A 72,089-nucleotide genomic window follows, 5' to 3' on the forward strand; every position below is an offset into this window, starting at 1 on the left:
GAATTATTACTTTTAGTGTCAACTATTAATATAATTAGTGTGTGATAAATAACAAACGCTATGATTTGTTTTTATATAGTTGACAGGTTTGAGGTTTTTACTAGTGACGACCGCGCTACGGTGAGCGCTGTATTTTACGAGTAAGTAGGAGGTCCCGAGTTCGGTCCCATGCAGGGGCAATTAGGAATTTCCTCTGGTCTGGTCTAGTGGGAGGCTTTGGCCGTGGCTAGTTACCACGCTACCGACAATAACGTGCCGCTAAGCGATTTAGTGTTCCGTTGCGATGTCGCGTAACCGATTAGGGGTATGCAGCCATTAACCAACCATCCCTAACAGGTTAGCCCGCTACCATCTTAGACTGCATCATAACTAACCATCAGGTGAGATTTGCAACTAAGGGCTAACATGTAGTGGAATAAATAAAAAGATAAAAATTAAAACGTCGTTAATAAACTAATATTCGTCCTAAATTAAAAACACCCGCACACTACGCCTTAGGTTGATGGCGAAATACCGGCACGTTGTAGGAAGTGACCCTTGCATGCCCTGTGAAGTGTTACCCTATTTATATATACTATATACTACGACAATACACACATCGCCATCTAGCCCCAAAGTAAGCGTGACTTGTGTTATGGGTACCAAGATGACTGATGAATATTTTTATAATTAATATACATAAATACTTTTAATAAGTATTCAGATAAACACCCAGAACTGAAAAACATTCATGTTCATCACGCAAACATTTTCCAGTTGTGGCAATCGAACCCACGGCCTTGGAAGCAGAAAGCAGGGTCGTTGCCCACTGCGCCAATCGCCCGTCAATATATGTACGGCTTTGTCCGTCAATTACTACGGCAAAAAAACATATATATGCCTATATTTTTCAAACATCATCCTTAAAAACCTACTGGCTTTTCCAAGCTACTTGACACTGGCAAAGTACATTGTGCTGTTTTGGCACTACGAAAAGCCATAAATCAAAAGAAGAAGAAGAAGAAAAACCTACTGGTCTCCTCTCAGAATAAAAAGGTTTTACCCCCTATAAATAACCAATGCAAAAATGCAAAGGTGCAAACTACATATCCCTATCCCTACTAATATTATAAATGTGAATGTAAGTTTGTTTGTTACGCTTTCACGCGAAAACTACTGAACCGATCTACATGAAACTTGTTATACATATTCTTGGAGGTATTAAAAATAATATAGTGTACATTAATATAGAAAAAAAAATTACGTAGGATAAAAAAATGTTTGTGAAAAAAACAAAACTAAAAATCTCATAAATGATTATAGGTGTAGACTATGTAGCAGGACGCTGCCTCTGAAAGTTACGTGGGCGAAGCCGCAGGGCACCATTGCACGGGTTTCCTCTTAAATTGAAAAGGATTTGTATGTCGTACCATGTGAGGTTTTCCATCATCATATCATTACCTCCTTCCAAAATGAGGAAGGGTTAAGGACGTGGTCCACCACGCTGGCCCAGTGCGGATTGGTGGACTCCGCACACCCTTGAGAACATTATAGAGCTCTCAAGCATGCAGGTTTCCTCACGATGTCTTTCTTCACCGTTGAAGCGAGTGATGTTTTAATTGCTTAAAACGCACATAACTTAGAAAGTTTAGAGGTGCGCGCTGGAATTCGAACTCGGCTCTCCGAAAGAGAAGTCCAAGTACCCAACGGGGTTTCCCTATCTCTTTAGCCCGTTACCATCTTAAGCTGCATCATTCACTACACTTTATTCAGGAAAACCCTGCAGGGCTGGGGGGGATATTTAACGTGTATAATTAACGTGTTCCACCAAGATATTATTTCCAGTTGTGCGCCAGTGCTCTGAGAGTTGATAAAGCTGTGGGAGAAGATACATTTTTATCCTTTCAGCGGGGATATAATTGTCTCCTGTCCGTGCTAGCCGTGTGGAAAAGGGTGAAATCGTTATTGAAAGAGTGCTATGTTGGCCAAAGTTTCAATTTTTAGGTAAACAACTTTCCCTTCTAAATTTATACCTCTTAACCTTCTATTCTCGTTAAAGAGAATAATCTGGATCCTTCTAGAATTCTCGTAATATTTGATTGGTTGTTACTTATGCTCGCCTGGATTACAGTACCGATCTTAATGAAATTTGGCAGTTATAAAGCTTGCGCACTGGAAATAGACAAATTATACTTTTTATCTCAGAAACGCAGCAAGGTAACATTTCCTGGGGATTTAAAATAAAGCTTTCGTTTTACATGTAGCTAAAGCTTGAATCGTAAGCCGATCTTAACAAAATTCTGCATTTTTCATTCTGCAGCTTTCATAGTTTTTTTCATTTTAGCAACATATGTATTTTTTGTTTATTTATATTTTATAAGTTATTTTTCACATGAGAGTAATGTAGTTTTTTTTATCACATAGATCCACAACTAAGTAACTAACAAGTTTCCACAACTAAGTCCCAATAATAAATACATAATACACCACACACATATACAACATAATACTTAGGGATCATTTACCAAGCAAAAAAAAAATTAAAAAAAAATTGAAATAGCTTATCACGCTTGTGCGATAATCATGGTCCTGAAAGTGCTAATTTTGACGTAAAATAATTATATATATTTGTTGTTGAAAGTATCGCGAGCACGATATAAACGAGCAGTTCTCTCGGTATTTAAAAAAAAAAGAAAAAAAAACGCGTACGAGGTCGCGAAAAATGGCTACTAAATCCAGAATTACCACAGTATACATTATACATGTAAAGTGGACGTTATTGGCATTAAAAAAATAATAAACATGCTAGTAAAAAGGATGTAGCCTAATAAAACTATGTCTAATTTAGCGATTCGTAACTTCTTTTATTACATGTCAAATCCAAAAAAGTTGCTTATTAGGAATATAAAAACCGTAAATTAAGCCTTTAAAATAAATTAGTGATCATAAAAATCATATTTTATATGCATTTTACATTAATCAGTTCCAAAATTAAGTAATTAGCAATCATCTGCTATTAATAAATGGTCTATTATATTTAATAACGTACTTAAAAAATAAATAAAAGGTATAATAACACATTTTATTACCGACATTATTGAAAACTATACGCAATTTTATAACAAATCGACTATAAACTATTTAATTACGATATTTACAAAAGTAAATTATTTAAAATGTTTACATTATGGCTATTTATCGTTTATCTATGTGAAATTGCACTTATTTCATATAAAAAATAATTACCTAATTATTTTTTATATGAAATAATTTCCTCTTCTATTATTTACCAATATTACATAAATAAAATTAAGTACTGGCACAAAACACCACAGATTTTAAATCACTTCTTTTCTAGTCCGTGTATCCGATTATCAAATTTATTAAAATCACTTTTACTATCGATATTTATTAATATTATTTTCATTTACAATACGTTTTAACATGCACTCGCAAAAATTGCTTTACAAAATTGCAGAACCGCACTTAGCAGCTTAATCATTTTATCTCGCTGGCATTCACGGCCTATTTATAATTTACTCTCGAATTTTATTTATCGAATGTATATTACCTAAATTACAAAAGCGGTTCTGCGATTTTGAGGTAAAAAAAAAGAAATCACATTTACTAGTCCGTGTATCCGATTATTTTATTCCTTAAAGTCACTTTTACTATTTTTTATTGTCAAAATTGCAAAGCTATTTAGAAATACATCTCTCCGTGGCTGGAGTATATTTTCAAAATCTGTGTTTTCTTATCGAATGCTTAGCGAAATTAAGCATCGGTTCTGCAATTTTGATGCAAAAATATAGAAATCACTTATATTGTCCGAGTATCCGATTATTTAAATTATTAAAATCACTTTAATAGTCCGTGTATCCGATTGTTTGAAATGTCAATGTCAGTTCGCCCTCCATGTTAGGAAGATGGCGGATGGCCGTCACGCGTCATCGCGTGGCCCTGATGTCAATGCGGCTGCAAAGAGTTCAGGATATTCATATTTATCGCATGTTGGTGGGAGGGAGGGCCACCTAGGAAGCTGAGTTGAGGCCTGCTAGCAGCGGCCATCGCTGCGAACAGCGGCGGGGCCCCTCCGCCCCCGAACAGTGCGAAGGATGGGGGTAAAAGAGGCCTTGCTGATAACCGAAGTTTCTCTATTTCCGCTTCTTGAAGCCGCTTTGCTTTTGCCCGGCGATTTTGAAACCATATTTTGACCTGTAATGAAAAATAGTTTATGAGTGGTCTTTTATTTTAGGTTCTAAGTGCTGTTAGAGTTAGTTGACAGAACCTAAAGTATTAATAATCTATTTACTTTTTTTACTATCATTAAACCAATCAATGAACATATTTTGACAAAAATAAAAATAATAACGAAAAAAATAAGCCGTCTAACCAGTGGCGTGCATAGAGGGTATACACAGGGTATGAGGTGATATAAAATGGAGAAAATCTCTAGTAAGAGTTATAAAAAGCCCACCCTTAACTATTTATAGCTCATACTGGGGATTTTCTTCATTTTATATCATCTGCACGCCACTGCGTCTAACGGTACACTTAGGGGACACACACATGGTACCCAAAATGCTGGCGCTATTGCCCCTTTGTATACACTTAGCCGTTGGGTAAAATAAGCGAGCTCTTGGGTCATCAAATGTCAAGACCATTTTTTGGGAAAAGATGTTAATAAAATTTTTCGTTTCCGAACATGCCTGGATGGCGATGTGTGTATTGTCGTAGTGAATTTTTATTTTTTACTATTATTATCAAAATAAATTTGTAGGTGCGGTTTGCGTATATTTAAACAAACTAATCTGTAATTATAAATGCTAATGTAGTTTAGGAGCGTTTATTTGTGCGTACCTACATTAGAAATTAAAATTAAATTACCTACTTAGTTGATTTCAATCAATTATGCCTTTTAAATAATTCGTGTTGACATAACTAAAATTATTCACTTGTCAGGACGTGTTCAGTAACTTACGTTAATGTAGTGGACTACGTAATTTATGCAAGTGAGGTAAGTATGAAAATAACAGTTCCGCACGTAGGTATATCAAACGATGTTTTTTGATTCATTTGCCGCATGTGGTATTATCAAATGAAGTTTTTTTATATCAAAGCAAAAACAAATCTTATATCTACTAACGCTTACAATCGATACAGTTATTTATTTCTCTGTATCGACAAAGTGAAATTGTTCTTATTTGAGTCGTTAATCCTATAGGTACTATAATTTTTGTTTTGCAAACGCCTGAGCTAAAGAATTGTAGGAGAATTTGAGCTTTAACCAAGTAGTCATCAGAGTAAAATGTACTCTGATATTCATGTATTTCGATACTCAAAAACGACTAATCGATTGCGACCGAGCATAATTTGTACTAAGGCTACAGGAGTAACGTGAAAGTACTTTTATGTTGAAGAGTATTGACGACCTACATGGGGCAGCGGTGAGCGCTGTTGTTTAAGTTACCGGGTTCGATATTCGAATTTATAATTTTCTCTGCTCCGGTCTGGTGGTGGGAGGAGGCTTGGGCCGTGGGTAGTTACCACCCTACCGAAAAAAACTGACCTGTGTCTCCGTGAGTCGTAAGGACGACGAGAACTCCGCTCTCTCCGCGATGCTCAAGTACTGCTTGTCCCGGAACTTCTTCTCTAGCGCAAGGAGTTGCTGCGTGGTGAACGGCGTCCGTGGCTTCCGGTTGGGCTTGTGCTTCCGGAGCTGGCAGCGGACCACTGGTGGGCCGGCGGGGGGGCCACCTGTGGGCAAAATGGGGAATCAAACTCGAACTTCAAAAAACAAGGTTACTAGTACAGCTTTTTGTGACAGAGCTGATCGTAGTTATTATTTCGCATGTGCCTGTAACCTCCATTATAACAACTTGTCTTATAATATAAACAATCTTTCATCTTTTCATTTAATATTTTGTGTAAAACATGTTTAAAAAATCTATATATATAAAAGAGAAAGTGTGTGGGTATGTTCCGTATAGGCTCCGAAACGGCTGGACCGATTTCAATGAAACTTTCAGCCAATCTCCGGATTGACCTGGCAAGTAATCCTGTAAAGTTTGGTGACGATCGGAGCAATCCTATTTTTTAACTGTCAAACTGTCAAATACAGCTTTTATTTACTATGATGATATTCTATTGTTGGGTGTACATGGGTGTAGATAATGATCTTCACCCGCTCCAGAAGAGAATAGAAGAGAATAAATACGGAAAGAAATAAATGATTTAATATATTATGAGACTTAAATTAAAAATTTAATGATGTAAGTTTATTGTTTAAATAAAATAAAGCAAAATCTAGCCTGGCGAAGCGGGCTGGGTACGCTAGTATAACATAAACAATATCTTTCAATAGTTGAAATTCTTTTTAATCAATAATTTATTCTATTATTTCCTCTGAGTATAAGTGAGAACACTTTAATAAAAGAACTTATTTAAAAATTTAGGTTATGACAAACCCGACGAGTGCTAGAATGCATCATAAATTAAAAAAAAAAAGGAAAAAAAGGGTGAAAGGCACATGAAAAGTCTTAGTTTTCACATTTTTTATTGCCTTGCGACGTCACGTTGAAATCACGTGATACGAAGGGAGCGCATACGACATTTTAATTGATGTAAATATAACTGAAATACAAAAAAAGAATTAGAATTTGTCCAAAGAATTAGTCTGGCCATTCAAAGGTGCAATGCTGCCAGCATCTTAGGAACTGTGCCTCGCTGCGGTGGTTTCGAAGACGTTTTAGAGTTTATATAGTTTCATTTTGGTACATAGGTTATTTTTGGTTATTTTTGCTTATGAACAAAATGACAAATACTAAAATTCTGAATATTGAGTAGAAATAAATAACATACAACATTTAGTTGTTAGTTTTAAATTAGCATTCGGGTTGATTATAGATTATAAAAAAAAAAGGTTTACTTACAAACACTTACACTAATACAACCGTTTTTAAAATGTTAACTATTCTATTTAAGTGTAATGTTTTCTTAAAAGTAAACACGGCATGTGAATAAGTTACAGTTATAATATATATATTTAATTATATATATATATATAAAATAACACAATAAAATGTAAAGAAAAGGTATTGTGAATGAGAATATAATAATAAAATATCTCACACACTATTAAAAAAAATCAAGGAAACAGCAAGTTATATGGCGAAGTCATAAATAATTCCCTAAATCAGACCCGAATTTATTTTCCAAAAATAATAATTTATGGCAGTTCCTATGTCAATACACGATACAGTAGTCGAATAAGCCATTAGCATAAACTAACTTTTAATTTTACCTTTAATTATAATTTACCGCTTATAAATAGATACATTTATCATTCAATAAATGTGTAATTAAGAAATAATTCACATTTCGTATTTATTTACAAGGCCAAGTAGTAAAACCTCTATTATATTAATAACTAGTAGACCCTCGCGACTTCGTCCGCGTATGGGTCAATCAAGAAGCTAGAATATATCTGATGCTAACATAATAATCATCGTAGCTAGCTATGTACCTACTATTATTTCACGTGGTATACTAAGTTAGTAAGTTGTCATTATTTTAGTTGATTCATACAAACATATATCCATCCATACATCCATCCTCACAAGCTTTCGCATTTATAATATTAGTAGGATGATACGCTTGCATTTGATCGTTGTCCCATATTTGTGAAGAGTTATGTCCTTTATCTCCGACAATATTTATCAGATCCTTATTATAATAAGATAATACATGCATAGTATACACTTTCATATAAAGAATTACTAAAATCGGTTCAAATTTAACGAAGCTATGAAGTAAAATTGATAAAAGTTTTCATCCCATTTCCCGGAGGAAACTTACTGTTTATCGAGATAGAAATTATCCTATATGTTCACCCGAAATATCATCTACCACTTTAAAATAAATTTTATTTAAATCCGTTTAATAGTTTTCACGTGATGACCGCACAGACAGACGGACAAAAATAAAATAAAATGTCGACTCAGACTAAAAATTTTTAAAATATATTGAATGTACAGATATCATCCAGTTACAGTTTTATTATAAGTATATAGATATAGATTAGTAACCTATTTAGAATTATGAAAAAATGTTTAAACATCTAAACTTTAATGAAGCAGTGATATGTATGACGTATATAATTTAGTAGTACGAGAGGCTTTTGTGGCAGATCTTGTCCGGGGATATACTAATTTCTGCCAAGCTTATATAAACTTCCTTACAAGACGCTGAGATTACTGTACTTGGCACTAGCAGACTTAATAATTGGATACGGTCAGAGTAGTTATGGTAGAACATATAAAACATATATTACCCGAATATACAACTTACAACTAAAAATGTTAAAACCATAGTACCTAAAAAAATGAAACTAAAATATTCAAAGGAATGCCATGAATTATTCACATATTGTAAATTATTGCCAGTGCAGAGCAAAGTTACGTTAGCTGTACTTAAGGAAGAATTTGGTAATATACAACATCTTAGACGTAAAGGGCGAGATGGTAATTTTCGGAAACTGCCTAGTTATAAAAAGTTTATTCTGCCGAAAACACATAATGTGTACGGAAGAAGGAATTATAAATACATATTACCCAAAATATTTGAAGATCTCCCACCTGCTTTGCAATGTGTAAATGGAAAAAAAACATATATTTTTAAGAAATTGTAAAAGACATTTTTTAGCTAATAGTTCAAAAATGCCACTGTTTGATTAAGATTGTCTAAATATTTTTACATTAAGATTAAGTAGTTGAATATTTTTTTTTTTTAAGATATATACTTGCGAACCCGCCATCCCCACCATAAACGCATAGTTTCTAAGGGGATGGATAATTATGTTGGAAAAATATTTATTACTTTTATTTTGAACAATAAATTTAAAAAAAAAATTCTGCCGCAAAACAGCATAGTTGCAATGCTACTCTGCTACTAAATCCGGTATCTAGGACGTGGTTGCCGTTGTAATTAAATATGCATCCTCATCATCATATCTATTTATTTATTTATGTCATATCAACCGATAGACGTCCACTGCTGGACATAGGTCTTTTGTAGGCAGTTCCAAATTCCACGGTTCTGAGCCGCTTGGATCCAGCGGCTACCTGCGACGCTCTTAATGTCGTCTGTCCACCTAATTTTGATATTGCACTATCCCGTTTGTGCATATGTATATTATCGTTTTTTTTTTGTTAACCTGGCTTTATATTTGTATGTGCAATAAAGACTTTTTCTTCTTCCTCTTCTCGTTGGGGGTCGACCAACGCTGCGCTTACCAGTTACTTAAACGGAAAGTACTATACTAAATTTTGTTTAAATCAGTTACTATACCGAAGATATCCCGGACGTCAGCCTATACGAGATTAGTGTGGCTCTCAAGCAGCTTAAGAATGGCACGGCGCCAGGTGATGAAGGAATAACGGCAGAACTCCTGAAGGCAGGTGGAAAACCGATACTGAAAGTGCTTCAGCGATTGTTTGATTCCGTTATTCACCAAGGCACAACGCCAGAGGCATGGCACAGGAGTGGTGGTTCTGTTCTTCAAAAAAGGTGATAATACCATGTTGAAGAATTACAGACCCATCTCGCTGCTGAGTCATGTCTACAAGCTGTTTTCGAGAGTCATTACGAATCGTCTCGCTCGTAGGTTTGATGACTTCCAGCCTCCCGAACAAGCCGGTTTCCGTAAGGGCTTTAGTACCATAGACCACATTCATACGCTGCGGCAGGTTATACAGAAGACTGAAGAGTATAACCGGCCACTTTGCTTAGCGTTTGTGGACTATGAAATATACCTACTGCAAATAAATATACTACGACAATTCACACATCGCCATCTAGTCCCAAAGTAAGCGTAGCTTGTGTTATAGGTACTAAGATAATTGATGAAAATTTTTATGAATCATCATCATCATCAAAAAAAAAATTCAAAATTCAAAATTAATTTATTTCCCGTAGGCCTAATTAATAAGCACTTTTGAAACGTCAAGTCTCAAAGTAAGTCTGTTTGTAGTCACTCTACCATCGATTTGGAAGGCAGATTACACTGAGAAGAGCCGGCAAGAAACTCAGCAGATTGCTCTTTTCCAACATCGTTTTAAAGTTTAAAAATCTTAAGAATTTTCTGTTTTGTGAGAGATGAGAGCGGAGGGGCCTGTTTCCAAGCAGCCTTGTCGTTAAGGAGTTCATCAATCTTGTAGTTACCACGATTTGTTAAATGTGTTTTAATACATTGTTTAAACTTAGGTAAAGGTAGATCTAATATTACCTTCGGTATCATGTTATAAAATCATATACCCATCCCCACAAAGGATTTCCGTACTTTTCTCAGACGATATGCAGATATCACTAATTTATGTCCGTTTCTGGTTAGTCGACTGTTTATATCGACTTTTTGTTTATAATTACTTATGTTTTGTTTAATAAAGATAATCCCTATCCCTATCCCTACTAATATTATAAATGTCAATGTAAGTTTGTTTGTTTCGCTTTCACGCAAACACTACTTAACCGATCCTCATGAAACTTTTATTATTATTGGAAGTGTTAGAAGTAATATAGGATACTTTTTATCCCGACATTAAGCTCGGTTTCTTTGGTAGAGGGGATAAAAGTGTTTGACGATTTTACACCATAACTCCGAAAAATTATAACCGACTTAAATAATTATTTTTGTACTATAGATGTTATAATACGTGTTTAATTTTGCCCAAACTTCGTGTAGATCTGATGAATTCATTGGAGATAGAGGACAGAACTCCTCAGCGGACAGCAGCAAACCCCTCATTTAAGGCTTAGCTATACTGAATACTTGAATACCAATTGAATGCCACATCAAAAAACCAAAATCAAACGCAGACGAAGTCGCGGGCAATAGCTATTATAATAAATAGCTAGCGAGGCTACTGTAAGTATACCTATTTCTTTAAATTTGGTACGAAGGGATTCGAGAGATCCAAGTTTATATATCATATCATCGTCATCAACAGCCTATCAGCAGCCCAGTGCTGGACTAAGGGCATCTCATAACGGGAGGGTTTGCCCATAATCCCCACGCTGGGCAGACGGGTTGGTGATCGCAGTAGATTGTAATAGAAGCACAGAACACGCTGCTGCTCCTTCTCCGTAATCCCTTAGTCGCCTCGTACGACAACCGCGGGTAGAGTTGGGTTGGTGGCAACTGTATTCTGATCTGCTGTCACCACACGGCATGGAATTTATATTAATGCAATCTCTTATAACTTGTCTTTGTATGGTGGCTGTGGCGCGCACAGGAATTTTGATTTGACCAGAGTAAGCATTAGAGAGTAAAATGGCATAAAATGGCAAAGTCCTGCTTCGTTGCCAGTTATATGAAAATATAGGTAGGCAGCGCTTTTGTGTATGAATGAAGTGCAGGACCAGCAAAACAAAAAATATGCCTCTTCGGGTTAAACCTGGAACTTTCCACTTATACTCGTAACACCAAAACACTCACCACTGCACTTAAAGCCAACCAAAACCAGACAAAATCGCGGACAACAGCTAGTAACCTCACAAATATCAAGTGTTTGTTGTAGGTCAAGAAACTATTATGTCGTAAGACTGTTAACTAATTCAAAAGTCACAATAAAGTCAAAATATTTATAACTTGGAAGTTAATTTATGAATATTTATGAAGTCGAGTCTGGTCGATGCGATGTCGTGAATCTTTTATTCACGATAATTTATGGATGCAGGGCACCCGTGCGACAAGACTGTCGCATAATATAATCGTGTATTTTTTTATCTCTGCCTTCTTGTGTTCAGTCTTTATATGACCAGGACGATTCTAGCTACTGTGGAGAGTTGCCACCAAATAACATATTAAATCCATAATTATGCATTCTGAAACCCAAGTTTCCAATCCAGTTCATTTCAACTCCGTTGGCAGACACAATTATGTAATGTATAATGCTTTGGGCGTTATGAAAATTAAGCTTTATTTGCTATACTCCGCGAAAAGCAGAAGAAGTATGTAATTTATAATTTTGACATAACTTTTTATATTGACGGCCGATTGGCGCAGTGGGCAGCGACCCTGCTTTCAGAGTCCAAGGTCCAGAGTCCAAGGCCGTGGGTTCGATTCCCACAACTGGAAAATGTTTGTGTTACGAACATGAATGTTTCTCAGTGTCTGGGTGTTTATATGTGTATCATAAGTATATATGTATTTTATTCAGAAAAATATTCATCAGTCATCTTAGTACCCATAACACAAGCTACGCTTACTTTGGGGATAGATGGCGATGTGTATTGTCGTAGTATATTTATTATTATTTATTTATTTATTATTTATAATTTTGATATTTGACTTAACAATTATTCATTGTAAAGTCAACATCTCCTGAGGATGCTCCGGTTTCGGAGCGAAACGTGCGTAGAGGGTACATTGCCAAAGATCTGTTTGGTGTGGAGTATAAGGAATATCAGCTATCACTATACCAAATTTTATTTACATATGTTCAGTAGTTCTCACGTGATGCAGATGCGTGATTCAGACGGACAGTCAGACAAAAATAAAAAAAAAACGGTTTTGGACTCAGTATCGATTATAAAGCATCACTTTATCAAAATTTTCAAAATATATTGAATGTACAGAAATTTTCCAGTTGTGGGAATCAAACTCACGACCTTAAACTCTACTAATAAAGTACATTACACTCTGATTTATTTTATAAGTTGTTTATGTAATGTTTTGGTGTGTATGATAATATTTTATTATTATTATTATTAAAGTACAACTAAAGGATATTCATAAAAGGACCACAAAATACGATAGAAATTACGTTTGCAAATAGAGGTCACGACGATTATAAAGCAAAGGTCAACGACCGAGATTCATGAATTCCAACAATGCCTACAGGAAATTGAAAAATTTCCATAAACGATTGATTTAGTTAAACAGGCATAAAACAATAAGACATAAAATTAATGCTAACAGTACGGACTGCATAAGCTACTATAATTATTATAATTAATATGAATATATAAATTACAATTTAACACCAAAGTATTATAAACAGACAGAATCCTCATTCAGCCAGTTATTTCTATTATTTCTAATATCAACACAAACATTTTTGTTTGTATACCTACCCTCGTTTTTATGTTTATTTCTTGTTATGGAAGAGCGGTGTCTTCTGACTCAGGGGTAGTAATACCCTTAGAGGAAGGCTCCAGCCATTAGTGTTTACAGTAATTTTATTTACCCAAATAAACTTTTTTTTTATATTATGTAAAAACAGTAAAAACATTGTGCCCAAAAAAAGTGATAACGCCCCACGCACTTCACACTTTACACCCGCGGAATGTTGCCAGCTTACAAACTTTTCTCATTTTCCCATTTTATGGTAAACGTTTTGAACATTAGAGTTAAAATAATGACTTTCAACTGTTAAATGGTGTGAAATGACTAAGCGTTTACAATGAAAAATTGGATTTTTTTTTTTATATATACTACGACAACACACACATCGCCATCTAGCCCCAAAGTAAGCGTAGCTTGTATTACGGGTACTAAGATGCATTATGAATATTTTTATGAATAATATACATAAATACTTATGATATGCCCAGAAACTGAAAAACATTCATGTACACCATATAAAAATTCTCCAGTTGTGGGAAACGAACCCACGGCCTTAGATCGAGAAAGCAGAGTTGCTGCCCACAGCGCCAATCGGCCGTCAAATTATTAAATCATTGTAAAGTCAACATCTCCTGAGGATGCTCCGGTTTTGAAGCGAAAAGTGCGTAGAGGGTACATTGCCGAAGATCTGTTTGGTGTGGAGTATAAGGATTAAAGAAATTATATATTACACCATACAGTGGCGTGTACAGGGTTTTTGACCAGGGTATGGATAAAGAAGGCGGATGGCATAAAATGGGAAAAATCCTTCGCTTTTATGAGTTATACAAAAAATTTAGAGTAGGCAGTGCTTTTGTGCATGTATAAAGTGCACGCCACTGACACTATACAGATTCTCCTGCTTTTCGCATAGTATAGCAAATTAAGCTTAATTTTCATAACATATCATGGAATTCCGCAAAGTAACGCCTGCTTCTATCCAATGCTTCAATTAGTCGTGTACACGGTTTCTGTACGGTATTAATTCTATGTTTCACACATAGTTTACTTTCGTAATATGAATATGTGTAACTATAACTAACTGTATTGACTGTATTGTTGATGTTGGACATACCGCAGAATTAAATACTTGAGTACTGAGTGGTTCCTATACGCTTGAAGCAGTATTTTTAGTAGTAGTAGTGTGACAGAGCTCATCCTGGCAAGTAAGGAGTTAATATTAAGGATTACTTAAACGATAAAAAAGCTTGGGTGTGAATTGCTCTAGCTTCATAGCTGAATATAAATTTACTGTGAGATGGTGATAACAAAAAAAAAATTTACGCGTCTAAGTTTGTTGTGGGCTCTTCTTAGACCAGGGCGCGTTTGGAACCCTCGTAGCTTTAGGTTTAAGTTGGCGAACGAAGTTATCACCACCCCCTTACAATTAAGTAAACATTTATGTATGAACGCTTCATAAGTGCCTGTGATAGGCCAACATGAATAAAGAAATTTTGAATTTGAATTTTTAAGTACTATCGCCGTGCTTATTTTTGCCGCTAAGCAGCAGCTGATTACAGGCACGTAAGATTAACATCTACGCCGCAGGTTGATGATTAAATTACCCTCATTTAGTAGTAGTAGAAGCTTTATGTGACAGAGCTCGTCCGGGGAAGTTCTGCCGCTAAGCAGCATTGCTGCAATGCTGTGTTCCAGTCTGAAGGGCGTGGTCACATGAGCCACCTACGCCTCAAAACGAGCGGCACAGGGCGGCATGTTGCGTGACGTGCTCCTTGCATGCCCTGTGAAGTGCTGCTATGTTTATAGACGATGGTATTCCACTTATCATCAGGTGAAAGTCGGCTATCGGCTGTCCAACAACCAACTATCTCCGGTACATCAAGTATAGCGCCTCCAGCTCATTCCTTGATAAAGAGAAAAGCGTCAGCGGCATCTTTATAGTCAGTTAGAAATTTTGTTATTGGATAGAAGCAAACGTTACTATGCGGAAATCCATGATATATTATGAAATTTAAGCTTAATAGCAAACACCGCGAAAAGTAGGGAAATCTATACGGTGTAATATATAATTTTTAGGTTTAAAGACGTTTATTCTCAAAAGCAACAGTTTCACTTAATGAGAAATTAAAAAAATAACATAAAGAAGTGGTAATATATTATCTAGTTTAGTGTGGTACAGAAACAAAACAAACACAAAAATACAAAAGGTGGCGCGTTTATAAAAAATTTAAACAATGCTTTTTTATTTTGTTTTTAAATAATTTAAAAGATTTCTCGAAAAAAATCTCTTTGGGTAGACTATTGTATAGTATTGCTCCCTCGACCTGTATAGTTTTACTGCCATACTTAGTTCTAGTCTTCTTCTCTTATTATCTTCTATCTTAATTTATGCCTATTTCGTGTATTTAGATGTGATTTAGTTTTAAACGTAATTTGTGTATTTATGACTTCGGTAAGTATTTTTCTAACTAGTATGCATGTTTTGTATTTATACAGCTGGCTAGAAAATATGTTAGTTTTTTTTTGAAGTAAAACTTCTTTTAAACTCAGATCTGTTTTTTGGCGGAAGTAACACTTGCGTCTGTGTAGTTCCATCTGCTTCGTCCAATCAATTATTTGTATAAAAAAGTATAATTTTCCTCATCAACATCAATTGAAGAAACGATTTATCTTTTACGGAGCGGACGGCCAGAACATGCTTCGATCTTGCACCGACGGCAAACTCCAGGTTCCATTTAGTCGCACGAAATACTATAGCAACTCTTCTACTACTTCTAAAAGAGCAACTACCGAGTTTCTTGCCGGCTCTTCTCGGTAGAATCTGCTTTCCGAACCGGTGGTAGAGTCACACAAACATGCATACTTGACGTTTCAAAAGTGCTTATAAAGTAGGCCTACTTGAAATAAATGAATTTGAATTTTTTTGTTTTTTTTTTTTCTACGGTTAATTGTGTCAGACTCTGGGATTCCCTGCCTGCTGACGTACGTCAGTCAGCGTTTGGAAAACCATTTCTTATCTATGTAATTTTTTTTTTTTAATTAATGGAACACCAACAGCTTTTTCACAATACATAGTAAAGAAAAATTACAAATATTTTGCTTCTAATCTGTGTGACTAGCCACTTTAAGATGTGCACAGCATTTACAATACAATGACCGATATAGTATGTAGTAATCTGCATAAATGTGTATATAGTTATATATATAATGTATAACATGTGTAGTATTAGAATTTATGAGTAAGTAGTTTTTTATAATTATTTTGTATATACCTACTCGTATATACATATATATTATATATATTTTTCAACACACATCATCATATCAACCAGCACACTACAGGCCACGGGGCTCGACAATGCGAAGAGTTTAAGCCGTAGTCCACCACGTTGGTGCAATGCGGATTGGTGGACTCCAAACGCCTTTGAGAACATTATGGAAAACTCTCAGGCATGCAGGTTTCCTCACGATGTTTTCCTTCACAGTTGAAGTAGGCGTTATTTTATTGCTTAGAACGCACAAAACTTAGATAAGTTAGAGGTGCGTGCTGGGATCTTAACTCTGCCTCACGAAAGTGAAGTTGAAGTTCTACCGGACCATCACCGATTCTTGTTGAAACTTAGACAAAGATATATCTAATATTTCCTTCGGTATCATGTTGACTGAGCTGACTACCTCCCTGCCACAACAGTGAGCTCTTTGAATTTAAATAGGAGGTCTCGGGTTTGATTCCCGGCAGAGGATGACGGGAATTTATTATTTCTGAATTTTCCCTGGTCTGGTGTGGTGGCTAGTTACCATCCTACTGACAAAGGCGTGCTGCTAAGCGATTTAGTGTTCCGGTGCGATGTCGCGTAGAAACCGATTAGGGGGTATGACTACTCCCTAACAGGTTAGGCCGCTACCATCTCAGACTACGTCATCACTTACTACCAGGTGAGATTGCAGTAAAACACTAACCCGGAGTGGAATAAAAATTAAATGGTAATAAAAAAAGCATTTACCCCATCCTCACGAAGGAATTCTGTACTTTTCTCAGATTATAAGCAGTCAAGATTAGAATAGTAGAAATATTAATTTATAAAACATAATATAAATCAACAAAACTATCACAATAGCTCGATTATACAGTTAATATGCCGTAGATGCCCATATATGCCTTATAACCTTGTGCGATACACAATGGTACAAAAAGATACGAACGAAGCGAAGAACTTCCTCCGCAAAAGTGATAAAATACAAACTATTCAATACCAGCCACATCTAGATCCTAGGAGACATATCAATGCGCTACCGCACGCTAATGAAGATATAATATCCGTTTCTAAACGTATTTATTTCCCCGCGGCCATTTTGTTCCGATGACAGACCTTTGAGCGGGTAATGGCGGCCAATTATTGGGATTTAGTTGTCAATGTCGCAGTTTAATTGGATTATTGTTATCTGTTTATGCGAAGTGAATTATGCAAATGGCGTTGTTTCATTTCGGTTTAATAGTTTTTTTTTAAAGTAGCCACATTTCACGATTACAAAATCTGACTAAAAGATCTAATCTTAGAATGTTATTTGACTGTACAGGTTAGCTTTTGTAACTACAAATATGATTTTAACACAAAAAATTAAAGAATGTCTTAAAAAAAATTATCGTGATTAAAATGAAGGTAAAATAACATACAAAATCCGTTTTCAAACGTAGGTATTAATTTTCCCGCGGCCATCTTGTTCCGATGACAGACGGAACTTTTAGCGTGTAATGGCGGCCTATTTTTGGCATTCGCAGTTTAATTCGATTATTGTTATCTGTTTATGTAAAGTGTATTATGCAAATGGCGATGTTTAATTTAAATTCAATAAAAAATTTGGTTTTACTAATGGCGCCAAATATAAATAAGTATAAAATAATTTGACTTTAAACTTAGCTAGGAATTGTATTACAAAATGAGTTAAGTATCGAGATTTGATGAATTAGCGGCTCTCTGCACAGGCATTTTGGTCCGCGGGGAAAGGATGTTTATGTTTATCTACTCACGGGACGGTGGAAATTAAATCCAAATAATAAACAAATAATATTAAACGGGGGTAAACTTATACTTTTCCTTGTTACGATGCTTGACAGGTGAACAGGTAAATTTTATGTTTTATCTGTGGATATAATCGCTCTTTGCTGATGCTGAGGATAAGTGGAACAGATAATATGTTATGGAGTGTAGCGAGAGGTTATTTCTCCGGGTTTTTGCTGCCATACCCATACTTGCTGTGTTCTTTGAAACGATTTGTTGTTATTATGTGCATGCTATGAAGCTATGTTAATTATTATTAATGAGCGCCGATTAGTAACTCCGGAGATAGGGGTGGCAAATGACTTTTGGTAGACGGGCGGAAATCGTCGTCATCTTTATATGTAAATTCTTCTAAATATTTAAATTTAAGCGGTGTTAGCCCAGTGGTAGGAGCTTGACTTCACTTTCGCGGGGTCGAATTCGAAGCCCAGCACGCACTTCAACATTTCTAAGTTATGTGCGTTTTAAGTAATTAAAATATCACTTGCTTCAACGGTGAAGGAAAACCGTGAGGAAACCTGCATGCCTGAGAGTCCTCCATAATTTTCTCAAAGGTGTGTAGAGTCCACCAATCCGCACTGGGCCAGCGTGGTGGACTACGGCCTTAACCCCTTATCATTGTGGTAGGAGACCCGTGCCCGAGAAATCCTCGGAAAGTGAAGTTGAAGTCCCACCCACTGGGCTCTCGACGCTTTATATCTTATATCATATTTTTTGTATGGAACTGTAATATCGGTCGATAGCCTCGACAGTTCGTTCGATAGATCTATAGTTCGTTTTTGCTTAACGCCTTATTAAGCAATCAAATTTACTATATGGACATGAGCTACGTTATCCCTGGAAAACCCATCACCCCCACCCACCGTCCCTCCAGTGACGTGCACTTCATACAGGCACAAAAGGACTGCTTACCCTGAAATTGCTATATAAATGTTATAAATTTAAAATGCATATAAAAAATTTCGGAAAGGCATATACTAATGTCGGCATCGACGGTAATAGAGCCAGAGCTTAATTGGAGAAAGCGCTCAGGCCGCGATTGCCAAAGAGTCGCAGGTTCAAATCCGGTCAGTTCCGAAAATTTTTATATTCATTTTAAATTTATAAAATTGATAAATCATCCAAATGTAGGTATCCTAATAAAAATTGCTATATAACTCGTATAGAATTTTTGCCCTTTTTATGCAATTTACCTGCTAAATGCATACTCTGGTAGAGCACACCACTGGTTACTATGGGATTTCTGAGCAACCTTAATAAACGCGAACGAAGAAAGTGGGCAACAGCTAGTATAGTTTTAAAATAATAAGATAAATATTCATTACAATACCTACCTTATTCTATGAGTCGTACCTATAAATATAGGTTCACACGTAGACAGTCTAGACATAAAACGCAAACATCCAAAAACAGACTCTTTCTTTATAGAGTTAGAGTACAAAACAGATATTTATTAAATTAGTTTAACAATAATGGCAGGCTTCAATAAAAACTTGAAGTCCGTTGATTGTATAATTTCGTGCTCGCGTTCGACTTCACTTATCGCTTTATCAACACAATGTTTGTCCTTTTCACGTACGTATCTAATCGCTGAGGTGCGAGAAGGAGCGAGGAGTAAGAAAACGATTTTTATAGTTTTACACGGCGTTTAATTCCCTTTTATGCAATAGGTCATTTCATATCGTATGTTTTATTACTAATATCGATATTTATGGAGTTTGTTGTATTTTATATCGATTATCCATACCATTATGAATGCTTAAGGGTTTCTATTTGTTTTTTTTTTCCACTACACGTTAGCCCTTGACTTCAATCTCACCCGCTTGTAAGTTGATGAGGCAGTTTAAGATGGTAACGGGCTAACCTTTTCTTTCCGCTTTTCGCGGAGTAGGTATAGCAATTTAAGCTTAATTTTCATAATATATCATGGCATTCGGCAAAGTAACTGCTTCTATCCAATATCGAATATAGAAAAGATTGAAGTAATTATAAATTACACCACACAGATTCTACTGCTTTTCGCGGAGTATAGCAATTTAAGCTTAATTTTCATAATATATCATGGCATTCAGCAAAGTAACTGCTTCTATCCAACATTGAATATAGAAAACCTATTGACCTACCAATGCATACATTTAAAAAATGTGTAAAAACGCATCTAGTATAGCGAGGTTACTATACATTTGATGAATTCCTCAATGACAAGGTAGAATGGAAGCAGCCAGCCTCGCTCTCATCTCCCGCAAGATAGCAAAATGATTGTAAATGTTGATGTTGGAAAAGAGCAACTACTGAGTTTCTTGCCGGCTCTTCTCGGTAGAATCTGCTTTCCGAAACGGTGGTAGAGTCACACAAACATACATACTTGACGTTTCAAAAGTGCTTATATAGTAGGCCTACTTGAATCAAATGAATTTTAATTTGAATTTTGAAAACGGGCGTAAGAGAATCAAGCATGGCAGACTCGACAGTAGGGGCGAGTGAACAATTTCACAATTTGTCCGCGCGGTTTTTGCGAACCGATAATTGGCGTTCACCTGCTACCCGCCAGCATAGCGGCCCAAATATGGCGAGCCGCTCGGACCTGCTTTTTGCAGGCATCTGACAAATGTGTAATTATTTATTTAATATCATCCGTCGACCGATTTGGTCGCAATTGCCATGCCACTGGAAGTGTGCACCGTTTTTGATCTCAACTCGAGGGAAAATCGAGAAAATTGTAATGTATGTTAAAAATCTTGGGTATCAATTGCTCTGACTTCATAGCTAAACATTAACTAGACTGTGAGATGGTGATAACAAAAAAAACTTGGCTTTGTTGTTTGTTTGTTGTGGGCTCTTGTTAAATGTAATAAATAAGGTCTACATGAATAAACATTTTTGAAATTGAATTTGAATTCGAATTGAAATTGAAATTGGACGTCTTTTGTAAGGCATTGGCGTTACGAGTACCATCGTAGTTACTATGCCGCCAACGGTCAGATAAGTGGTTAAGCGTACCGATATAAAAGCAAAAAAAAAATACCCGGCTAAGTTTGCTGTGGACCAGGGCGCGTTTGGAACCCTCGTAGCTTTAGGTTTAAGTTGGCGAACGATGTTATCACCATCGCCTTACAATTATTTAAACATATATGTATGAACACTTCATAAGTGCCTGTGATAGGCCTACATGCAGTGGCGTGCATAGTTGGTATGCACAGGATATGCAGATTACATAAAATGATAAAATCTCCAGTACGAGTTATAAAAACATAGGGGTAAGCATTACAAGAGTTATAAAAAGCCAACTCTTAAGATATTATAACTCGGCCTGGATTAATATGCACATATATATATATATATATATATATATATATATATATATGTGCTGGATGTGGTACTCGTCCTGGATTAATATATATATATATATATATATATATATATATATATATATGTGCATATTAATCCAGGACGAGTTATAATATCTTAACAAAACTTGCTTTGATTTTCGTTACAGGTATCTTTGTAATTTTTTCTATAGAGTAAATTTAACCATTTAGTCAGAAATATGGTATGGAATATAGATTGAAAGAACTTAAACTTTTGATATAGTTAAATTTATTTAAACCTCTTTTAGCAGAACTCAGCACATTAGCGGTTTTGTCACACATTAGATGCCAAAGTGAATTGGATGGTTTTGGATAATCGGATTGTGGAAGATACAAGATTTTTTGCGTCAAACTCCACCTGCTACGGTTGTCAAGTCAGCAGCTGTTAGCTGATTCAGTGGTATGAAACAATTAAGGATACCTACTTGTACCTATCGTATGGTATTAGCCTCACAAAACATAAAGACAGGTGTTTCGAAACTTAGCTTCAATAAAGTAATTCGATAGTAAAAACTAAGGCATAACCAAGGAAAGTCGTTCGGGAAACTTCGTGGATTATGTTTTCGTCTAAATTATTTATTATTATTATTACTAAATTCCTTATCCACAAAAACAAAATACAAAAAGAAACACAATACATAAAATTTAAAAAAATACACTAGTTTATGTGTTCAAAGGCAGTCTTATCGCTAAAGCGATCACTCCCAGACAAACTTTGGCGAAAGCAGTTGTAATATTCCTTGCGCCATTAAAAATGTATACCTAAATAAAAATATTGCTTCATGTTATAAATTCTAATACTACACATATAATTATTATTATATATAACACATACTATTCATGCATATGATATTAATAAACTGTATACTATAACGCCTCATACATAAAAAAAAATCAACCGACTTTTAAAAAGAGGCGAGGATTTTGCCTGACGTTTACCAGCAGGGAGGGAATTCCGGGCTCTGACACAATAAACTGTAAAAGAATTACTATAATATTACGTGCGACTGTACGAAACCTGTAGTTTGAAGTGACATGAAGGCTGAAGTGGCATAGCTCAGAGAACGGATGGGCGTTGGTGCTCGAAAGTGCTGGATTGGAAACCCCGCACAGGTAAACGCAGCGTCGTCGTCGTCGTCGGCCACCCACATGGTGGAAAGACAACGAGTCATTGGGAGCCGCTGAAAACAAGCGGCCCATTAAAGATCTCTCTCTTCTCCTTCACCGTTAAAGATCATCACATCAACGTATTACCAGCCCAATACAGACCACGGGTCTCCTCCCACAATGTGATGGGTTTTAGGCCACTCTAGCCAAGTGCGGATTGGTAGACTTCACACGGCTTGGAGAACATTTTAGGAGACTCTTGGGCGTGCAGATTTCTTCATGATGTATCGCCCCGTTACAGCAAGTGATATTTAACTGCTAAAAGCGCAAACACACAAAGGAGGCGTTTCCAGACCTCAACACACGACTGAAAACCAAACTACTAAAACTAAGTCGGATCAAACTAATGACTGTAGTACTACTGACATGACAGGGCATGGCCAATTAAGTCAGTCCTCTGTGCAGAGCATGCATGAAGGTAGATGAAACACCGACACAAACAACATCACTCCCTGAAGCACTTGGCGACCTGGGCGGCCTGCTAAGCTTCTGGAGTGAGCTCGGCTGGCTGGAGTGACCCAGCGGGGGCCGTACCAGTGCCACCACATACAACGGAAGGTTCCGGCCGACCAAGTACGGAGACAAGCCCAGGGGAAATAAGAAGAAGAAAATCGAACGAAGAACGCGGGCAAAATCAATAAAAAACATGAAGACCTGCTGGACATATACTTACCGTGTAATAAAAACAATTATAACTAATAAGAGGAAAATTGCACATTGGCAATACCTTTTTGAGTTCGCCATTTACTTTTACCTGCGGCATATAGGTTTGCTCACCTACTCAGACATATACAACTGTATAACACGTTCATCAAGTTACAAGTGTTTTCTAATTAATTGAGGGGAAATTTTAATAGCGTTCTGAAACCTGTAACGTATTGCCTATTACGGTTTATAAAGATATCATATAACTGCCATAGCTTTAAGTGATTAGCTAGCTACTACCTTGGACTGTATAATAAATGACTAAAGGTAACGTACTCTTACAGGTACGTACGTAAGTACAGTTAAAGTACTCTTACCTGTCAGAGATGTACTGTCTTGCGGAATAAAAAAGCCATACTTTTTATTATTTATTGCAAAAGCATTTACTTTTGTCCGCGATTTTTGGTTTTCCAAAAAAAAATTTTTGTACAGGGTTTTTGTGTATTTTTTTTTGTTGTTTTGGGCTACTGCCCTACTGTTGCTTTTAAAGTGCAACTTTTTTACATGTTATTTTTATATCACACGCTAGCTGATGCAATACTGATTTATTTGTCATTCACGCCGGTATACACATACATTATTATTTGAGTACCCACATTAACTTTATACAATATACCACATTATCTACTATTTTTTATATATTAATTATATCATGCTAATTAGTTGTACAATATATTCAATACCTTTTTTTTTTTTTGCGATATTTTTTTTTTGCATTTTGCACGGATGTTTTTTTTTTTTTTGGCTTCAGGGTACAGGGTAAATTGGCAAAAGGCAAAATTGACACGGGTATCGGGGCGACGCGTTTCAGGACGAGTTTTTTGCATGCCCAGCTTAGTGCTGCCTTATTTACAGATGATGGTTTTCCAAGTGAGTTAACTACATGGAAAACATTTGGAAACTTGAAAAATTATGCCTTTAAAAAAATATATAATAAGCTTAAAAAGTGCCGCCAGCTTTCTTGACGACGCCTAAGTCTCCGGTAGAAAGGCAACCGAACACGATACCACGATGTTTCTCACGGCTTCAAAGAGCCTTTTCTAGTAATGTAGCTCGAGGCAAGATTCTCGAAAGTTGTCCATTGACTAAGTGTCCGTAATTGCCAAGCTTTTAAGGCTCAAATAGTCTAGTGCGAAACTGGTCCATCGTCAGATCGGTTACTAATAAATAATAGCTCTGGCGTGCTTTAAACATAATTTGTATTAACTTTAATTGGCGAATACTTGGCTAACGAGTAAGTTATTATAAATTTATTACGGGCCTTCTATGTCGTAACTGTATGACTATATATATAATGTACGTAATTATATGTTGAAGCGGCGATAGCCTAGTGGGTGAGACTTCCGTTTTCCTTCGTGGAGACCGAGTTCGAGCCCCGGCACGCACCACTGACTTTTCGGAGTTATGTGTGTTTTACTTCAAGCGATTTGAATATCATTTGAGGAAACCTGCCTGCCTGAGAGTTCTCGATAATGCTTTCAACGGCGTGTGAAGTCTCATCATCATCATCATCATCTCAACCAATTGACGTCCACTGCTGGACATAGGTCTTTTGTAGGGAGTTCCACAATGCACGGTCCTGGGCCGCTTGCCTCCAACGGCTCCCAGCTACTCGCCTGATGTCATCTGTCCACCTCGTTTGGGGCCGACCTACGCTGCGTTTACCGGTGCGGGGTCGCCATTCCAGCACCTTAAGACCCCAACGTCCATCGGTTCTCCGAGCTATGTGCCCCGCCCATTGCCACTTCAGCTTCGCAACTCGCTGAGCTATGTCGGTAACTCTAGTTCTTCTACGGATCTCCTCATTTCTGATTTGATCACGTAGAGATACTCCTAACATAGCTCTCTCCATCGCCCGCTGAGTGACTCTGAGCCTTCTTATGAGGCCCATAGTTAGCGACCATGTCTCTGATCCGTAAGTCATCACTGGCAACACGCACTGTTCGAAGACTTTAGTCTTCAGGCACTGGGGGATTTTGGACGAGAAGATGTCACGAAGTTTCCCGAACGCTGCCCATCCGAGTTGGATTCGGCGGTTTACCTCTTTCTCGAAATTGGACCTACCTAACTGGATCGTGTGTCCTAGGTATATATACTCGTCTACAATTTCGAGTGCAGAGTTCCCAACAATTATTGGGTGGAGCGCAACATGAGCGTTAGACATAATTTTCGTCTTGCTCATGTTCATACGAAGGCCCACCTGTTGAGAAACTCTGCTGAGGTCATTGAGCATCGCATTAAGGTCTTCCAGAGTCTCTGCCATTATGACTACATCGTCGGCAAACCGAAGTTGAGTGATGTACTCGCCGTTAATGTTGATGCCAAGCCCGTTCCAATCCAGAAGCTTAAAAACGTCCTCCAACGCAGCGGTAAACAGCTTCGGGGAGATAACATCTCCCTGTCGCACTCCTCGCTGCAGTTGGATCGGTTTCGTAGTCTGGTCCTGTATACGGACTGACATAGTGGCGTTTTTGTACAAACACTTCAAAACTTCGATGTACCGGTAGTCAATTCGGCATCTCTGCAGTGACCTTAACACAGCCCAGGTTTCCACCGAATCAAAGGCTTTCTCATAGTCCACAAACGCTAAGCAAAGTGGCCGGTTATACTCTTGAGTCTTCTGTATAACCTGCCGCAGCGTATGTATGTGGTCTATGGTACTGAAGCCCTTCTGAAACCGGCTTGTTCAGGAGGCTGGAAGTCGTCGAACCTATTCGCGAGACGATTCGTAATGACTCTTGAGAACAACTTGTAGACATGGCTCAACAGCGAGATAGGTCTGTAGTTCTTCAGCAAGGTATTATCACCTTTTTTGAAGAACAGAACAACCACGCTCCTGTGCCATGCCTCTGGCGTTGTGCCTTGATGAATGACGGAATTGAACAACCGCTGAAGGACTTTAAGTATCGGTTTTCCACCCGCTTTCAGGAGTTCTGCTGTGATTCCGTCATCACCCGGTGCCTTGTTGTTCTTAAGTTGTTTGAGAGCCATACTAATCTCGTAAAGGCTGACGTCCGGGATATCTTCAGTGAAGTGTCGGGTCAATTTGGCTCTAGGGTCTTTAGCCAAACTTTCAACAGGTGTGAAGTCTATCACTCCGAAATCGGCCAGCGTGGTAGAAATTTGAAATTTTTCAATCCACGTAGTAAACAATATCTAAAAAGAACTGTCCAATCAGTATCAACTCCTTATATCACTGACAAAGAATACTTACCTAATCGTTAAAGGAAGAATCGAAATCGCATTGTTAGTTGATTGATATGCTAAAGGTTAACGAAGAACATTTCTAACATTTTTTATTTAACCTAGCATTGAAGTCTACATAAATTTGGTAGCAATTGTGTATCGCTAATCTTTAAATGAGGGGTTTGCTGCTGTCCGCTGATGAGTTCTTTCCTCCATCTCCAACCACATTCAGATCTACACAAACTTTGGGCAAAATTAAACACATATCTTAACCTCTATAGTACAAAAATAATTATTAAATAAGTTATCATTTGTCGGAAGTTGAATTTTTTGTCAAATTAAGTTTACCTGACGCTTTGTCAATGCTATGTGCACTCGTAATTGACGTGCATATCAGTCAGTGGCGTGCACTTCATACATGAACAAAAGCACTGCATACCCTAAAAAAATTGTATTACTCATAAAGGGGAAGGATTTTTCCATTTTATGCCATTTTCCTTCTTTATGCATACCCTGGTCAAAAACCGTGTGCACGCCACTGATATCAGTCCATGTTTTTGTGTGTATGTGCTGTATTTTAACACGAGTAATATGCATGTTGTTAGTGCTTTTAATAATAATAAATAAATACTTACCTGGTCATTGAATACAAAAAGGTTTGCATGTTATCTTTATGCAAATTAAGTGCTTTTTTCTCTACGTCCGCTTTCCTTAATCGCATGAGAGCTACGTTTCTTACCCGCTAATTCTCGTGTAGTAGGTATTTTTTAATTACGACTTAATCTGAGCAGAGCAATTTCTTCAGTCTTCAGCGTATATTAAGGTTGCCTCACATTGGAAGATCGCTGATGCGTAGCGATGCGATGAATCTAACACCGAGTGTCGTGATAGGGAGAGTCGAAACGCAACGTCTGAATGTCTTAATCTGGGATCGGCACAAAACGTTACAAGCGACATTGAAAAAAAAAGCTGAATCCCTTGCTATCATAAGCATGAGACGGTCAAAGGATAGAATTAAGGTATCCACCTTCCAGTTCCAGTACCAAGCTGTGTACACATTGTACACAGCTTGGAATTAAATTAAACAAAAAGTTAAAATAATGTTAAAGTTTCAACAAAAAATAAACACTTAAAAAAGAATTTAAATAATAATAATATATAATTTATAATCCCTAAAGAGAAGAAGCCCAAATTAAAAACAAACTCAATGCACAGAGATTTGATAAGGCTGTGGGAGAAGATCCCAGCGGAGAAAAATGTCTCCTGCTGTACTGGAGCTGTTTCCGAACTTGGTTGGCCGGAGCCGTTTGGTGTGCGTAGGATCGCTGCCAATGTGAGCATACCTTAATGCCAGTACCATATTGATCACATCATTACACTTTTGTCTCATTTGCATATGATCAATAGCAAACGAGCCCAGGTGTTTTTTTCCTTACAGCAATTACGTAATGGTGGAACCTGCATGACTGTCTTTACGTCTTTACTTAGGTACGAATACGTGGTATTTGGTGGGAACTCACAGTTTTTGTTAGTAAAGTGTGCACGATTAAATTGACTCGAGTTTAAATATGTATTACCTAAATAGGCTGTAGAGAAGCAAAGACGTAGGTAAGAGGTTCTTAGTAAGTGATTTGTATAATAAGAAAAACTCAAGTGTGTATCCGTAAGTTATACTTCTTTGGCTTTAATCACAAATGATTCGCTCCCGGTATGCATTCAAATGAAGAACTGAGTAAGATAAAGAATAAGATATAACACGACATGAAATACTACGAGTTAAATTAAAACTCTTCAAAACTCCCCAACACCCATTTCAGATTTCAGATCAGATCTGAGACACAAGCTACGTTTACTTTAGGGCTAGATGGCGATGTGTCTATTGTCGTTGTCGTAGATTATTTATTATTATTTTTTGTTGTTATTCAATTTGCTTGTACGTTTCTCCAGATTTGCGGTAATAATTTGAGAGCAACTTTTGTAGGGTGTGTTACTCACGCTATCATCCGTATAGAAATGAACGCTGTTAATAAGCAGCGTGCCATTGATATACAGTATGAATAACGTAGGTGACAGCAATGTGCCCTGTGGAACGCCAGCATTAACTAACTTAGGTTCAGAGCAAACAACGTTGACTCGTTCGCGCATATCATGATACTTATGTTCAAAGTATAAAATGATTTTTTTTGATTCAAATACATCGATGTGTGGTCGCTTACTATAAGAAGGCTCAGAGTCACTCAGCGGGCGATGAAGAGAGCAATGATCACATCAGGAATGAGGAGATCCGTAGACGAACCAGAGTTACCGACATAGCTCATAGTCACAAAGCTGAAATGGAAATAGGCGGACACATAACTTGAAGAAACGATGGACGTTGGGGTTCCAAAGAGCTGGATTGGCGAAAGGTAAGCACAGCGTTGGTCGGCCCTAACGAGGTGGACAGACGACATCAAATGAGTAGCTGAGAGTCGCTGGAAACAAGCGGCCCAGGACGGTGTATATTGAAACTTCCTACAAATGACCTTTGTCAAGCAGTGGACTTAAATCGGTTAAAGTAATGTTGATGATGACATTGATTCATACATCACATAAAAACATGTTCATAGTAGTGAGATGATGGCGATAACTACATTCGTAAAATTAATAATAAAGCTGCGAGGGTTTCCAACGCGTCCTGAAGAAGAAGCCCACAACAAACTTAGCTGGGTGTTTTATTGTTAGCACCTTATCATACTGTCATTTAAAACTATTTAAAGCAACCTGCTTCGAGTACGTTTACGTAATCCTTTACAAAGCTCTATCATAGAATTGTATAAGCTAAAATTTAATGCAAACTTTTTCTTTAAAGTATCATCAAATCAACCAATTACCGGCCCACTACAGGGCACGAGTCTCGTACCGCGATGAGAAGGGTTGAAGCCATGCTCCATCACGCTGGCCAAGTGTGGATTGGTGGACTTCACAAGCCTATGAGAACATTATAGAGAACTCTCAGATATGCAGGTTTCCTCACGATGTTTTCCTTCACCGTTGAAGCAAGTGATATTTGAATTACTTTAAACGCACATCATTTCGAAAAATTAGAGTTGCGTGCTGGGATTCGAACTTGACCCCTTAAACTCAAGCTGAAGTCCTCACCAATGGGCTATCACCGTACCCACTTTAATGTATTACTAAATACTTCATATAAAAATCAATTTCCGATCGTGAAGAAACACTTTATAACCCTAATAACATTTTGCAAGTTTTATTAAGTACGAACATAAGTAATCATTTTGTCGCAGTTTTCTGCGTGATTACTGAACTTTTTAATAATATTTTATCGCGCTGGGTAATAAATTCAAATCAATTTTCTTCGTCACGAGGGCCGTTGAGTTTAATTAATCTATTTTACTGAATAATCGATAAAATAACTAATCGATTTATGCGAAACGATTATTAAGACAACGCTTCAGTTAGGCGTAGATACGTGTTTGGTTTTTAGGTAGGTTGAGCCACTATAAAGCACGCGTGTCTCACATTGAGGAAGGGTAGGATTTGTAGAATTTACACTATTAGGTACGCAGGTTTCTTCACGATGTATTCCTTCATCGTTCAAGCAAGATATTTGATTCTTTAAAACGTAAATAACACTGAAAGTTGCGTGACGGAGTTTAAACTGAGTTCTTTTGAAGGGATGCGTCTTACCTACTAGGCTATCGCCACGAGGCACAAATATAAATCGAAAGCCTATTGAAGTCCAACGCTGGACTAAAGGTGTCTTCCAACGAGAGGGTTAGCCAATGATCATCGTACTGTTCAGACGGGTTCGTGATCGCAGTACAAAGAAATAGAAAGTCATTATTGCACATAAAAATAGAAAGCTAGGTTAACAAAACAAACGATAATACTAAATATATGCGCAAAGGCGGCCTTATTGCTTGAAGCGATCTCCTCCAGACAACCTGCGGTTGAAGAAACATGTTACATGAAACGGTGAAATTTGGTAGATAGAATAGTAAACAGATAAATCAACTATAAGCTTTTGCCCAGCATTGGGACTCGACAGTAATAATTTATATTAAGTTAAAAAATACCAAAAATATACGCTTGGTATTAAAAAACCAAACTAATTTCTAATATTTTCTTGTTAGTTTAGTTTATTTACAAAATAATCCAAAAATTAACATCATTCAAGAAATCGCTATAAAGCGATAAGGCCGCCAATATTGTATACTTTGTCTTGTTATACTTTTCTTTTTTTTCTTTGTACTTTTTGTGGTGTGCAATAAAAGTATATTCATTCATTCATTCATCATTCCTGCCTTATCGACTATAGATGAAGATAATATAAATTTACAAAAATCTTATTTTTCAAATTAAAAATTGAAATAATCTTATCAAATTAGTATGCTTTCATCGGTCCTAGATATATCTACAAAGTTTGAACGAAATAAGACCGTTTGAAGAGCGTCAAAATCAAGTCCAAAGGAGTCGGTTACAAACATACAAACAAACATAAAGCTAATATCATCGTCAACATAATGTCGACCCATCAACGGCCCACTTCAGGCCAGGGGTCTCCACCCAAAATATGAAGGGGTTAATGCCTTAGTTCACCACGTTGACCCAGTGCGGATTGGTGGACTCCACATACCTTTGAGAACATTATGTAGAACTCTCAGGCATGCAGGTTTCCTCACGATGTTATCCTTCACCGTCGAAGCAAGTGATATTTTTAACTACTCAAAACGCAAATAACTTAGAGATGTGTGCTGGGATTCGAACTCGGCTCCCCGAACTGAAGTCGAGCTCCTACCCACTGTAAAAACGATGTTTGTCTTACAGTAGGACATTAATAGGTTAGTGAAGATAATGACGATTAATTCAGTTGGCTTCTGTGTAGATGCACCTTAACGTTATCAATTGTTGGTAATTTAACAGGAATTTTATTGGTTTGAATTAATCTCAGTCACGCCATTTTTATTAATGACTGCTGCTTGCGACTTCGTTCGTGGTAATTTTAATGTTTATACCTTAGTCATTCTCTGACCCCTGAAAACACTATGCAAATAAACATGGCGATCTGTTATTGTTCCGTGAAAAACAAAAAAAACGTGTGTGTGCGTGAGTTCGAAGTTTCTTCATAGAAAATCTTTTCAAAAATTTTATCATTCGCCTTATTCTACGTTTTCAGAAAAAACGGCACTAATAATAGAAAAAGGGTATTGAAATTTTTAATATAACGCATTATCTAGTTACAACCAAGTTTCACTGATCATTGAAATTTGAGAATTTCGTACAATTGAATCAATTGTACGAAAGAAGAAGAAGTTGCGAAGCTGAAGTGGTAATGGGTGGGGCACATAGCTCGGAGAACCGATGGACGTTGGGGTCTTAAGGTGCTGGAATGGCGACCCCGCACCGGTAAACGCAGCGTAGGTCGGCCCCAAACGAGGTGGACAGATGACATCAGGCGAGTAGCTGGGAGCCGTTGGAGGCAAGCGGCCCAGGACCGTGCATTGTGGAACTCCCTACAAAAGACCTATATCCAGCAGTGGACGTCAATTGGTTGAGATGATGATGATGATGATGAATCAATTAAATCGATAGAATGAGCCCGCAGACTTTGACAATTCAAAGTGTATGTACACTGTCAAAACTTTTTTGAAAAACTCAACTTTTGACTATAGCTAACTTCAGGGTGTCGGTTTTTTGTGACGGTGTGCGCGCGTATCGTAAAATGTGAATTTTACGATACGATCATAATTTTTCCGTGACGCGCCAAAAGAAGCAAAAAAGAACACCCCGCTAAGTTGGTTGTGGGCTTTTTCTTAGACCAGGGCGCGTTTGGAAACGTCGCCATCGTCTCACTACCGTGTACACATTTCTCATGTAATGTGCCATCACAGTGCCATCTATTGTACCTTAATTATTAAATTTGGCCTACTTTAATAAAGTTATTTTTGACTTTGAAGTTTTCTCTTCGGGGAAAGGGTAATAATTGATCTTCTCTCAAAGCTTTATCAACTCTCAGAGCACTGGCCCACAAGTGGAACTAATATGTGTGTTACGGGGGTAAACTTCTGCTATTCGTGTCCCCAGTAAAGGGGGGTCTATTAAGGTCCCACTACTGCCTAGTAGTGGGACATTAATAGACCCCTCTTTACTGATGACCAATGACGATGTCAGCCTAGTTAAAATACCATTTGAGCAATGCAGCTCCATAACGCTAATTGCCAGCAACTAGTGATGGAACTCCGTACTTATGGCTCAAAGAAAAACATTTTAAGCCGCTCGCAATCAATACAATCGTTACATACTTGAGAATGTTTGACGTTCTGCTCATACATCTAATGGGGTGACCATATTCGTTATGAAAAGCAGTACAGTTCTGTGGGTGGGTCGGTCCCCGATATTTTTTTATTTTGCTATTAATTATTTATTTATTTGCTTAAGGACCCATATAAGAACTATTACTAATACTATAGAAAAATCTTAATATATATAAATCTCCTGTCACGATGTTTGTCCTCAATGGACTCCTAAACTACTTAACCGATTTTAAATTAAATTGGCATACCGTGAGCAGTCTGGTCCAACTTAAGAGATAGGATAGCTTAGATCTTTAATTATAGTCGCAATTTTATTTTATTGCAAATTATTTGTCTTTAATTAATTGACAGTCACATGTTATATGTATATATATATATATATATATATATCTATATACTACTATACTCATTTAAGGCTTAGCGATACTGAATACTTTGAAAAAAAACGCAGACGAAGTCGCGGGCAACAGCTAGTTATAAATATAAAACAATTCTACCGTATAAAAATAACAATTATAAGATACTTTATTTAAATATAAACGTTTGAGGTTTTGACTCGTTAGTTTATCTCATTAGGATTTTCTAGTAACTTTTATAAATTTGCCAGTTAGTGTTTGTCTATCACCTCCATACATTATTTGCGGTAAGTTAACAACTGTGGCTATCAAATCATGCGTTTTGTATGAAGTCGACCTGTTGTCAACTTGTTGGATAAATTACTGAATCGTTCAGCAGGTCTGATTATCTTTTTCATTTTGTACCTCTTTACAAAATCTGCTAACTTTAAAATCACATTTTCACCGCCCCACTACAGGGCACGGGTCTCCTCCCGCAATGGGAAGGGGTTAAAGCCGTAGTCCACCACGCTTGACCAGTGCGGATTGGTGGACTTCACACACCTTTATTAACAATATCGAGAATTCTCAGGTATGTAATTTTTTTCACGATGTTTTCTTTTATCGATACAAGCAAGTGATATTTTAACTAATCAAAACGCACATAACTTGGAACAGTTCGATGTGCGTGCTGAGATTCGAACTCGCTCCCCCTAAAGTGAAGTAGAAGTCCTACCCACTGGGCTCTCACCGCTTCATTATGCTTTAAGGACCAGTATCGACGTGAAAACTAGGAAACGTCCGATATAAATAAAAACCGTTGTCGCTGTACATATAATAGAATCCCTTATTAAAGTTCTTTTTCGATCGCCATTCAGTTTTTATTTATCATTCGCTCATTGAGGGTATCGTTCATTCACAGGAATCCCGTCGGAAATGACAACTCGATGATTGACAGTTCAATGTGCGGCTTGGTGTTCTCGGGAAATTGCAATTAGCAGTAATTAGCTGGGACACCGTGTTGCCTTTGTTAAGTGGTATGTTGGGTCAAGCAACTGCACTGGGCTACGGAAGTGGTTTTTGTTAACTCTAGACTCCAAAAGGAGGCTTTGATTTATCAGTTTTCTAATGCATGTGTATGAACTGTTTCTGCAACAGATTTTTCACATTCACAGTATATACATTCTACGACAATACACACAGCGCCATCTAGCCCTAAAGTAGACGTAGCTTGTGTTATTGGGTATTGCAAGAGCTTATTGTGATAACGTCTTTTGAGTTTGTTCGGTGAAACGCGCTAATCTCAGGAACTGCTGTTACGAACAGGACAAGGCTTCTTGGAAGCAGGCCGCTACACTCTCATCTCTTACAAGTTGGAAAAATTCTGAAGATTGTAAACTGTAAAATGATGTTGAAAAAGAGAAATCTGTAGAGGTTTTTTTAACTATAATCTGAATTCTGACCCGATTGTAGAGTCTTTACAAACAGACTGAATTGGCGTTTCAAAAGTGCTTATGAACAAATCCTACTTGAAATTTATATCACATGCACACATCGCCATCTAGCCCCAAAGTAAGCGTAGCTTGTGTTATGGGTACTAAGATAACTGATGAATATTTTTATGAATAAAATACACATAAATTCCTATAATATACAAATAAACACCCAGACACTGAAATACATTTATGAATTTTTCCAGTTGTGGGAATCGAACCCACGGCTTTGGCCGCTGAAAGCAAAGTCGCCTACTGCACAAACCGGCTATCTACAAGAACAATGAATATGATGACATATTCATATAAATGTTATATAATTCAATGTATTTCATGAAGCATTGATGTAGCATAAATCGCGAAAATTTGCTTCTTAATCAATAAATTAATAGATACATTAAACCTGATTTGTTTAAAAAACACATGTCATCGACATCTCGAAGCGATTCACACATTGGAAGCGGTCGTTAAGTTAATTTATAGAGGTCAATAAAACGCGGTATTCCTATCTACTAATTTATTTTGATTTAGTGGGCGGCTGACGATTTATTGCCCTATTTCCTCATTTGTACCACGACTGTTTTGTTTGTTTAACAAACAAAGTTTTAAGGGCCCTGGGGGCTTACTTGCATCGCTTAAAGCAGTATTACTTTAAAAATCCATCACCATAATTTCAACCAATCGATGTCCAATACTGGACATAGGTCTTTTGTAGGGAGTTCCACAATCTGCGGTCCTGGGCCGCTTGCCTCCAGCGGCTCCCACCGACTCGCCTGATGTCATCTTTCCACCTCGTTGGGGGCCGACATACGCTGCGTTTACCGGTGTGGGGTCGCCATTCTAGCACCTTAAGACCCCAATGTCCATGGTTTCTCGGAGCTATGTGCCCTGCCCATTGCCACTTCAGCTTCGTGACTCGCTGAGCTATGTCGGTAACTCTAGTTCTTCTACGGCTCTCCTCATTTCTGATTTGATCACGTAGAGATACTCCAAGCATAGCTCTTTCCATCGCCCTTAGGTATATGTACGTACATAGGTATATGTACTTGTCTACAATTTCGAGTGCAGAGCTACCAACAATTACTGAGTGAGCGGAACATAAGCATTACACATAATTTTCGTCTTGCTCATGTTCATACGAAGGCCCATCTGTTGATAAACTCTGGTGAGGTCATTGAGCATCGCATTACGGTCTTCCAGAGTCTCTACCATTATGACGAAGAAGTCATATCGAGAACCTTAAAAAAACGCTTCGGGGAGATAACATCTCCCTGTCGCACTCCTCGCTGCAATTGGATCGGTCTTGTAGTCTGGTCCTGTATACGGACTGACATAGCGGCGTTTATGTACAAACTCTTCAAAACTTTGTTGAACCGGGAGTCAATTCGTCATCTCTGCTGTGACCTTAACACAGTCTAGGTTTCCACCAAAGAAAAAAAGGCTTTCTTATAGTCCACAAACGCTAAGCAAAGTTGCCGGTGATACTCTTCGGTCGGAAGGGTTTGAAGTAAGTGATATTTTAACTACTTAAAACGCAAATAACTTTTCAACACACTTTGAAATGAGAGAGGTGCGTGTCGTAGTCAAGCTACTCCTACTCACTGGGCTATCACCAGATCGCTTTTTTTCATCTATGATATATATAGAATATAATATATATCATAACGTATACATATACGCTACATCATAGTTAGTGACTGAGTTAAGTAATTGGACTATATCTTAGTTGTAACTATTCATAAGAAGAATTATAAGTTCAAAATAAGTTACTCATTAATCAAGTAAATAGGCTATATTGTAATAGATACTAAAATCTCATTCTTTATGGTAGCTAAAAAATTTACAACTGTTTGTAAAATGAACATTATAAGGATAATTAGTATATACAGTCAAACCTGGATAAGCGAGAGTTCAAGGGAGCACAATCTCATTCTCGCTTATAGAGGTTTCTCACTAACCCGAGTTTCTCGCTAATGCAGGTACATGGGTAGCGTTTCTCTCTTATAGAGGTACGCAGCAATAATAAGACATATCTATTCATGCACTATGTAATTTTATTTTATTTAGAACTTATTTACATTTAAAAAAATCCGTGAATTTCGTTTGGGTTTCTGTTTTTGTATTTTGAATGTTTTTCTCTAACTCATAAATTTTGTCGAATATTGCTTGCTCGACTGTCGCTTATAGAGGTATAGATAAGTAGCAGTCTCACTTACGGAGGTCCGTGAGGGAAAAACGACTCTCTCTTACAAAGGTTTCTGTTTCTCGCTAATAGAGGTTTTGGGAGCTTAAAATGACGGGTCCTGGCTATTACTCTCACTTATAGAGTTTTCTCACTTATCCAGTTCTCACTTACCCAGGTTTGACTGTATGTATGATGAATATATATCTTATCATTACTTATTATAGTACCCACATAATCCCCAGATGGGATTGTGGCCAAGCGTAAAACTGATATAGTAAAAAAATGCTGTCGTTAATGACTTCAATCATTAAGAGATTCGCGTCATTCCTGCGCGGCATACTCAGAAAAATGCGCGCGCGCAGCCAACATGAAACAAATGAAAATCGCCCAGGAAATCATAATTGGCTATCGATTTCTTAAACGTTATCTGTGATCGCATTTTTAGAGAACAAAAACGTACAGATCAATAGATAACTAGATTCGATTATTAAGTAAGTTAGTTATAATCGATTACCAATGCTTTGCCGGCATTTTTAAATGGCGTGTACCTATTTATATGCTTAGGTTAAATTAAATTAGTATTTCATTCAAGGGAAAATGCATATTATTTTATAACAGATCACCAAATTAAATCTTCGAGATGTCTCTCAACAAATTCAAAGTTTAATATAAAACGTAAGGTTATAGAAAAATTACATTATAATATTAAGGTTTACTTAAACGACAAAAATGTTTGGGTGTGAGTTACTCTAACTTCATGGCTAAATATAAATTGACTGTGAGATGGTGATAACAAAAAAATATCTGTTAAGTTTGTTGAGGGCTCTGTCTTCTTAGACCAGGGTGAATTTGGAATCATCTCAGTTTTAGGTTTAAGTTGCAAACAAGTATGTTTGATTACGTAATAGTACATCATCATATCACCCATTAGCGGCCCATTACAGGGCCCCACAATGAGAAGGGGTAATAAATGGCCGTAGTCAACTACGCTGGACCAGTGCAGATTGGTGGACTCCATTATGTAGAACTCTCAGGCATGCAGGTTTCCTCACAATGTGTTCCTTCACCGTTGAAGCAAGTGATATTTCAATTACTTAAAACGCACATAACTTAGAAAAGTTGGAGATTGCGTGCTAGGATTCGAACTCCTGGTTGGGTTATCACCGCTTATGATTTTTTTAAATAGCGGGAAACGAACAATTGTCTAAAACTAATTTACTATAAGGTAGTTTTGGTTGTTTATGTTGTAAATGAGTCACTAAATAGTTGCCTTCATGACAAGACACCTTTGTCTGTCGGGCAACACCTTGTCTAATTAATGGCCGAGTTTTCGCCCCGCTCGTTAATTCTGTCATCGGCTGTTAAATTAATTACAGATTATTGATTCGGTATACGATTTTATTGCGCGATAAAGTTTGTCGGAGGTCCGCAATGCTTGATTGGAAAACTGTTTAAGGTCACGCTTAAAGATTACTGCGTCGGCTTTTAGTTAAATAGTTTTAAGCGATTTATTAGAGGCGATAATGACAAAATGTAGTTCGGAAACAAAAATCTGACAACTGCATTTTAACTTCGGGTAAAAACAGTTAAATAATATTAATAATTTATTAGCTAGAATTGTGGGTTACAATAGGTTGTTTAACAATAATACAAATGCACTCCTACACAATCTATTGTCAACGACAGTGTGCAAATCTTTTCTGTTTGTACTGTGTTGTATTATACTATAATATTCAAACTAATTAAAAAAAATTAAGAAAATGAAATTAATTAAGTCAAATTTTAGATGAAGTCGTCATTTAAATACAGTATGATGATGAATACAGTAAACACTATCGTAAGTTTTATCGTTAAGTGTCTTGAAAAAAAACTCTCCTAAAAGTCTAGAGAGGCAAATTCTTGTGGCAGACTGGCAGATTATAATATAAAGTTATAGCCATGAAATACGAATTATTAGAAAAAAAAAACTATTATTTCTCATTTAAACTACTATCTGTGCCGCGAAGTTTCTGTCGAGTTTAGTTAAACTCTTAAGTCTGGCTACTTAAAGAAAGCCATCAAGCCATCGATATGACGGCCGACTGGGGCAGTAGGCAGCGATTCAGCTTTCTGAGTTCAAGGCTGTGGATTCGATTCCCACAACTGGAAAATGAATGTCTTGCAGGGTGTTTATCTATCTATCTATATATATAATAGTGAAAGTGTGTGGTTATGTTCCGTATAGGCTCCGAAACGGCTGGACCGATTTCAATAAAACTTTCAGGGAATGTCCGGATTGACCTGGCGAGTAATCCTGTAAAGTTTGGTGACGATCGGAGCACTCCTATTTTTGAACTGTCAAACTGTCAAATACAGGTTTTATTTACTATGATGATATTCTATTGTTGGGTGTACATGGGTGTAGATAATGATCTTCACCCGCTCGAGAAGAGAATAGAAGAGAATGAATACGGAGAGAAATAAATGATTTAATATAATATGAGACTTAAATTAAAAATTTAATGATGTAAGTTTATTGTTTACATAAAATAAAGCAAAATCTAGCCCGGCGAAGCGGGCTGGGCACGCTAGTATGTTATAAGTATTTATGTGTATTATATTCATAAAAACTATTCATTAAGCTATTTAGTACCCATAACACAAGCTACGCTAACTTTGGGGCTTAGATCGCGACGTGTGTATTGTCGTAGTATATTTATTCATCGTCAACCGTAATTTTTTAATTATTATCATCATCAAGCAAAACTACGCAGAGCATACAATTAACAAGTCCCACAAACTGCCGCTCTGTGTCCATGAACCTGAAACGTAGGTGTTAAGCCACATGGGCCTGTAATTACACCGGCAACCGCACCCTTCAGAGTGGAACAAAGGAATGCTGCTTGGCGGCAGACGCATGGCGTTAGTACTTCTGGATTAGAGCTCTGTTACTAAAGGTTCTACTGCTACTAAATCTGAATAAACGCACGATGTAAACAAGTATCGCGGCGAGCGATTGACGATAAACAAACTACGCTGGACTGAACAGAAAGATTATCATGGAGTATAACGCATTTTGCTTACGTGACGATTTCTAGTGATTTCCACCACATACTTTTTGTGACAGTGCTCGTCCGGGGTAGTACAACGACATGCCTATTTCTGCCGCTAAGCAGCATTGTTGTTATCAAAGGCACATGAGGCTTAACGCCTACACCTCAAATTGATGGACACAGGTCGGCATGTCGCAGGACGTGCTCCTCGCATGCATGCAAGTGTTGCTCTGTTTATAGGCGACGGTTTTTCACTTAACATCAGATGGACTATCTGTTTGTTCTGCCAATCCCTATCCCTACTTCCCTACTAATATTACAAATGTCAATGTAAGTTTGTTTGTTACGCTTTCACGCAAAAACTACTTAACCGATCCTCATGAAGCTTTGTACACATATTCTTGGAAGTGTTAGAAGTAATATAGTATAATTTTTATCCTGACATTAAGTTCAGTTACTTTGGGAGAGGGGATGAGTGTTTGACGATTTTGCACCATAACTCCGACAAATAATATGTGTTTAATTTGGCCCAAACTGTGGTTGGCGATAGAGGACGGAACTCCTCAGCGGACAGCAGCAAACCCCTCATTTAAGGGCCATCGCCCACGGCGACTTTTTGTAGCGATACAGTAGCGATGCTGTCGCGTGTCCGCATCGATACAGTCGCGAAACGGTCGCTAGCTGTGTGCCCTCGCCCACGGTCTTAGATTCAGTCGCGAAGCAAACGCGATACTGTCGCGCTTCTGTCTCGATGCAAACGCGATTCAGTAACAGCACAAAAATACCTGCGATCGCTACAGTTGCAAGATGGACTCCGTTGAGGCAACATTAGTCACGTTGTCTTTGGTGCTGCTTTTACGTAAGCAGCCGAAGCGCAGGCAACGAAAGCAGCGTCAATATTGGATGCACCCATTTAATAAAGAGAGATTACTCAGTGGACATCATGTAACAACGTTTAAAATACTAAAATCCTATGATCTCAAATTCAGAAGTTGTTATAGAATGTCATATTCGACGTTTTGTGAATTGCTTTCCATTGTAAAACCAGAGTTGACACGCAGAAATACAGTGATGAGACAATGTATATCAGCTGAAGAACGACTAACAATAACTTTAAGGTAAGAAAAACCAAATTTTATGTTAATTATCTTTTAATAGTTTTTGCACATTTTTAATCACAACTTAAAAAAATAATTATTATAATTCAATATTAATCATACTTAAACTTAATTAAGGTTTTAATTTCTTACTTTTTACTTTACGGCGAATATAGGTTTGTGATAATAGAATCTTGTGTAGAATCATCATTACTGTAATTATATTCATTATCATTATCATTATGTTGCAATGAACTACCTGCAGTATTGACATTGGCACCAGCAGGCGTTGGCGCCGAGTGGTAGCTATTTATTAGTTGCGACACACTACTTTCATTGCTTGTACGAGCAGGAGTTGTGTCGTAGCTTTGGTATCCAGACTGATATCCATAGTGACTGGTGTATGCAGACGTTTGTGCCATATTGTTATATTTGCGAAGCAAATTTATCATTTCAGCTTTCGCATCGAGTTTATATTCTTCTTTTATGGAATTAAAATGTGGAAAAAGTGAAAGTAAAAAATGTTGATCTGGATGTTGAATGGCGGGCGTGGCTTTGTTCAATTTCTCAGTTAGAATTTCGTATAATTTGTTTTGTGCATCATCAACGCCATCACTTGTTTTAAGCTTCTTTGATTTTGGAATAACAAAAGATTCCAAACAGCCTTCGGAGTCGTTTTCCTCAGTAACTGTAGGTCGACTTGGTGGTCTGATTTCGGTCAAAGGTTGTAAAAATGACAATAATTTATAGTAAACATATTGTTTTCTGGGTTTAGCCCCGGACCCACTGGGACAATTTTTTTCTTTCAGCCGTTCTCTGTTAAAGCAATCTTTTAAACTTTTCCATTTTTTCTGGAGTTCAATAGCTGAAAAAAGATATACAAATTTATTATTGTTATGCAATTGAAAAATTAATGCAAATGGAGCTAGAACCTTACGACCTTGGCATCCCTATTTAGCTCGGATCATCTTGACTCGGAGAGTTAAAATGAATATCACCCTTAAATTGCCTACCCCGACAAGGATTACAGGTTTACAGGCGTGATTTATATATTTGTAGGTATGTATTTTTTATTACTTTATTTTCTTTTTTCCTTTTTTTACAGGTACTTAGCAACTGGATGTAATTTCACAGATCTTCATTTGGACTTTAAATGTGGACATACTACTGCACGTACGATTGTAAAGGAAACTGTGGAAGTAATATGGAAAAAAGTAAAAGACATCTCCATGCCAGAGCCAACAGAAGAATTACATTTAGAAACCGCTGAAGGATTTATGAAACATGCTAATTTTCCTAACTTAATTGGAGCAATAGATGGAAAACATATAAGAATTATAAAACCATGTCATACCGGCTCAGAATATTACAATTACAAACATTTTTTTTCCATCGTTTTGTTAGCAATATGTGACGCTAATTACAATTTCATAGATATAGATGTCGGATGTTATGGAAAGAGCTCAGATTCAACAATACATGACAGCAGCGAATGGGTAAAAAAGTTACGACAAGGAAATTATAATTTACCTCAACCAAGACCTATATCTAACAATGGAATACCTATACCGTTTTCGTTTATTGGCGACGAAGGATTTGCTTTATCACAACACTTGCAAAGACCATACGCTGGTAAACATTTACCACGAAAGAAGAGAATATATAATTACCGTTTGACGCGCGCAAGGCGTTATATTGAATGTACGTTTGGTATATTGAGTAACAAATTTAAAATTTTCAACCGGCCCATAAACGTTAATGTAGATTTTGCTACGAATATTGTTAAAGCGTGTTGCGTATTGCACAATTTTATACGTAAGCGAGATGGGTACAAGTTTGATCACACTTTGAGTATAGTCGGATTCCAAGATCCACCTGCCAGTGATAATTTACTTTTAATTGGAAGACGAAGATCAGAACTAAGTGGTACTGCAATCCGAAACATATATACTGACTATTTCACCGGTGTAGGTTCTGTACCGTGGCAAGATTCAAAAATTTGAAATAATTTCACCTAAAATAGCTATAAGTAACTAGAAAGGGCTGTAAACGTAACTTAATTCACTTATTCTGGAACATCTATATCTCATTAATTCTCACCACTCATCTACATTTATAATGATAAAATTTAATAAAGTTAAATAACTTACCACAAGCATTCTTTTCTTTATTTGTTTTTTCTCCAAATTCTGAATCAAATATTTCATTTATCTCTTCCCATGCCTTTCTTTTTGCAATCTTATTCGAATACTCAGGAAGACGCGAGTCCCATATTACAGGACGGTTCTGAATTGCCATAATAAATGATTCAGTGTCGAACGACTCCATTTTACGCATGTGACGGACAACAGCACTCTCGACCTGTCTGTGTTGCACTGATGCTCGGTTCTCCATTCACGCACCGCCCTCCCTCCGTTCTTCCCCCGATGTCGTCCGACACGGTCGCGCGTTTGCATCGATACAGTCGCGATGCAGTAGCGCGTTGCAAATGCGACTAACACGCGTTAGTAGTGATGCTGGCGTGCGTTTAGTAAATGCGCGACAGCATCGCTACAAAAAGTCGCCGTGGGCGAGGGCTCTAAGGCTTAGCGATACTGAATACTTTAATTTTTTTTAGACCTACAACTAAATTTAATGCCACATCAAAAAACAAAATCAAACGCAGACGAAGTCGCGAGCAAAAGCTAGTTATTACTATTAAAAACAAACCGCGTTCAAGACATTCGTTCAAAAAATCAGAATCCACGAGGTAAGGTTACAAACTGATGCTTGTTACAGTAAATTTATATAGTGTGTAAATAATCAAACTTTAGATAACTATAAATTCTGTATTTGCCAGATATTTTATTAAATAGTTAATAGATAGTTTTCAAGAAAAAATTAAAATTATATTTGTTTAACAAGCAATGTTCATGACATTGAGTTATTGGGTAGATATTATTAAACGTGAATGTAAGTTTGTTTGTAAAAAGTACTAAACCGATCATCACGAAACTTTGTTCACATAATCCTGAAAGTATTAGAAGTGATATAGGATGCTTTTTATCCCGAAATTGAGCTCAGTTCTCTTGGGAGAGGGGACTAAAGTGTTTGACGATTTTATGCCAGGCTGAGCTATCCTAAAATCATAAAGTTCTGCCACATTTGTGAGGTACATGTCTTTAGATAACAAAAACAAAAGCGGACGAAGTCGCGGCCAACAGCTAGTTTTGATATTATAACGACTGAGGTGCATCGATAATGCATATCGATGCACCTCAGCACCTCACTAATGATACTAGTATATATGTCAAAAGTAGGCCTGTTTGTTTTTTTTACTTATATTGGTTTCATACCACAACACACTTGATGAAATTTGTCACATATTTTACTTGCATCCTGGATCCCTTTATATGGTGGGAAATTAAACTACTCCATATCCATACTAATATTATTGGGTTTTTGTTACCATCGGTTTTTTATAAGACACCGATTTCGACTAATCTGTCAAAAATTACTTGGCTCGTATTTTTAATACAAAACCGATTTTGTTTTGAGCGCTGTGTGTACCTGCAGCGCAAAAGTTAAATTATCTATCCATACTAATGCGATAAATGTCAAAAGTAGGTCTGTTTGTTATTTTTACTTTTCGTTTGGTGGTTCATACTACGTCATATATGATGAAATTTTTTACATATTTTACTTGTATCCTGGAGCTTGACGAAAGATACTTTTTATGTTGGAAAATGAATCTACTAGGTATATATCCTTGAAAATGACTTGGCTTGTTTTTTACTAAAGACCGATCTTCTCTCGCGTTTTTTGGATTACGTAGGATATTGCCTGGGCTAATTTTGAAGTGAAAACTTCTTTAGCGGCGTTAAGCACTTTTTCTGTAATGGGTATAAAATCTTAAACTCGCGTCAGGACACGTGACCTGATCGAAAAAGCGTAAGACGGATTTGTCAAAACTACTATTGATGCGGTCTTTATTAGACATTTAAATAGGTTCGAATCAAAACTGTTCGTTTCTTACTTCAGCTACCATAAACCTATCGTATCAGTTTTAGAGATTGGCGATGATAGTTCTGGTAATGATGATGGTGAAAAAGTCGTTGAAATTATGGACGAAAGTTGATTTTTCGGAGATAAACTTTTTAATGTAAAATAATTGTAATAGTTTTAAAGTGTTAAATTTTTAATGTAATATAAATTGTCATGTTTGTGTACGATAGCGCAATAAATGAATATTGTATTCTACCACATAAATGATAGTACTTTTATACTGATAAAGCAATTGGTGCAAAATTATTCCCTAACCATTCCAAAATATCAAACATGCTCAACGTTAATTAATAATCAAGTTTTCACTTCTGCCGGCACTCCCGGAGTGCAACCCGTCTTTTTTTTAAATATTTTTTTCTTTATTATTTAGGTTAGGTACCTATGCAAAGAAATCACAAGAAGCTTACTGTTTATACTTAATTATATACTATAAACATTAAGCACAAACTGAAAGAAATTATATATAAGTATATCTTATATATATAAAAGAGAAAGTGTGTGGGTATGTTCCGTATAGGCTCCGAAACGGCTGGACCGATTTCAATGAAACTTCCAGGAAATCTCCGGATTGACCTGGCGAGTAATTCTGTAAAGTTTGGGGACGATCGAAGCACTCCTATTATTGAACTGTCAAACTGTCAAATACAGCTTTTATTTACTATGATGATATTCTATTGTTGGGTGTACATAATGATCTTTACCCGCTCGAGAAGAGAATAGAAGAGAAATAAATGATTTAATATATTATGAGACTTAAATTAAAAATTTAATGATGTAAGTTTATTGTTTATATAAAATAAAATAAAGCAAAATCTAGCCCGGCGAAGCGGGCTGGTATAAGTCTGAAAGATCCGGAATGTCTTTTTATTGGTACGACTAAGTTTTTATATGTAATATATTTAGGATTGTTATACTTCGGGAAACGGAAAAACAAAGTTCTGCTGGGACAAAACCATAGATATTCGCTGTATAGAAGACCGTCAACTAAACATTGACATTTAAAAATAAACGCAGCGCTATTCGTTACTAATTTCAATAGGTTAATCGAATCGCTTATATTTTGTGTAAACCGAAAAAAGCTGATTAACATACAATCAAAGTATTAAGTAACCCTCGACATAACTTTAATAGCGGTACTAGGTGAGTAGGTACTGTACAGGGTTGGCACTGTTTTATTTTTCAGAGGTCCTAAAAATTAGGGTGCCACCAAGAGTTCTTAGTCGTCAAATAAAAAACTTTTATCACGTTGGCATATCACAGGCACTTTATTTGATAATAATATTTGACAGACTAAGCAGATGACCCACCTGATGGTAAGTGGTTCGTTTTTCGGGGATACAAAAATGTAATTAGAGCTGCCACCAAGATAATTTCGTCGACACAAAAAATCTTCATTCAAATTGGTCAATTTTGTCTTTAATAGTGACACACAAGAATTTGTATTGCAATAAAAAAAATGTAGGGTTGTTTTTACTAAACCTAGATAGATAGATAGAAATAGGTACAGGGATCATTTGTGGGATTGAGTATACGCTTTTATAATATGATTCCTAAGGTGATTTTGGACCTGCCAATGCACAAGTTTAAAGAATTTGTTAAAACACATTTATTACAGCGAGGTTACTATACAATTGATGATTTTTTTAATGACAAGGTTGCTTACTGCTTGAAGCGATCTCCTCCAGATATTATTTGTTTGATGAAGCAAGTTTAGTACGGAAAACGGGATAGTGCAACATATTAAACAAAAAGTCGATATGAACAGTCGACTTAATAAATGAATTAGTGATATCTGCACGATATAAACAGTCGACTAACTAGAAACGGACATAAATTAGTGATATCTGAATATCGTCTGAGAAAAGTAAAGAAATCTAAGTAATATGTGGGGATGGGTCATGCTTTTATAACATGATACCGAAGATAATATTAGATCCACCTTTAATATATTAAAACACATTTAATAAATCGTGGTTACTACACGATTGATGAGTTCCTTAACGACAAGGCTGCTTGGAAGCAGGCCACTCCGCTCTCATCTCTCGCAGAACAGAAAAAATCTTAAGATTGTTAAGCTATAAAATGATGTTGGAAAAGAGCAATCTGCTGAGTTTCTTGCCGGCTCTTCTCAGTGGAATCTGCCTTCCGAACCGGTGGTAGAGTCACTACAAACAGACTGACTTGACGTTTCAAAAGTTCTTATTAATTAGGCCCACTTGAAATAAATGAATTTTAAATTTGAATTTTGAATTTATATACACATAAATCATTTATAACTATTATATATTAAAGTCATTTTGAAGTTTTGAATCACCCGAAAATACATAATTTATTTTTAATTGTAATGCTTTAATGTAATTAAATTATGTAGTGTGTGCACAACAAAGAATTTTTAAAGGTTATACAGAAACACATGCAGTCATTGTCCTCGCTTAAAGTCACTCTGAAAATCAAGTTTTAATTTGTCTTTGTTTGACAGTGATATGTTGTTACTGCTAGAGTCAATGAAAAAAACCGACAAACAATGAACTCAGGCAAATCTGTATGTGGTAATTTATAATTTGCTTGTATCTATCTCGTTTCCGCTCCCGTGAGGATTAAATAATAAAATCATAGAATATCTAAGAAAGAGAAGGCTAGGCAAAAAATACGCCAATCGTATTACCTTCAACAGTCTCCGATCAGCATGCCGGAAGAGAAAAGAGCACAAAAAAAAGGATTTCCTCCATACAATTTTGTACCTAGTAGGTACTATTCTTTAATAAAAATTAAAAAAACATTCGTTTATGATTTCCGGAACTTTTTTCAAATCCTATAAAGTTCAATATCTTTTTAGTAAATAAAGTTTATCTATGATTAACCATTTAGTTACCGCACGTTCAGTTAAAACAGCTCAGTAGCCATTCTTTTCAAGCTAGATTTACAAATCCCAATGTTAAGGCTTGTAAGTGAAAAACTATATAACTAGATAAAATAGCTTTTTAATAGTCATCTTTATGAATAGGTACAATATTTTTAGAATTTATCGATTCAAAATAAGCCATTCGTCTTCATATAATAGAAGAAAAGTCGAAGAAAAGTAAAGTTGATTAGGTATTTAAGTTTACGAATTGATAATGTTACAATACAACTTAATAATAAGCTTATTAACGTTCCAGTCATCAACGCTGACCAGTCAAGCTGATCCTTTGCGCAAAAATATTGCCTGTCACTAGATAATCTATGTATACAAAATCAACCGTTTTACACTGCCAGTTTTGAAGTGTGAGGTCTATATCTCTAGATGTTATGACATCTCACTGGCTTTTGTTACACTTATTTGGTCAGACATGTTTTTGTTACCGCTGTCCAAATTACTAACAACTGCATTACGCATATAGATAAGTAATTGCTTAGCTACTTGTTAATAATACCTACCGTGTGCAGCGGAGTTTGAGTGGTAGGTTCCAGGTTTGATTACTGCCCGGGTAAATTTTAGAATATTTCGTGCAATTATGTTTTTTGAAGCGGTGATAGCCCAGTGGGTAGGACTTCGACTTTACTTTCTAAGTTAGGTTAGTATGTTTTAAGATATTAAAATATCATTTTCTTCAACGGTGAAGGAAAACATCATGAGGAAACCTGCATGCCTTAGAATTCGCTATAATGTTCTCAAGATTGGCAGTCGATCAATAGACAGCCGATTGGCGCAGTTTGCAGCAACCCTGCTTTCTGAGCCCAGGGCCGTGGATTCGATTCCCACAACTGGAAAATGTTTGTGTGATGAGCATGAATGTTTGTCAGTGTCTGGGTGTTTATATGTATATTCTAAGTATTTATGTATTTTATTCATAAAAATATTCATCAGTCGTCTTAGTACCCATGACACAAGCTACGCTTACAAAAAAAGGTGTGTAGAGTCCGACAATTTGCACCAGGCCAGCGTGGTGGACTACGGCCTTTACCCTTCTCATTGTGGAAGGAGACTCGTGCCCTGGCCCTGACTAGTGGGACGGTAGTTAAAATGGCTCTTAATTTTCACAAGTTAAGTTATTCCAAGGTTTGTCAATTTAAATCAAAACGTAAACTTAAGTTAGTCATAGACCAGCGTGTTTTTTTTTGTGAAGAAAGTTTTGGTATCTCTAGAGGGAATGAAATTCTCTTCCAAAAGAATTCCAAATAACCAGAAAATGGTTTGCGATATGGAGGATTTTATTGGTTACAGGTATCCCTTTCCCTATCCCTACTAATATTATAAATACCAATGTAAGTTTGTTTGTTACGCTTTCACGCAAAAACTACTTAACCGATCCTCATGAAACTTTTTACACATATTGTTGGAAGTATTAGAAGTAATATAGTAAGTATACTTTTTAACCCGATTAAATTAATTAAGGTCGGTTCTATTGAGAGAGGGGATGAAAGAGTTTGACGATTTTACACCATTAAATAATTATTTTTGTACTATAGAGGTTATAATATGCTTTTAATTTTCGCCCAAACTTTGTGTAGATCTGATGAATGTGGTTGGAGATAGAATACAGAACTCATCAGCGGAGAGCACTAAACCCCTCACTTAAGGCTTAGCGATACTGAATACTTTAAAAACAAAATCAAACGCAGACGAAGTCGCGGGCAACAGCTAGTAGATATTTAATAAGACTCAGCTGAAGGACTCTAGCATCTGCTGGATTTCTAGCCGGCTTCATCTCCATAGTATCCGCCTTCTATATGGAAGTCATATCCACCCATTACAGGACACGGGTCTCCTCCCACAACGGGAAGGTGTTAACGCCAACACGCTGGCCCAGTGCGGATTGGTGGACTCTACACACCTTTGAGAACATTATCGAGAACTCTCAGGCATGCAGGTTTCCTCACGATGTTTTCCTTCACCGTTGAAGCGAGTGATGTTTTAATTACTTAAAACGCTCCTAACTTAGAAAAGTAAGGCGTGCGTGCTGGGATTCGAACACGACCCCCCGAAAGTGAAGTCGAGCTCCTACCTACTGGGCTAGCACCGTTTTAAAATATACCTATATCTTACTTGAAATATAGTAACTAGATAATACAAAATATATCAGTAAAGGACGCGATTCCGGGAGTCAACATATTAAATATAATGTTTTCATCTTTAAATTGCGCATTTCGGAGGATCTATGTGTGTCGAAACAATTGAAATAATTATTTATTTCTTCTTAATCATTATTAAAATCAGAAGAATCTGGGGTTTAGCCTAATAAGGTGGCCATTTTCGTATCGGTAGACTTACGTACACATACGATGTCTCTTCAGCATTAAAGCATGTGATACCTATTTTAATGCTTGAAACGGCAAGAACTAAAAAGTTAGAAGAGCCGGGGATGAATTTGGACACATCCAAAGGTAGGCTGCAGTCTTTCGCTTCTTAATAATTAAAAAAAAAAAAAAAAATTCAAAATTCATTTATTTCAAGTAGGCCTAATATAAGCACTTTTGACAACGTCTAGTATATCTGTTTGTAGTGACTCTACCACCGGAAGGCAGATTCTACCGAGAAGAAGCCGGCAAGAAACTCAGCAGTTCTCCAGCAGCTCTTTTCCAACATCGTTTACAATTTAACAATCTTTGTTATATATTGTGTGAGATGAAAGCGGAGCGGCTTGCTTCCAGGCGACCTTGTCATTAAGAAATTCATCGATAGTTAGGAAGATGGGTATTTTATATTTGTTTTTTTATAGTACCCTAGATATGACTGACTAAGTATATGGCCCACCTTATTGTAACTGAAATACCATTGCCTATACATAGAGCAAAACTTCAGGGAGCATGTTAGGAACACGTCCTGCAGCTGGCATAGGCCCTGTCTATCAACCCTTTTTTTTGGCGGGGTGGAAAAACTTTATTGCTGCCTTGGGCAGGATAGAGGCAGTGGCGAGCATAGAGGGTATGCAGATGATATAAAATGAAGAAAATCTTCAGTAGTTATAAATACTTAAGCGTAGGTTTTATATAACTCTTACAGTGCCTATCCTTAAGTTTTTTTATAACTCGTAATGGAGATTTTTTTCATTTTATATCATATGCACGCCACTGGACGGAGGTTACGTGGGACTCCCCCCTCTAAAGGGGTATATCCAAACTAAAAACCACCACGGCATCCCCCTGTTAGCTTTTTAGACGTCCGGGGAAACCTTTGTATACCACGGACATCTACCAACCACCCCAACCGATTGTCGTGTGAAAACCGATTAGTGTTATGACTACCATACTCCCTAACAGGCTGAAGTGTTATTACTAGCTGACCCGTGCAACTTGGTCTGCGCCAAATCGGTTATTACAGGAAAACACGAATTAAATGACATTTTCGCGAAATTAATCCTAGCTCGATCGATTTATCGCCCCCGAAACCCCCTATATACGAGTACTAAATTTTATGAAAATCGTTGGAGCCGATTCCGAGATTCCAATTATATATATACAAGAATTGCTCGTTTAAAGGTATAAGATATGTTTGACGGCCGATTAGCGCAGTGGGCAGCGACCCTGTTTTCTGAGACCAAGGCCGTGGGTTCGATTCCCACAACTGGACAATATTTGTGTGATGAACATGAATATTTTTCAGTGTCTGGCATGTTTATCTATATATTATAAGTATTTATGTATATTTTTCATAAAAGTTATTCATCAGTTATCTTAGTACCCATAACACAAGCTACGCTTACTTTGGGACTAGATGTCGATGTGTGTATTGTCGTAGTATATTTATTTATGTGCCTATAATTATTATATGTGTATATTAGTTTATGTATTAGTATTTAGTTATTGGTATGCATTAATTTTATATTTTGTCCCACCGCAGTTAGTTCCTGTTGCCTGGCAGAGCTCGCTAATAAGCGATAAGGCCGCATTTTGTATTCTGCTTCTATTTTTATGTTTCTTTTTTTCTTGTATAATTCTTTATGTGGCAATGCGAAAATAAGCATGGTGGCAGCACCTCCCCGCAGCTCTGTCACAAAGAGTTCTGCTACTACTACATACGAACAAATAATATTAAAAACTTACCAGGTGATCCTGCACGGAACATGGGGTTAGGCGTCATCCAGGGAAAAGCACCGAAGGGCCAGGTCGGTGGAGCGTGCCCTTGGTACAACCTCGGCAGCAGCGGCTGTGGTACCACCACGCCCCTACTCTCGTTCTCCTCACCATCATTCGTGTCTCTCTCGTCGCGTTCATCACCCACATTCGACTCCAAGTCCTCTATATCCACGTCACTATCATCCGTTTCAACAGCGCTTTCCGCGTCATTGCTGATAGCATCCGGAGTGTCTCTAGGCGTCTCACTCTTACTCCCCAGGAGAGAGTCAACGCTGAAGGATATCCGTCCCTTTCCCCCACTTTCAGCGGCCTCCGACCGCTCACATTCCAGCGAGGTCTTCATTTCACCTGTATCATCTCCAATAGGCTAACGCCGACGGTATCACATCACCATTTCAGTAACTCCGATCATTACGATATTCCAACCGATATATTACCGATTGAAATCCATGAGGTTTTTGTTTTTAATCGATTTTTATTGTTCAATTAAATATTAGTAAAGTATTTTGTTAGACGGTTTTTCACATCACCTTTTGAGTTTATCAAACCGTTCCAAAAAGATAATTAGATATAACTATTAACGATTGATATTCATAGATTCTTATTCTTATTTCCGTACAGAATTCAATTAGTGATGTGCTATTCAATTAAATCAACAAAACGTAGTCTGTCAATCATAAAACCTACGTGTTTTAATTTTGATTGCTGATCTTTTTTGCTTTACCTACACAAATAACGCTTTAAATACGTAACGATATCAATAAGTCATCCCATGCCGTCACAGAGGAGTTGGCTTTCAGATTTATTAGCGTCACGTCAAAATAATTTTTGATAGCGGTTTTAATTGAACGTTAAATTAAAGGTTTTTAACTAAAAAACCGCGTATCCGATTGTGTAATAACTTGACTGTTTTTATAATGGTTACCACAAGTCACACAGTGTAATATGGCAATAACACTTAGATTTCCTAATAAGAATGTTCGAAATTTGAAAATGAATAATGCGAATTCAGCGTAGGTATTTCGTTAGCGGATACGTTTTGTTTTGGCAATAAATAATACCTAAAATAATAACACGAGATAAAGTCACAGAGTATCACAAACTTGAATTTTAGCAACACTTAAATTTTCGAAAAAGAATATTATTTTCCCGCAAATGCGTTAGCTCAGGTATGATAACACTTAGTTTTTCATCGTATCTTCGGTGACGCGGAATCGGCGTATTTTGCGCAACGCTCACGCTCGCGTATACGTTGGCAAACGTATGATTCGCGCGGTGGCACGGTGAAAATCGCGCCGGGTTTGGGGCGCAGACTGCAAGCCGAACTCAGTTCGCACCGCCTCTCTTCGATACATTTGAGAGAGACGCAACTACCGAGTGAGGAATTTTAATAAGCGGCGCGGTTAGAAAGAGACGACGATACAATCCAGCATGTGTGTCAAGCGATATCGGGTAGGCGGGGTCCGTCGCGCTCAAATTAATCGTCTCTACGGAATACGCCTTATGACGTTATAATACAACATTCTAATTTCAATTCTATTAGTATAATTTAAAGTTGGTTTTTGTGTAGTGTGAGGTTGAAAATAGTGATGTTCTGCCAATGGAGGTATCAGATTGCAGTGGCTATTGTGTTGAATGGAAAAAGGAGTAAATAGACGGGTGCCGTAGGCGGCGTAGAGGGGACTTTACGATTTAATTATTCGCGAATACGGAGGCATTTTGTAGCGAGCTAATGTCTCATTGTCTCATTAATATCTCCGCCGGCCATGTTTGATTTGTTTATGACACGGGTGCTAGGTGCAATGTGACGTTTGTACGTAGGTGCCTAGGGACGTTCTCTGGAATGATGTTTTGCGGCGCAGTTCGGAAGTAGGGATTCAATGCGCTCGGCAACTTGGCTCTGAATTAATTCCGCGTCGCTCGTCTGCTTGAGTATCTTTATTAGTTGTTCGGTGTTGTTGGAGATTGCCGCTAAATGGAGCATTTAAGCCACTCTCTGTTCGTTACAGAGAACAATGAACAGAGAACGATTTTATTTACGATGAACTTAATAATTATTTTTACGTCTTTACTTGGTGTGTCTATCTCTCACTTTGCATCATCAAAATGAGAGATAGATATCTCAATGATGTGCAAGTACTTACATACCGATGAATCAAAGAACTTTTAACTGCCTCGTTGGTCTAGTGGTTAGTATATTCCACAGCAGATAACGAGATCCTGGGTTCGATCCATAGATCAAGTAGGTACCAGAAAATCTTAGTAGTTTGAAAATTGACAGTGATTCTGCTCCGTGCCTCGGAGAGTACGTAAAGTTGTCGGTCCGACGCCTGATCTCTTTCCGGTCGTGTTGGAACTGCACACTTGTGAAAATCTCTCTGGAAATTTACCACCGTGATATATTGACAAACTCACGTTCGCATATAGGTGTAATGCTACGGGCCCTGTGGTGTTGCACGCAGTGAATAAGCGATCGGCGCAGTGGGCAGCGACCCTGCTTTCTGAGTCCAAGGCCGTGGGTTTATTCCACAACTGGACAATATTTGTGTGATGAACATGAATGTTTTTCAGTGTCTGGGTGTTTATCTGTATATTATAAGTATTTATGTATATTATTCATAAAAATTATTCATCAGTTATCTTAGTACCCATAACACAAGCTACGCTTACTTTGGGACTAGATGGCGATGTGTGTATTGTCGTAGTATATTTATTTATTTGTTTATTTTATTTAGACCTAGATTTAATAAAGATAACATGTAGTCCAGACTAATCCCAAAATCGTCGATCGAATCGATTTTTGGTGTAAATATGCGAACGTTCCTGTAAACCATCACTGGGAATTTTATGGTTTTCCGGGACAAAGAGTAGCCTATGTTGCTCTCCCTCCTTCCAACTCTATAGCTCTATGCCAAAAACCAAGTCGATTGGTTGCTAAGTTCGGGCGCGAAGGAGGGACAGACAAATTAACAAACACACTTTGGCATTTTTTTTGCTTGAACATGTTGCATAACCATATCCTGTTAAGATTGGCGTGCAAAATTATTAATTAAATGTATAGGTACCTAATTAATCCCTATCCCTATCCCTACCAATATTAAGTATGGTATAAATGTCAATGTAAGTTTGTTTGTTTTGCTTTCACGCATAAACGACTTAACAGATCCTCATGAAACCTTGTAGGTACACATATTCTTGGAAGTGCTAGAAGTAATATAGGATACTTTTTATCCCGACATTAAGCTCGGTTCTTTTGGGAGAGGGGATGAGTGTTTGACGATTTTACACCATAACTCCGACAAATTATAAGCGATTTAAATATTTTTTTTGTACTATAGAGGTTATATAATATGTGTTTATTTTTACCCAAACTTTGTGTAGATCTGAATGTGGTTGGAGACAGAACTCCTCAGCGGATAGCAGCCCCTCATTTAAGGCTTAGCGATATTGAATACTTAAATTTTTTTTAGAACTACGGTTGGTTAAACTGTGGTTGGAGATAGAGGACAGAACTCCTCAGCGGACAGCAGCAAACCCCTCATTTAGCTGAATACTTAAATTTTTTTCTATCTACAACTGAATTTAATGCCACATCAATAAACAAAGTCAAACGCAGACGAACTCGCGGGCAATAGCTAGTAATTAATATAATATTACGAATAATTTAATGATTTTAGCCAGGATTTGTAGGATTTTGATGATAAAAAGCATCTTTTGTTATTTATATTCTGAAAACTAACACTCCTTTAATATTTATAAAATTTCATTAAAGAAAGCACTCGAAACCATTTAATTTTCACACTCAATCGTTCTGCGTTTCATCCGAAATTTTTTTAGCATGAAGTTTTTCTAGTTGTGCACTATGTGAATAAATAAATAATTGTTTTTCACTTAAGAATTTAATTTATACCGAATCTACTCCTAGAAATTGTAAAAAAAAAAAAAATTACAAAGTCGCGTCTCACTAAAATCGAATCCGGACATGACACGATTAACGCCATGCGTATTTCTGCCGCTAAGCAGTTTAGTTGGAATGCTGTGTTTCGCTCTGAAAGGCGTGGTTACCAGTTTGAATAGGCACATGAGGCTTCGGAAGCGGTCATAGCGCATTGGGTAGGAGCTCAACTCCACATTCGGGGGGGTCGAGTTCGAATCCAAGCACGCACCTCTAACTTTTCTAAGTTATGTGCGATTTAAGCAATTAAAATATCACTGGCTTTGACGGTTAAGGACAGATGAGGAAACCTGCATGCCTGAGAGTTCAACGTAATGTTCTCAAAGGTTCGTGGAGTCCACCAATCCGCACTAGGCCAGCGTGGTGGACTACGGCCTTAACGCCTTCTCATTGTGGGAGGAGATCAGTGCTTTATAGTGGGTCGGTAATGGGTAATAAATATAAACATCGCGACAATACACACAACGCCATCTAGTTCCAAAGTAAGCGTACCAGCTTGTGTTATGGATACTAAGACAGGATCCCTATTGCCGCCCTTCAGCAGCTGCCCCGTAGAGGTCTAGTTATCCTCACAAGACTTTTTAACGGGGTACTACGTACAGGACACTTTCCAGAGATATGGAAGCAAGGAAAGATAATTACCCTTCCCAAATCTGGAAAAGATCGCCGTTTTCCAGGTAGTTACCGACCAATTACGCTTTTACCGCATATTGCGAAGCTGTTTGAGCGGCTATTGCTGCGAAGACTCACCCCCCACTTGCAACTGCGAGATGAGCAGTTTGGTTTTCGCAGCAACCACTCCACGTCGCTACAGCTAGCAAGAGGACTCCACTTTATCGCCAGTGAGAAGAACAGAGGACACTGTACCGTCGGGGTTTTTCTAGATATCGAGAAGGCCTTCGATCGAGTGTGGCATACCGGCCTCCTGGCGAAGCTCCTCCAAACAACCTTGCCACTCGCAATCGTGCGAATAGTGGCATCATTCCTGGAAGGTAGAACCTTCTATGTTTCCGTAGAGGGCGCTGAATCCCAGCCGCGTCCAATACGTGCCGGAGTACCGCAAGGCAGCTGCCTGTCACCGTGTTTGTACGCGGTGTATACAAATGACATCCCTACTCTCGCCGGACACCTGCGCGAGGGGGAGGAAGACGTACTGTTGTCGCTCTATGCGGATGACAGTGCATATTTTGCGTCATCATTTCACCAACTCGTCGCTATCAACCGAATGCAACGTCTGCTGAACCTGCTTCCAGAATGGCTGGACAGGTGGAGGATGGCTGTCAACGTGGGTAAGACGGCCGCCATTGTGTTCGGCGTGCGGAAGCCACTGCGTCTACTCCAACTCCGAGGCCAGGACATAGCGTGGCAGACCTCAGTTCGCTACCTAGGGTGCCACATGGACGCGATATTGAGCATGGTGAGTATGGTCAATCATGCAGTGAACCATGCACAGGCAGCCGCGTCGATGTTGCACCAAGTCCTAAGTTCCAGACTTCCAATAAGGACCAAACTGAGGATCTACGGAGCATATATCCGCTCACGCCTCACGTACGCAGCCCCAGCCTGGTTTGCCCTCTGCTCGGCCCACCAAAAAGACCGGCTACAGGTTCAGCAGAACAAGTGCCTGCGCCTGATTGTAGGAGCTCCAAGGTACGTCAGAAATTACGTCATCCATCGAGACACCAGGAAGCCTACCGTGGAGGTTTTCGTCCGCACAATCGCACGCCGCATGTTCGCTCACGCAGACTACGGGCCGTGCGAACACCTCCACGGAATAGCCCCAGCGCTGGACAGACCTATAACAGGGCGTCCACTACCTCGAGAGCTCCTCCAATCACCCCCGCCAGCGCGACAACGCGGAGGCACAAATGGTGACATCGATGACTCAAGGCCCATCGGAATTAACAACATCCCCGCGCGCGCCCACGACGACTACGCTGACAGTGACGCCGACATTTCACGGACAAGACAAACCAACAGGCCCAAAGCCAATGATGGCGGGCCCTAGCCCCTAGACAGGAGCTAAAACATCAATTACCAGGGCAGCATAGCTGCCCTGCGAATAAGACCCGGGTAAGGAGGCGTTGCCTCGAGGCCCGTACCCCCGACCGGCCTATTGGCCGCTTGGAGATGACCCACACGCACGCTAAGACAACGTACCCAGCCCGCTTCGCCGGGCTAGATTTTGCTTTATTTTATTTAAACAATAAACTTACATCATTAAATTTTTAATTTAAGTCTCATAATATATTAAATCATTTATTTCTCTCCATATTCATTCTCTTCTATTCTCTTCTCGAGCGGGTGAAGATCATTATCTACACCCATGTACACCCAACAATAGAATATCATCCTAGTAAATAAAAGCTGTATTTGACAGTTCAAAAACAGGAGAGCTCTGATCGTCACCATACTTTACAGGATTACTCGCCAGGTCAATCCGGAGATTCCCTGAAAGGTTCATTGAAATCGTTCCAGTCGTTTCGGAGCCTATACGGAACATACACACACTTTCTCTTTTATATATATAGATATATATAAATACAAATAATATATAGATAAACACCCAGACACTGAAAACATTTATGTCCATCACACTAACATTTTTCAGTAGTGGGAAACGAACCCACGGCCTTGGACTCGGAAAGCAGGGTCGCTGCCCACTGCGCCTATCGGCCGTCATGGGTTGTTGTGATGATTATATTAAGTGCGCAATCTGCTTGTTCCGTCTATTATTACCTATTAAAAAAAAATACCATCATTAGTATAAATAAAATCGCTATCTACTCAGCTAACAACTCAAACAAAAGGTAATCTTCAAAGGTAATTACATTTTATTATAAGGACTTAACGTTATATCTTTAAAGTGGCACCATCAAAGGGACATAGATACATCAAAATCCGATTACAAAGGCGGTCCTATTCGGAATCAAATCGTTAGCAAAATGTCACTTAAAGTTAATCGCATTATATCGATATCTGTGATCTTTTACGACTTAAAAAAAACCTTCATTATTACAATTGAATACGGTCCAATGTCGCGTAACAATTGGCTACAATTCGCAGTTATTAACAAAGGGGCTTTCTGCATAGCTGATAAGCGAAATTGAATCTTATTGAATCGCGATAGGGGGGTACGCGCTGGGCATTGTTAGGGCGGTTTCATATTCCCCCTCTTGCCAATTAACGCGATTTAATTGTACCGGGAGATTATCGTTTGGTAATGAAAAGAGTAACGATGGGTGATGTCTGTGCAGGGCTTTATGTCGGGTTGTATGTTTAAGATTGAATCGGTGTGGGAAGCTTTGTGTTTACATTATACAAATATTGCTATCACTTGATCCATTACGCCGAAAGTTGAGCTTTTAAGAAATATGATTATTTAATTTGACAGTTTGCAAGAGATCTGTCTATCGGACAGTGCCTGCTAACACGACTAAAGACCGAAAATGGTAGTCCCATTTCCTCTAAACCTAAGATCTTGAGTGAGGTTGAGAAATTCTATGGACAGTTATACACCTCAACGCAAAGCCTGTTGATGTTTTGGCTAAAGAAACTAGGGCCAAATTGACCCGACACTTCACCGAAGATATCCCGGACGTCAGATCAGTCAGATTAGTATGACTCTCAAACAACTCAAGAACTGCAAGGCACCGGGTGATGACGGAATCACAGCAGAACTCCTGAAAGCGGGTGGAAAACCGATACTTAAAGTCCATCAGCGGTTTCGTCATTCACCAAGGCACAACACCAAAGGCATGGCACAGGAGCGTAGTGGTTCTGTTCTTCAAAAAAGGTGACAATACCTTGCTGAAGAACTACGGACCCATCTCGCTGCTGAGCCATATCTACAAGTTGTTCTCGAGTCATTACGAATCGTCTCGCTAATAGGTTTGATGACTTCCAGCCTCCCGAACAAGCCGGTTTCCGAAAGGGCTTTAGTACCATAGACCACATACATACGCTGCGGCAGGTTATACAGAAGACCGAATAGTATAACCGGCCACTTTGCTTAGCGTTTGTGAGAAAGTGAGAAAACCTTTGATTCGGTGGAAACCTGGGCTGTGTTAAGGTCACTGCAGAGATGCCGAATTGACTACCGGTACATCCAAGTGTTGAAGTGTTTGTATGGAAACGCTACCATGTTAATGTCAGAGTCTTGGAATGGCGACCCCACAGGTAAACGCAGTGTTGGTCGACCCCCAACGAGGTGGACAGACGACATCAAACGAGTCGCTGGGAGCCGCTGGAAACAAGCGGCCCAGGACCGTGGATTTGGAACTCTCTACAAAAGACCTATGTCCAGCTGTGGACTTCAATCGGTTGAAGTGATGGTGATGAGGTCATGAGGATGAATTTGACAGCCGGTTGGCGCAGTTGGCAGTGACCCTGCTTTCCACGTCCAAGGCCGTTCGATTCCCATAACTGGAAAAATTTTTGTGTGATGAACATGAATGTTTTTCAGTGTCTGGTTGTTTATCTGTATATTATAAGTATTTATGTGTATTATATTCATAAAAATATTCATCAGCTAACTTAGTACCCATAACACAAGCTACGCTAACTTTTGCGGAAAGATAGCGATATTGTACGACAATAAGTATATTTATTATCGTCTAGTCATATCTTGTAGATACAGATTTTTTTGGTATAGAGCTTATCCGGAAAGTATCGCCATGTTTTCTTTTGCGGCCAAGCATTGCTGTGTTTCATTCTGAAAGCTCGGTTGGCGGTAGGTATAATCTTTATATAAAAGAGCAACTGCTGATTTTCTTGCCGGATCTTCTCGGTAGAATCTGCTTTTCAAACCGGTGGTAGAGTCACTGCAAACATACATAACTTTACGTTTCAAAAGTGCTTATAAAGTAGGCCTACTTGAAATAAATGAGTTATGATTTTTTTTTTTTTGAATTATATAATTCTACTGTACACATACAAATGGTATGTCACTGAACTCCTCCCAATCGGGTGGACCGATTTGAATGGTTTTTTTTTGTATGCGTTTGGGTGGCGTCCTACATGGTTTAGATTCACAAATCAGCCCGACAGATGGCGCTGCACACTGTATATAGGTTATTTATTTATAGGTACTGCAACTATTATACAGTTATATATATAAGTCTGATTTGAAAAATTATTTCAGCGTTCCACGCTAAGCATAATTGGAGCATAGCACCAATGAAGAATTCCAAAATCGGGGTTTTGTTTTTCCTTTTGAGAGCTTACGCTGCGAGCGCTGCGTACACGGTTTAAGTTTCCATACGATTACGTATGAAAAAGTAGAACTTTTAAAGCATACATCTATTTCTTAAGGTTGACGGTTACGCGGACGAAGTCGCGAGGGACCTCTAGTTAAATATAAATATACTACGACAATACACACATCGCCATCTTGCCCCAAAGTAAGAGTAACTTTTGTTATGGTACTAAGATGACTGATGAATATTTTTTTAAATAATCATACATATAAATAACCAGACTCAACATAATTTTTTTTCCTTGGACTCAGAAAGCTGGGTCGCTGCCCACCGCGCCAATCAGCCGTTATGTAATTAGAGATAGGTACAAGAAGGTTAACACCCTCAGGTTTATGGACATGGCACCATTTTGTAGGACGTGTTTCACGCATGCCCTGCGAAGGGAACCTGGGAATCGAACCCACGGCCTTGGAGTCAGAAAGCTGGGTCGCCCACTGCACCAATCAGCCGTCATATCATTGGAGGTACACGAAGCTTAACATCCTCAGGTTTATGGACACATGGCAGCACTTTGTAGGACATGTTTCACGCATGCCCTGCGAATGGCACCTGGTTTCCAGTGTAATTACACAATTAGCCTCACGTTATTCGTGTTAGTTCTCCTTTACATAAGAGAAGATCCTAAATACCGTAGGAATAGCGGGGCCGCCGGGAACTAGGGGCTGTGGTTTTTTTCTCCTTCCCATTAAAGATATGCCCGATAATGACCACGCTGGGCAGGCGGGTTGGTCATCGCAGGGCTAGACTGATCGCCCCGGCGTCGCTGCTGCCCGACACCGGTCTGTGCCATTTGTTCAGCCTAGCCAATTCGAAGTGGTTATACCGCCACTTGTCGGTCGTGGTCACTATGGGCCTCATAAGAAGGCTTAGAGTCACTCAGCGGGCGATGGAGAGAGCTATGCTCGGAGTATCTCTACGAATCAGAAATGTGGAGATTCGTAGAAGAACCAAAGTTACCGACATAGCTCAACGAGTCGCGAAGCTTAAGTGGCAATGGGCCGGGCACATAGTTCGGAGAAAGGATGGACGTTGGGGTCCCAAGGTGCTGGAATGGCATCCCCGTACTGGTAAGCGCAGCGTTGGTCGACCCCCAACGAGGTGGACAGACGACATTAAGCGCGTCGCAGGTAGCCGTTGGATCCAAGCGGCTCAGAATCGTGGAACTTGGAACTCCCTACAAAAGACCTATGTCCAGCAGTGGACGTCTATCGGTTGATGTGATGAAATACCGTAGTATATGAGAGTATTGCACAAGTGGCCATTGTAGAATATTACGGCGGCAAATGTTTTTACGATGACAGCCGGCAGGCGGGAGCCGGGCGGGCGGGAAAGCGACGCACGTTTTATTACTTCACCGCTTTTCTATTGCCGAGCTTACACAGGATGCTCGGAAAATGCAAAGTCCGAAATTACGTCGCACTAATCTATTTAAAATGGATGGCTATGGATGTCATTCATTCAATCAAATATATGGCATCCATAGCCATCCTGTAGTACGTATCTATAATATAAAAACACACTCACACACACACATATAAAATACACAAAATCTAGTGGAACATTTGTATATTTAGTGTACTATATGTCGGAGGTGGGCGGTGGTTATTGCAGCACAGTTTTTACTATTGCAGTGCCACCCTTGCTAATAGTTTTAAGTGTCATTGTAACTGTTCCAAATAAAGATTTATTATTATTGTTATAAAACTATTACTGGCCACGACAGGGCAGGTTTTCTTTCAGAATGTGTATGGTTAAGGCCGTAGTCTAGATGCGGAATGGTAGAATCCACATCCCTTTCCGATCACACGATAAATCTTCTTCGTATGAGTACAAACCTTCTCTCCTTTTTGAGGTCTTCTCTTCTCCTTCTCTTTGAGGTATAAGTATAATCTCTGAACAGCTCTTGTTTTCAGAGATTATAAACCTACCTCAATGCGGATGACTTCATCCGCGTAAACCTCAGTTCTAACAAGTGAATGTGTCACCTTTTATAAATTTCTGAACTCACATTTGGCGAATTTTTCGCTTAAAAATTATTCATTGTAAAGTCAACAACTCCTGAGGATGCTCCGGTTTTGGAGCGAAACATGCGTAGAGGGTACATTGCCGAAGATCTGTTTGTTTCGGAGTATAAGGATTGGATAAATTATAAATTACACCATACAGATTCTCCTGCTTTTCGCGGAGTAGGTATAGCAAATTAAGCTTAATTTTCATAATATAGTATTTATTTGTCTTTAGGTACAAATATTGTTTTATATATATTTATATAAGTATGATACCTATATTTATTTTATGGGTATATGTATATTTGCACCACCAACTAATTTTCTGTACTTGTTTTCTTCGCCATTGGTTGCCTGGAAGAAATCGCTATGAAGCGATAAGGTCGCTAAATTGTTTCGTTGTTTCTTTTTTTTAATGTACTTTTTGTGGTGTGCAATAAAAGTATATTCATTCATTCATTCATATAGGTATCACGGATTTCCCCATGCCTGCTTCTATCCAATAATACAAACTTTCATTCATTCTATGACCCTTCAGGTCGCGTTGTCCGCATCATTCTCGTCTCTGAACTGTATGACTATACAGTGGTGTAGAATACGTTCCACAATAATTGAGATATCAATTTGCTTAATAGATTTTTCAGTCTCCATGCGGCGCTATTTTCAAATGTGAAAATTCTTACATGTTTATAATGTCAACCGATGAACGTCCACTGCTACCTTTATATATATGCCCGTTTTCACAAAACCTATTAAGAATAGTTCTGGTTGTAAAGAAGTATAATTGCAACCCCATGCATTTCTAGGTGTTTGTGTAGAAGAGAGATAAATTAAAAAAAAAAAACACCCTCTAGCACCTGAAAAAAGGCGCTAACTAAAAACTCATTTCGCGCTGTAATGGCCGAACGTCCCGTCCCCACTCACTGCGCCCCCGTTTTTAATAAAAAAATATCTCATCTCCGCTAAATTGTTCGCGCCACTCGGGAATATGAAAGTCGTTATTTAAAAAATGATTGCTCTTTCGTATTATTTCGGTATAAATTTTCAGTTAAGCTGTTTTCTTATGAGGGCCTCTCGAGGAACGGTATTAGGTGTTTTATCTGTCGCCTTCTGCCTTTTTCCCGTAATTTATATTTCAATTTCAAATTAAATAAATAAAACACAGAGACAGGGTTCTTTTGTTCTTAAAATTAGGAAATTGCATAAGGTAATTTTCTTAATATTTTTAAATACCTGTAATTATCGGTGCGACGTTCTAAAATGGAATTTTATTATAGGATATAATAGGATAGGTTATAATGAATAGTTGTATCTATGGCCTTGCTTCCAATTTTATTGAAGTAGAACTTCTTCAGGCGCGACTAGGGAATCTCAGATTTTTTTCTGACGGAAGTAACGCCTGTGTAGTTTCCGCTATTTAAAAATAATAATTTGGATTGGTCGTAAGTATATATCATATACCCCACGCTTCTTGATTTATATACATTTTTTATATATTAGATACTTAAGTGTAATAAATAAAAAAATAAAAAATAAATATATCACGACAATACACACATCGCCATCTAGACCCAAAGTAAGCGTAGCTTGTATTGTATAGAAGCAGGAAAAAAAATTTTAATTGCAAAGAAGTTTTTTGAAAATCTCAGTATTTTATTTATTAGATACTTGTGTAATAAATAAAAAAATAAAAAATAAATATATTACGACAATACACACATCGCCATCTAGCCCCAAAGTAAGCGTAGCTTGTATTGTACTTTGCGGAAATCCATGATATATTATCAAAATTAAGATTAATTTGCTATACTCCGCGAAAAGCAGGAGAATCTGTGTGGTGTAATTTATAATTTCTTAAATCCTAATACTCCACACCAAACAGATCCTCGGCAATACACCCTCTACGCACGTTTCGTTAGTTGTCTTAACAATTATTCATTGTAAAGTCAACATCTCCTGATGATGCTCCGGTTTCGGAGCGAAACGTGCGTAGAGTGGTGGGTTTGGTGTGGAGTATAAGGATTGAAGAAATTATAAATTACACCACACAGATTCTCCTGCTTTTCGCGGAGTATAGCAAATTAAGCTTAATTTTGATAATATAGCGTAGCTTGTGTTATGGGTACTAAGATGACTGTTGAATATTTTTATAAATAATATACATAAATACTTAGAATATACATATAAACACCCAGACACTGAAAAACATTCATGCTCAACACACGAACATTTTCTAACTTTTCTGACGATTGTGACATTGTATAATATTCAATGACAAGGTTATATTGACATGTGCTGATCTAACCTTCAATTTTCTTCTGTCAATTATTCTATTTAAGAAATGAAAATATTAATAACAAGTGTGTTGTGTGTGTGTTTAGTGAATATTAAACGAAATGTAAGTATAACCCCTTCTCACTGTGGGAGGAGACCTGTGCTCTTTAGTGGGCCGGTAATAAATAAATATACTACGACAATACACACATTGCCATCTAGCACCAAAGTAAGCGTAGCTTGTGTTATGGGTACTGAGACTGATGAATATTTTTTTTTATGAATAAAATACACAAATACTTATAATATACAGATAAACAGTCACTGAAAAATATTCATGTTCTTCACACAAACGTTTTCCAGTTGTGGGAATCGAACCCACGACCTTCGATTCAGAAAGTAGGGTCGCTGCCCACTGCGCCACTCGGCCGTCGGTAATGGCTTGATGTGATGATTTTGATTATTATAATGCCTCACTGCTTCACTAAGACTTGATATCCTGTTTCATTTCATAGAGGGGGGGGGGGGGGGGGGGGGGGTTAGAGTTTTATTCCACCACTCTATCTGTTGCTGGTAGGTCGGCTTAAACGATAGAAGGCTTCTTGTTTTGTCCATTTCCAGCGACTAACAGGCGGGAGTCGAAATAAATCAACTCACAAAGCATAATATGTTTCACGTTATTCTTAACTAACTGATACCCACGACTTCGTTCGCTTGGATTAAGGTTTTTTATTTCCGTGGCAACTCTCTTATTTCCCGAGATAAAAAGTAGTAAATTCAAATTCAAAAATGTTATATTCATGTAGACCTTATTACAGGCACTTATGAAGCGTTCATACATTTAACATGTTACACTAATGTTAGTGATGGTGATAACTGCATTCGTTAACTTAAAACTAAAACTAGGATGGTTCCAAACCCACCCTGGTCTAAGAGCCTACAACAAACATAACCAGGTTTTTTTTCTGTTATCACCATCTCACAGTCTAAAAGTCTAGCCTATGTGCTACTCCAGACTACAATCTATCTCTGTAACAATTTCAGCCTAATCGGTTCAATCGTTGCGACGTTAGTAACAATCATCCACAGTTTCACATTTACAATATAAGTAGGAAAGTAGGATATATGTTCTTTGGATATTTTTTCCACCCGTGCGTCTATGCTTGTAGAGTTGATAAAACCGTGGGTAAAACAAAGTGAGCTTGAAATCACACTCCCAATAAATTGTCGAATCACCTCAGAAGTTTAACTTCAAAAAATGTTCTTAATTTAAACTCTCGTTTATTCTAATTATCGGTAAAGCGTTAGCAAAATACCCGTTCTGTAGAACAGATAAAAATAAACACCACCTTGTTAAAGAGGAGTCGTGTAAGCCCAAAAACAAACAGCGTCCTAAAACAACCAAACATCAGGCTGCCACTTAAGCACCACTTAACGAAACCACTTTAAAACGACCCCCCGACTGTTCCCCGTCCAGTTATAATGTGTTTGTAAATAGAGATCTTTTTAATTTGAACGCATTATACCCTCAACAAATATTAACTTAACAAAGAACGTGTAACAATCGAATAAAGAATAGGGTAGTGTAACATTAAAGTTTTCGTACAGATACAGAAAGGCGCCATTGAGTTAAGCAGATTATGGTTTTAAAACGAATGTTTGCGTTTTAAAAATGGAACGCGTGTGCTTTGCGCGTTAACACCTTTTACTGTTGTGCTTTTAAGGAGGTTAAACATCGACGTGTGTGGCCACCGGTGAACGGGACGCATCATTTTTACTCTGTGTTACATTCAAATTTTCTTTGAGTATATAAACACTGCTGTTTTATTTGTCAATTTAAAAGTACGTTCTAGTTTGTCCAAAATGTAGGCTGAGAGCTTCAAAATGTGCTAAGCCTTCTATCAGGCTTAAATAAAATAAAATTTAACTAAATTTATCAGCACTCGATAAGATAAAAAGGACCCCAGGAATAAAAAGGATTTATTTCATCAGGTACTTTGACATTTTTTTCTGTCAGAATTATGGTCAACATTATATTCAATAACATATCTTATTTTGCGCTGTAAATAACTTCATAAATATGTATCTATCAATGTTTTTTGAACCTCGTGTTTAAGTAAGTAGATAGGTACTCATTTATGTAATATGCAACATCTATACTATATTTCAAATCTAACATTACAGTTTGTTATATGAAACCTGCATGCCTGAGAGTTTTACATAATGTTCTAAAAAGTGTGTGGAGTCCACAAATTCGCACTGAGCCAACGTTAGTGGATTACGGCCTTAACCTCTACTCATTGTGGGAGGAGAACTTTGCTCTGTAGCAAGTGATATTTTAATTACTCGAATAAATGCGATAGAATTAAATAAAAAAGAGATTTTTTTCCTACTGCGCTGTTACAAGGTTATGCCAACTGTGTGTACGTAATGTTTAAATATAATCTAGTGACGGACGTCAGACACTAATTTTTTCAGCGGCTTTTTTAGTTTTGTCATAGACAAAGACCGATTTCCATAAACTCTAGCCATTTTTTTCGTTTTTAAGATATTCGTTTTTTTTTAAAGTTATAACCAGCGTGTTTGAATTTCGAACGCGTGCTTACAAACACGTGCAAAAGCCCTATTGTGCGGATTCAAAGAACTCGAAAAACCTTTTGATATCGCACTCTATAAAAAAAGGTGATGCGAAAAAACGCAAATAATAAACAACAATAATATTATAGCACCGATTTCGATGGTTTACTATCACCCTTATCACCGAGCAATAGGGTATAGAATGGGCTCGTTTTTTTAGTTTTATGGGATCATTGTATGTCAAAAGTGACATCTTCATTCCCTTCAGATATTAAGATAACATTAGTGGCTTTTAAATGGTTGTCCGGTATTCGGTAAATTGAATGGATTCCGCTATAAAACATAGCTACTTGAGTTAGGGTTGTCACATATATCTTAAGATATTATGAAAAAGAAATGAGATTAGCTAATGTACTTATATATGTTCATATAGTTTGTATATATTAGAAAAATAAAAAAAGTACAAAATATAGCTATATCACGCCCGATGGGAAGCAATGATGCGTTCAAGGTTGGGGCGCGCTTGCCTAGAAAATGTCTATATGAATAGGCATAAGAAAAATAAACAATATTAAGGTCGTAAAATTATCTGCTTACGCATGCTTATTCATTTACCTCTATGCAATTGGGATATTAAACCTTTTTCTTGCCCACACCGGTAATGAGCAACAGTTTTCACGTAGCAGGTTCTTTTGTAGCAATTTACGAAATAAGCGAAGATGGTAGAGATTATTACTAAACGATCAGGTTTTATTGTTTTTCTCGGTTAGTTATTTCCTTATTTGGTTTTGGTAACAATAAAATCTCCTAGTCCTTTGACAAACACAGTTAGAATTTTAAATGTTCTCCACACTTGTGGCAACCTTCTTTATAAAAAAGTTATTTTACGTATGTACCTTTTATCTCAGCTGCTTTCGATACTTTAGCTGGTGGCGAAATATCTTTAAAAGCATGTCTTACAAATGGTGACAACCCTAACCCGAACGAATGAGTGAATGAACGTATGAATGGGTGACGTTTGTGATGCGATGGTCCCATGTTGATAAATACGAAACTAATCAAATTATTTATGGCATTAAATGGTAATAAAACCGTGGCACATCTGCTCTGGCGGTGGTTTTGAAGTCTTTGATTAAAAAAAAAGGGTTCATAGTTCTTTTGACTTTTATTATAGTCAGTAGAGTAGTTGGTATTGTGTTTAATTTATATGGAAAACTAATTCATAAGAATAGAGATTTTGATAAGTGAATTGGAGAATCCTAATGCAATTCTATAAAATAAATAAATAAATTAAATATACTACGACAATACACACATCGCCATCTAGCCCCAAAGTAAGCGTAGCTTGTGTTTTGGGTACTGAGATAGCTGATGAATATTTTTTTCTGAATACACATAAATACTTATAATATACAGATAAACACCCAGACACTGAAAAACATTCATGTTCATCACACAAACACTCTCCAGTTGTGGGAATCGAACCCACGGCCTTGGACTCAGAAAGCAGGGTCGCTGCCCACTGCGCCACTCGGCCGTCAAGATAAAATACTTTATAGAGATAGATACAATATATCATATTTCCTTTGAAATGCAGGTAGGGTCAACTATCACCATAAAAAAAAATTATATTAACCTTCCACAAACTTCCTTTGCTAATTTAAAAACCTAATTATATAAAGTGAGTCAAAAGCAACGAGGGGCCAATCACAGTTTAATGTGAATTAATATTGTACGCTGTAACGCAATGATTATGAAAGTCATTGAGCTGAACATCGTTGGTACATCGCGGGCCATATCGCAGCCATTAGCCCAGGGGTGCCGAACCCGTGGCACGACATCAGTAGATTAAAAAAATAACATTATATTCAAAAAGATTAAGGTCCCCAAATTGTACTTTTTACCTTAACGCTCTATTATATTTATATTCTGTGAATTCCTTCATTAAAAGGTTAAAACATTAAATTGGCATCACAGTGGTAGCCCTTTATTGTAGCGACATCAAATTCAAATTCATTTTTTTTTAAATTCATGTAGACCTTATGCACAGGCACTTATGAAGCGTTCATACATTTAACATGTTACACTAATGTTAGTGATGGTGATAACTGCATTCGTTAACTTAAAACTAAAGCTAGGAGCGTTCCAAACGCGCCCTGGTCTAAGCAGATCCCACAACAAACTTAGCTAGTGTTTTTTTGTTATCATCATCTCGCAGTCTAGTTAATGTTGAACTATGAAGTAAGAGCAATTCATACCCAAGCTTTTTTATCATACATGTAATCCATAATATTATTATAGTAATAGTAATCCTTAATATTATTCTTATATGTAATGTATTCATATATGACCAGATGCTACTAGTAGCACAGAGGATGCTGCTGCCCGCTCTCCGTTGTCACCTGCTACCTACTGCCTTAGTCACCTCGTACGACACCGGCGGGAAGAAATTCTGCGGTCCTCATACGGCGCACTTTATTGCACTCAAACAAAAATACAGACAACACAATATAAAAAAAAATATATGCAAAGCGGCCTATTTGCTAAAAGAGTAGTTAGTATTTGGCTTCAAATAAAAACATTTATTAAAAATCCTTTATAAAATATAGTCTCAAATCCGTGTACAAGATAAATACGTATAGTAAGCCAAAAATAAAATATATTATAATAAAAATATAATACCTATAGTTAGCATCTATAATTTATTAATTTACATTTTTTTTAACAATGTTAAGTTAGTGTCCATAAAAACAGCGTAATAAAAATTAAAAAAATATAAAAATTGAATGCCCAAGAAATTAGCGCTCAGGGCCCCAGAGTGACGAACCTCCTCAAAGTACGTGCCGTTTCAAACACTACTGCCTCCTGTATCCGACCCTTGTTTCAACAATCAAGCGAACACCTTATGACGTCGGTCTTTCATTATTATTTATTATTAGTTTCAGATATTGATCTCTTTCGAGACCATTAACTTAAAGTAATAAATAATAATTATTATTTTATTTTTACCACCTATTTGTTAATATCAGCGAAAGGTTCAACATCCCTGCCTATAGCCGGCAACTGGGGGAGTAGGGTAAACGTCCCAGTTTTCACCTCATTTAGCCCCAGTTAAGAACCCTATTATGTACTTTATGTATTCCTAAATTACCCATCACTTAATAGGCTACCCTGTTTACCCCACACCAATATAACTTGACCTCGATGTATTTAAAATTATGCGTAACTCACCTATAGGGGGAAGTGTTATGGGTGGAGGAAGGCTCACGTTTAGGTGGTTGATTTAACGAGGTGGGGAGATTTTAAAGTGTTCGCATGATTACGGAGTTGTTCAAATTTAATGCGCTTGTTGTAATTCAGATTTGTGATTTAATGTTTGTTTGTGTTTTCAGTTATCAAGTTTGTAGGTGGTTACTTCATGATTATTATCAGTCTAATTTATATCCAAAAGGTATAGGGAGGACAAACAAACACATTCGTGATTGCCAACTACTTCTATTATTAACACCTGGACTTGCTGTCGCTATACAAATGTCAAGCTGACATTTGTCCCAAATTACAAAGAGCATACAAACACTACGTTGTTTGTCACTTTTTTTTTCTTTTTTTGTAGTTTTTTACTTTAGATTGTTAATATTAATTTATTCTTTGATTTTACAAATACCCACGGCAGCAACGACAAAAAAATTGTCCGGTCATCATCACTTGACGCGTGGTCTAGTTATGATAAATTTACATAGCGTGTACTGAGGAGAATATAAGCAATTGGCGGGAGATCGAGAAACTAATATTTAAGTAGTTGTTTTTTTAAACCTATTCCTTTTTCAGATATGGGACTTGTGTCTAAGATTCTATTATAATTTAGTTCTTTT

At 37.5% G+C, this 72,089-nt stretch overlaps 3 protein-coding genes across 3 annotated transcripts; 1 reads left to right on the plus strand and 2 right to left on the minus strand.

The window, feature by feature from the left end:
• Positions 1 to 3,665: 3,665 nt before the first annotated feature.
• Positions 3,666 to 52,609, minus strand: LOC120634240 (muscle segmentation homeobox-like). The gene is made up of 3 exons (XM_039904716.1): positions 52,115 to 52,609; positions 5,549 to 5,736; positions 3,666 to 4,194 (listed from the first exon to the last, which is right to left on the minus strand). Exons 1-3 carry the CDS (start codon positions 52,488 to 52,490, stop codon positions 3,946 to 3,948), a joined length of 813 nt encoding a protein of 270 aa, XP_039760650.1. The 5' UTR covers positions 52,491 to 52,609; the 3' UTR covers positions 3,666 to 3,945.
• Positions 40,543 to 43,626, minus strand: LOC120634239. Its single transcript, XM_039904715.1, has 2 exons — positions 43,198 to 43,626; positions 40,543 to 41,912 (listed from the first exon to the last, which is right to left on the minus strand). The coding sequence occupies exons 1-2, from the start codon at positions 43,439 to 43,441 to the stop codon at positions 41,209 to 41,211; spliced, it is 948 nt and encodes a 315-aa protein (XP_039760649.1). The 5' UTR covers positions 43,442 to 43,626; the 3' UTR covers positions 40,543 to 41,208.
• On the plus strand, positions 40,731 to 43,202 carry LOC120634238 (protein ALP1-like). Its single transcript, XM_039904713.1, has 2 exons — positions 40,731 to 41,068; positions 42,153 to 43,202. The coding sequence occupies exons 1-2, from the start codon at positions 40,758 to 40,760 to the stop codon at positions 43,048 to 43,050; spliced, it is 1,209 nt and encodes a 402-aa protein (XP_039760647.1). The 5' UTR covers positions 40,731 to 40,757; the 3' UTR covers positions 43,051 to 43,202.
• Positions 52,610 to 72,089: the final 19,480 nt, after the last annotated feature.

Source organism: Pararge aegeria, chromosome 23 (genome assembly GCF_905163445.1).
Source record: "Pararge aegeria chromosome 23, ilParAegt1.1, whole genome shotgun sequence".
NCBI lineage: Eukaryota > Metazoa > Arthropoda > Insecta > Lepidoptera > Nymphalidae > Pararge > Pararge aegeria.

Bases quoted from the DNA above. Each gene is read 5' to 3' on its own strand.
- LOC120634238 (XM_039904713.1), top strand. From the start codon at position 40,758: ATGGACTCCGTTGAGGCAACATTAGTCACGTTGTCTTTGGTGCTGCTT. The intron at 41,069-42,152 runs GTAAGAAAAACC...CTTTTTTTACAG, and splicing joins CGACTAACAATAACTTTAAG to GTACTTAGCAACTGGATGTA.
- LOC120634239 (XM_039904715.1), bottom strand. From the start codon at position 43,441: ATGGAGAACCGAGCATCAGTGCAACACAGACAGGTCGAGAGTGCTGTT. The intron at 41,913-43,197 runs GTAAGTTATTTA...ATCTTTTTTCAG, and splicing joins TAAAGAAAAGAATGCTTGTG to CTATTGAACTCCAGAAAAAA.
- LOC120634240 (XM_039904716.1), bottom strand. From the start codon at position 52,490: ATGAAGACCTCGCTGGAATGTGAGCGGTCGGAGGCCGCTGAAAGTGGG. The intron at 5,737-52,114 runs GTAAGTTTTTAA...TTTTGCCCACAG, and splicing joins GTTCCGTGCAGGATCACCTG to GTGGCCCCCCCGCCGGCCCA. The intron at 4,195-5,548 runs GTCAGTTTTTTT...TTTTCATTACAG, and splicing joins TACGACTCACGGAGACACAG to GTCAAAATATGGTTTCAAAA.